The sequence below is a fragment of the Mauremys mutica genome, unplaced genomic scaffold (assembly GCF_020497125.1).
Source record: "Mauremys mutica isolate MM-2020 ecotype Southern unplaced genomic scaffold, ASM2049712v1 Super-Scaffold_100248, whole genome shotgun sequence".
Lineage (NCBI taxonomy): Eukaryota > Metazoa > Chordata > Testudines > Geoemydidae > Mauremys > Mauremys mutica.
In genome coordinates this window covers 242,352-312,224 of record NW_025423294.1, presented here as the reverse complement: position 1 = coordinate 312,224, position 69,873 = coordinate 242,352, and the positions used below count along the sequence as shown (strand labels likewise).

The following is a 69,873-nucleotide window of genomic DNA, read 5'->3' as shown; positions in this document are numbered from 1 at the left end:
CTCGACAAGAGGCCTAGAGCTTTGTGCAGCAAACTTAAAGCGACCAATTGTCAGTGTAAATGCTGCTGGTCATTATATCACCATAACTGGCCTCCACCAGTATCCCACAATGCCCGCTGTGAACTTGCCTGCCCTGCAATTCCTGCTACAGAGCCATGGGCCCCTCCCCTTTCATCGCTCAGCGAAGTTCTGACAGCTGAGCCTGCTGCTCTGCTCCGGCAGCCAGGAGCAAATCACTGCCGTGGATGCTGCTCTCTCCCGCCCTGCGAACACAGAGCAGGGTGGCGGGAACTTCCTTACAGTGGGGGGGGGGGCACTGGCATCAGAACTGTGGTGCCACCATGGCACCCCTTCCCTAAGGTCCCACACTCACTCCACCCCTTCTCCCTGAGGCCCCCAACCCCACACCACCCCTTCTACCTGACGCCTCGTCCTACCCCTGCCCCAAGGCCACCCCCACAGAACCCCTCTTCCCCCCAAGACTCCACTCTGTCCACCCTTCTGTCGTTCATCCTTACGGCTTGTAAAAAGTGGTGGGGGCCATGTGCCCTCTAAACCCCCGTGACCCAGCACCCCTGACACCGAGCCAGGCAGGTAGCAGCATGTGTGTGTTTGACAGAGACTGCTGTGCTGTGCTGAGCCAGTGAGGGAAGCGGGGGCTGATATCGGTGCTGTCCCCCTCCCCCTGCCTCAGGACTGGTTGCTTCCAGCAGCTGTCAGAACTTAGAGACAGCGCGCCGACACACTCACTCTTCTCTAACACACACACACAGTCTCTGCCCCATCACACACACTTCAGGTGAAAAGCGGCTGTCAATGTAGTAGGATGTGATGCTGTACCAGCCTATGAGACATTGCAAACCCTTCCCAAATCACCCTGCAGCCAGTTGCACAGTGGGATAGCTACCCACAGTGCACTGCTCTCTGTGGCGATCCAAGAGTTGCTAGCGTGGATGTGCTCTGGTGACACAAGCCGCATAGTGTGGTTATGCAACAGCAGTTTAATTAAAATGCTTTAAGTAAAGCCGCATAACTCTGTTGTGTAGACACAGCCTGAGAGTGAGACAAGACCTAGCTCCTGTTGACACCAAGGATTCTCAGCCACTGAAACTATATTGTTAAATTTAAAGAACCGCAAGTTCCTCCATAGTTGACAGGACTCAACCCCGAGCAGGGAGCCACCAATGGATTTCTAATCTATCACCTTAATCACTCAGCCACAATTACTTTATGCAGTTTTCTCACTACATTCTAGTTCTGATCTCACTGAGTGATCATTTCCAATTGTTTAACCAGACCAGCTTCCACATCACACTCACTGCTGTGCGTGTGTCCATGGCTGAACAGCAAGAATTCCTGCCCATTTCACTTCTGGCTGGAGTATGATGAGAATATGTTTGTGGTTAATGACGTTGCAGAGGATTGTTGTCCCTTTCCTGCCCTTGATTAATCCTGCCTTAATTCAGACAGTCCCTTTCCCGCCATATCCCCAGCACATCAGTGATTGCGATAGCAGGGGGCAGGTTTTCTCTGGGGTTACTGAAATTTGCCAGGGGGTTGGTGGCTCCTTTCTTTCCTCATCCTGGAGTAAACTGAGCTTTTTATTCCATCCTTGATGTTTCATTGGAATAACAACAGCAGCATGAAGAAAGAGGTGGGCACAGCGGGTCTTGGGGGGGGGAGCAGAGAGGTGCAAGCGGTGGGGTGGGCTGGGCTGGGCAGGGGAGGGGACAGAGAGGCGTGAGTGGCAGGCAGGATGGGTGTCACAGGAGGGGCAGAGAGGTGTGGGTGGTGGGCAGGATGGGTGTCATAGGAGGGGCAGAGAGGTGTGGGTGGTGGGCAGACCTTGGGGCAGAGGTGTGTAGAGGCACGAGCAGCAGGCAAGGAGGTTGCAGGGGAGGAGAGGAAGGAGCAAGAGGTGGACTAGCTCCTAGGGAGCTTCCAGAGCTCATGCCCAGCCTTCCTGCATGCAAGAGTCATGGGCCACCTATTCTCTGGGGTCTTCACTAACCAAGCCCCTCCCCGAGCTATGTAGATGGGAGAAAGTGCTCCTGTTGACACAGCGCTATCTGCACTGGGGCTCGGGTTGATAGAACTGCATTGCTTGGGGGAGTGTAAATGTAGTTACACTGACCCTAATTTTGCAGCTACAGAGGCCGGACCTCTCCCCTTTCATAGCTCCAAAAAGTTCTGACAGCTGAGCCACTATCTACACCGGGATTAGGTTGATAGAACTGCATTGCCAGCCTAAGTAAATGTAATTACACCAACCTAATTTTGTAGTGTAGACCTGTCCAAAGAATCACACACCCACCTTGGGAGCAAAACTTCACCTGCTCCTCTGCTTTACAGAATCCAAACACGAGCAAAGCTTGTCAGGCCCCTGTGGGGGTTGGCAGAGAGTCAGGTGTGGGGCAGACAGGATGCTTTTCAATAACAGCAGGTACCATGGCTTAGCTGATTAAAGCACCTGTTTAGTAAACAGGAAGATCCTGGGTTCAATTCCTAGTGGTGCCCTGGGGAGTGGCTTTTGGGGCACCTGGCATTGACTACTGTCAGAAAACAAAGATTCAGAGCTAGGTGGACCAATGGTCTATCCCAGTGTGGCTGTTCCTATGGTTTAAATTACACTCACAGGCACTGATAACAGAGTTACAGAAAGTTTGGGAGTTAAGAGCAGACAGACCAATGGAGAAATGCCATAAGTCCAAGGTAATACTTCACTGCGGTTTTTACCATTTCCCCTTGCTAAACTCCCTCCCAACCTTGTGGGCTCCTAGAGCTGGGTACTGAGCCTGAGCCCAGACACGGACACTGCAACTTTATCCAGACCAAGCTGCAAGATCCTGATTAATATGACATGGGCCAGCCCTGGGTGTTTCATTTGTACTGGAGACGTAGCCTAATGTTATGTCTACACTGTGATTAACACACCCAGGGCACCTGTCCCAAAGCCCGGCTCAGCTGACTCAGGCTTATGGGGCTTGGGCTGCAAGACTATAAAATTACAGTGCAGACAAATGGGCTCGAGCCCAACCTCTGAGGCCCCACGAGGGGGGAGGGTTTCTGGACCCAGGCTTCAGCGTGAACTCAAATATCTGCACCACAGTTTTTAGCCCCTCAGCTTTAGCTCCATGAGCCCAAGTCAGATGACCCAGGCCAGCCCTGCTGCCATCTTTATCCCAGGAGAGATGGACTCTAAGGGTACGTCTCCACTGCAATGGAAGCCCAGGTGTAGCACGCTGTGCTCAAAGCAGCACCCTGCAAGCCCCATATTCACCACTCTCATATAATGATGACATGGTTTGTACAAAGTCTGCCTGGTGAGGTATCATTTCAAAAGTCTTGATCTGTTGCACATTAATATCATGTTGGATTGTGTGTGCTTGCATTGGTTGGGAAGTTATGAAGTTTTGCTCTGTGTGTGTTACTGAGATATGTTATGAGGTTGGGAAATGCCCCCCACCAGCCTTTCAGGTGTGACAAGGGAGGCGCTAGACTCGCTGCTGGCCCATTGAAGGGATCCACACTCCCGAGGACTATCACAGGAACGGTGTACAATGCAGGCTTCTCCGAGATAGCACAGAGACAATGGACACTGCTTGAGTCACATCGTAGCAAAGGAGCTTCGTAGCAAGTTGGAAGAAACTATGAAAGGGGGGTAGAGACATTATGAATTAGCCTCTCTCCCCCACAACTCAATACCTGTAAACACTTCTGGAGGACAAACACTGAACTGAGATAAATGAGAAGAGAATAATAATAATACATTCAAATCAAAGTCCCCAAACAGACTAGTATGGGTGTTTCAGCAGAAAATTTTCAGTTTGGGGAATTTTGTTTTCTCAGTCAGACCTTGCCAAGGGAACCAGGGAGAAAATGTTTGAGTTGCCTCCTTCAGAACACCTTGGCCTAGACACTAGCTCTGGTTCACGGTTGTGGCCTTGCTCAGGATGGGGGTATTTTAATAATTTGGGCAGGTCCCAGGGTGTTTGGGGGAGAGGATGAGGATGTTACCTTTTGAGATAAAAACTAAGAAATACAGCACTAGAGAATTTTTTTTTTAGAAATCTGAGATTTAGACATTTAATTTAAAGCAAGGGGGGTCTGAGTTTCTGAGAAGGTTTTTGTTTGCAAGAAGCAACATTGGTTGATCTGTCATTGTACCAAAGGGGGAGATGGTTGTCTATAAAGGAGAGGTGAAAACTAAACGTAGCAAATGAGGATGCAATTTGAACCCATGCGTGCAGAGCACAATGGATTAGCAGCCCATTTTCTTAACCACTCAGCTACCTCATGTGAGCTGCTAGAAAAGGGACAGGAGGAGAAATCTAAGGCCAGCAGAGATAGGGACAACATGGAGTATTTACATACTAAGCGGAGGCAGGGGCTGAATGAGCTCCCCCCTCACATCTAGTGAGGAGCTGGAGAAAGACTTCAGGAACAGACCGTGTTTGCACAGACACATCTACTCTGCCTAGGTATGCAGCATGATGGGGCCGCTTTCCCAAAATGACCAGTTTTGGCTGGTGGCGGGTTACAAATCACTTTAGGATTGAGTGGAATGAAATGTTATTATCCTTCCTGCATGAGTGAAGGGCAGCAGAACATACCTAGTCCCTCCTGATGGAAGGGTGGGTGGGTGAGGAATAGCTTTTATTGGACTGCATAGAAGTGATTGAGAACGTCTCCCTAAACCAGTGATTTCCCAAACTTTTCACACTGTGCCCTCTTAGCCATGGCTAAGGCCCCCCGGAAAGCTGCGGTCGAGAACCAGGGCTGGGAGTGGGGCTGTGGCTTGCTGGGGAGAGGGGTGCAGACACAGGTAAGGGGGGTCGCGGCTGGGCCGGGGGCTCAGGCTCAGGCTGAGGGTGGGGTGGGCGAAGAGCTCGGACAGAGTGGGGGCTGAGTGGTGCTCCCTCCTTGCCCTCCATGGGGGGCTGGCTCAACCCTGAGGTGCCTCCATGAACATTCCCTCTGTGCCCCCCTGGGAGGCATGCCCCACATTTTGGGAATCACTCCCCTAAACTGACCCCTAGTCACCAAGCAGGGGCTAGTGATGCCAAAGCCCAGGGACAGGGAGCTTTGCCAGAGTGGAGCCTGCAGGTCACATGCTGGGGCCTGACACAGGCTCAGTGCTCTGGAACAGCTCTGAACCAAACCCAGGCAGAGTCCTCATCAGTGTGACACCGCCCAGGGGACGCTGTCACTGGGGGAAACCTCCTTGCCTGCAGCACATCCTGGGACTGACCTTGGAGCTTTCAGCCCCCCTGTTCCATGCCAGGAGCTTCCTGTAGTGAGTCACCTTAAGCAGGGCACCTGGGAAAGCCTTACACCCCCCCACCCCGCAAAGGAGTCCTGCACCCCCAACTTCCACAATCACCAGTGACTCTCAGCCAGCGCTGTACAACAGAAGGTTTATTAGTGGTCTGGAGTCCAGCCTGGGAAATGTTCTGTGTTAGCACAGGAAGCAGGAAGATTCAGCAACGTCCATCTTGGGGAGACCCCGGACTCAGAGCCTGGGCTCTCCCCTTGAGTCCCCAAACCAGCAGACTCCTTGCTCCCAACAGCCCAACACAGCCAGGCCCTTTGCCCCTCGTCTGTCCTTTGTTCTGTTTCCCTGGCAACCTGCTCATCTGGCCTCCAGCTCTTTCTTTGTTCTCTGAAGGACGTAAATCCATACCCTGTAGAGGTCAAGCAGAGGAGTTTATTACACACAGCGCTGGCGGAGTGTCACCTGGCTTATTAGGCTCAGAGGCACTGTCAGTCAATTGATTACAACAGAATATATAGATTTTCCATGGCGGGGGAAAGTGACGGGATAGGCAGCTCCGCACCCCAGCTTAGGTTTTGCAGCAAGACAAGATAGCACAGTAGCCAATGGTTAAGAGGTTACATAATGTCTCCGCTCATGGTCTCAAGTTAGCAAGTTAACATTTAATGAATACTTTGATAAAATGTTATTAATATAAAATATGTATGTTGAATTCTGATTTGGGGTCCACAGGAATGGAGCAACTCCTTTGATTGTCCAACAGGCACATTCCTAGGGGTTAAAGCAAAGAAACGGTGAAAGTATATGGCAATAAAGATTGTTTTTTGTGTGTCTAAAGGCAAGGCATTGATTCCTGGGAAGGGAGGTGGAAGGATGCCATATCTTATACTGACATGTGCCAACTTCTCATAAACTCAAGGTTGGATCTGTGGGAAGAACATCTCCCTACAGAAGAGACTAACACAATAGGAAAAGTTTCAGAGTAGCAGCCGTGTTAGTCTGTATCTGCAAAAAGAACAGGAGTACTTGTGGCACCTTAAAGACTAACAAATTTATTTTAGCATGAGCTTTCGTGAGCTACAGCTCACTTCTTCGGATGCAATAGGAAAAGGGATTCTTTGTTCAATCTGCAACTTTGAATAAGACACAATTATTTAGTTTCTTAGCTCCAACACCTGGCAATTTGCTGACTAGGCCTATCTTAGCAAGCAAGGCTTTCTGTTTATCCAGCTTTCTCTTAGCTAATCACGATGTGTTAGGCATCTGGTCTCTTGACCATACTCTGAACTTTGGGTCTGGAAAAGAGCTGGCATAATCCATAGACCAGGTTGTTATATAAACTGCACATGGATTTGAACCCTTCACATACAGTAATGGCAAAGTTCTTGGTTCAGGCTTGTAGCAATGATGGAAGAAACTGCAGCTTGAAATCAAGACTCTGGAGTACATCCACAGTTGGGATGGGTCATCAGTCCTTTTTAGAGAGCTTCAGTTTGTAGCAAAGTCCCTGCAGAGGTATGAAGCAGGATTGAAGACAAGATGGAGATGAGGCATGAGCATTTTATAGTCTCTTGCCATGTGGTCTTCGCTTTCTTTGTCCCAAGGACACTTTATCCAGCATGTGACATAGAAAAACCTTAAAGTTCTGTCCATAGGCAGGTCCCTGCATACCTTGCTGAGGCACAAGGTGTATCTGCCTTCTCTCAATGGGTCGATTGTATAGCTCATGGTCCTTAATGGGCCATCAAGCAGGCTAGGCAGAACTGACACCAACTTGTCTGGCTGGGGTGTTCCCCGGAAGCATAGCACAAGTTTGAAATATGGGCAGCATTGAGCCAATATTTATAACGTTCAACTACAAAAATTGATACACATCTAGAGATAGCATAATTCTAATCAGCCAATCAAAACCTCTCCATAGACCCCTTTCACGACAGCTCTTGTGTCATCCAGAGGGCCTGTGATATGCAGGGGGTCAGATTAGATGCTCTAATGGTCTCTTCTGGCCATAAAGTCGACTAATTTCTGAAAAACTGAGTGTAGCATTGGGAGCAGCGTCTGATGTTTTACTGTCTAGCCGGCTTGCTTCCTAGAACGAATGCTCCTTGAGTGGGGTGATCCACAGGGAGTAGCTCAAACCTCCAAAGTGCCTGGCCAGGGGCAGGACATTAGCACAGCAAGGGAGGGGTGTGGCAGTGACATCACAAAGGCCTTTTGCAGGACCTCAGACTATTGGTCAAAGGTGGTGGGGAGGTGGTGACCTCACAGAAAGATGCTGACATCAGCCAGGCAGGACAGGGGCGAGGGGCCAGGGAAACCTCAGAGACCCCTGTGGCTTTGCTTCAGCAAGTCTCCTTCTCCAGGTCTCTCTTTGAGGACTGAGAGAGTATTCGGGTTCACGGACATGAGCGCCAGGAGGAACCTCTTTCGAGTTTTCTCCTTCCCTTTTAGTGATTTTACTAGAAAACAGCCATCCCTGTTTTAGAAGGTAAGAGCCTCCTCGAGGTTTGAAACCTGTTTGGTCTGATCCATCCGGTGACAGTTGAATTCTAGGCATGGAAAACACGAGCTTAAGGAGGCAGAATTTTATTCCGCACCTGGGATTTTGTCCCTTAGAAACACTGGGGATTATTGTTTGTCCTTTTTGTTTCACCTTTTCCTGCATCCCTCCCCCCCTCCTTTCTCTTCTTCTCTTGCTTCTTTTGTCCTTTCTCCTGTTCCCCTCCCAACACCAGGAGGGGTGTGTGTGTGTGTGTGTGTGTGTGTGTGTGTGTGTGTGTGTGTGTGTGTGTGTGTGTGTGTGTGTGTGTGTGTGTGTGTGTGTGTGTGTGTGTGTGTGTGTGTGTGTGTGTGTGTGTGTGTGTGTGTGTGTGTGTGTGTGGAGTGGCAGCTCCCACTGTGGGAAGTCCACCCAAAAATGTGGGGCTGAAATAGTGCTCGGGCAGTGATCCCACCGGTGACCTGGGCCATCCTTTGGGCTCTCTGGTGAGAACCCTCAGCCTCCCATCCTCAGTCTCTACCCTGATTGGCTGAGCAGGGGGTTATTGACAGGGAGGAGACTCAGGTCCTTGTTGTTCTCTTTTAAGACCAAGTAAATAAGTCAGAACCAGTCATATGTTTGACAAATTTTGCTGCTTCGCTGTATTAATGGTATCTCAGCAGTTCATGATTCTCTCTAACATTGCAGTTCTCCTAAAATACATGCTGAATAATTACTGGGCACTGTTGTTGGTCTGGAGCTCATTTGAGAGCACTTTACTCAAGTCATTCAATGTTTGAAATTCAAGATCTGATGGTTAGTTTGAAAATCAAGGCTCTTGGGTCCTATTTCCAACTCTGCCCCTGGCTGGCTGTGTGACCTAAGACAAGTCAATTCTCCTTTCTCAGCCTTAGCTTCTCCCTCTTTCAAGTAGGGATAATAATGATCTGCTCCTAGCTACCTCACGGTGGGTGGAGGATGAGGATCCATTGGAGAGTGTCACTAGGAATAGTGCATAATATGAGGTGTCCTATCACATTTACTCAGAGCAGATTATGACATATTAGAATAGCTGAAATAGTCTATTTGATTTTTGTTTTGAAATTGTTAAGAGCAGCAACTACTTAGCTCTGACTGAAGCATCTTATCTAATGTTTGTGGTCTAAGTGTCTCCCCTCTGTGTGTGACGAGACAATTTAACACACTGTGACAAACAGGAGATGCTTTTGTTTTGCAACAAAATATTTGTGCAAAGAACTTTCATCCCACTTGTTTTGATTTCGAGAAACAAACTGGTTTAGTCTGAAGGGGATTTTCTGACATTGAACAGGTGCAGTGTGTCCCGTGACACCCGCCCGCTATACGCCGGCCCCTGCAGAGGCGCCATTGATGCAGCTGGTTCTGCTGGAGCCCTGTGGTTGCCCTCGTTCGGCCAGGAACAAGCCTCAGGTGAGCTGCAAAGAATCCTGTCCAACCACGTCTGGCAGCCGCCATCATGTAGCCAGAAGTCCGCACACCTGCCGGGGAAACAAACCAGCCACCAGAAAGTGGTCCATTGTCTCACGCGGTGCCAGAGCCTGACACAGCACCCATGGGCAACCTTTGCTCTGCACACGCCGGCCGTGCACACGCCGGCCAGTTCCCATGAAAGATGTCACTTCACGTCTCGGTACTTAAAAGGTACCTGTGCCACTGGCAGATACTTTAAGGCTCCCGGCAGTGAGTTCTGGGGACAGTTGCTCACTTTCACTGAATGTAACTGTATGTGCAGCTCTGTGCAGTCACATTTGATAGAAGTTTGGTAATTAAATTATACAAGAGGGTCAGGTAAAGTGGCTACTACCACCACTATGTTTTGTCCTGCGAAGCCTTTACAGCCATTCTGAGGGGAAACGGGCCCTTTGCCCACAGAAATGGTCTATAGGGGACTGCTCCAGGCAGCAGGTGGAGAGATAATCTCATCAAAATGATTTGACTCCTGGGTAATGTAAGCAAAATCACTAAAGGAATGTCCAGGGTTTCTATTGGCACTTAACTCGGCTGCCCCTGGCTGGCTCTGGTTGTACAAGATGGACGTGTAATCGGGCTTCAGTTGTGTAAAAAAGAGTAATCACAGTGCAAGGGATGTTAGACAAAAGAGAACTTTGTGTGTGATGATGTAAGGTTTTAAGGGCCTAAACTGACACTCATGGTTTGTAAAACTCTTGTTTTGAAGGTTTAAGATGAATTGGTTTGGTTCTGCTTTTTTGGGATTTTTATATAATGCCTCTGAAAATCCATTTGAATCATTCCAAGTGGCAAAACTGCCTAGACACCTTTTGCCAGACACAGGTAACTAGTGTTGTTTGGGTTTGGTATTTAGCATTTAACCCTTAAGGTACCTCACTACTCTATAAAGTTCAAGACCAAAGTTATGGCTGTAGTAAGGGGCAGCCAGAACCAGAAGGATGAAGAAAGAAACATTGGTTGGACAGACGGATGGATGGACAAACCGAATAATTAAGCCTCTGTTTAAAAAAATCCACAAAAACGCTTAAAAATATTAAAAGGAAAAAAGGGGCAAAATGTTTCCCGTTTACCAAAATACCTCAGCCTAGCTCTGCCCTTGGGGTTTGGGGGTGGGGGCACTGATAGCAGGGTTCGCCTAGGGCGCCAGGTGCTGGCAGCTAGTCTAGGGCTGCTCCTGCCCAGAGGCCTTTATTCCTCCAGCCTGCAAGGACAGAGGGGGTGTCAGGAAGTTGCCCCTTCAATCCCACTCACAAAACCCCTTCTGAGGAAAGGCAAAATCCTGAAGAGAAAAAGTGACATCAAGAAGGACTCCAGAGACAGAGCTTTTTAAGACCTTGGGGAATAGTTGAGTGTCTGACCAGGGACTTGAACCCTGGACCCTCAGATTAAAAGCCTGATGTGCTGCCAACTGAGCTAGCCAGGGTCACAGAGAGAGTAAGTCAGTTCATGCAGAGGAGAAACTATGGAAGAAAAAGAGCAGGAAACAATAGAGGAAACCTGCTGGTCTCTCTCTCTCTCTTCCCAGCCCTAGCCCTGGCCTGCTCCTCCCGCCAGCGCCCTGAGGCATTTTGCCAGCACCTTGCCCCAGTCAGCTCCTCCCTCCCCAAACGCTGGCAGGCCCAGCTCAGGAACCTGGCCGCTCTTACAGCCGCCTCTTCCGCCCTGACCAATAGGGAGGAGGATTGAGTCTCCCTCCCTCAGGCCTGTGCCTCAGCATTCCTAGGGAAAGACCAACCCCGCCAAAGTGACTTTGGGCCAGTAGGTCAACCAAGAGGGCGGCCTCCTGTGCCTGGCTACAGCCCAGCTGCAGAACGCCGAGTAAACCCAGAAGACAGCCCCCTTGGTTGACCTACTGGCCCAAAGTCATGTTGGCCATGTTGGTCTTTCCCCAGGAATGCTGAAGGGCGGGCCTGGGTGGGGGGGTGTGCGCAATGTCACACCCTCCTCCTGAACTTACTGCCAGAGGCTTGGACACTGTCCATGGTAGAGGCGGTACACCTAAAATCCCTGCTTGTCTCTGGTCACACCCCCTTTCAATACCTTTAAATGTATGATATCCTACATGGGTGGTCTAGCAAGGTATAGGGTTCCTGGTCCCAGGCTGCCTGAAAACATGTTGGGGTGTGGTATTGCTAACAGAGTGCAGACAGCAATATCTGTTAACGTGTAGGTGTCTTGGCATTTAGCCACCAATGGCATAAGGCAGTGTGCCTCAGTTTCCCCTCCCACACAGCAGCGTAGGCCTGTTATGCTTTTGCTGCTGTGCCAAGCTTCCAGCCTGTTTACAGGTATGAGATGAAAAGAAACAATTCTTGTGGGACTGTCTTGTCACCATCCCTAGCATGTATAAAAGTTTTTTTTTCCCCACAAAACAGGTATGTCCCACATCTTTAAAGCGTTTACCACTAGTATTAACTCCTTGGGCTTGATGACGTAGCAAAAGACCCCCAGATTAACAGCAAATCTACGGCGGACAGGTTTTGTTCACACAATTTAGCTTGTTTAGTGTCTATTACATTTCCCAATTCCTTTGTGTACCCTCGTAAGTGCTCTGATGCAGATTGTTCTGCCTCTTTGGAGAAGGTTTTAAATTCAGGCATGTGTTTGAGGTGTTGGCAAGGAAGGGTGCACTGCAACCATGCCTGCCCTTGGCCCAAATCACACATTCCTTCAAAGCTTGTAATGTCTTTTCCCCTCACCCACGTATCTAACAAATCTCTCATTTCATTTACATAAGCCACATTACTGAATCCAGATCCCCTCTTAAGACTCCTGAATTTAACCCTGTAGGTTTCAGGTGTAATCTGAAACTGTTTTAAAACTAGTTCCTTACATTTACCATAGTTTGTAGCATCATCAATAGGCATCTCATTCAATATGTCCATAGCTCTTCCAGTCAATTTGGCTACCAATATGACCATTTTTTGATCACCAGGGATTTCACAGAGGTGCAGAGTCTCTCAAAGGTGATGAAATATTCAGCAATATCACTGGATTCATCATACTGTGGACATAGTCACTCCCGTTTGTGGATTTTTGGGGACGTGGAGCCAGCTGCTGGAAGGTTTTGTCTCTTCCACTCCATAACAGCCAGTCCATGCTTCTGGGCCTCAGTTTGGGCCTCTATTTCTCTGTCTCTTAACTCCAGGGCTCTTGTGTGAGCAGCTCCCTCCCTGGCTGCCTCTGCTTCCATAGCCCTTCTGTGCACAGGTGTCTCTGCTTCTTTGAGCTTCAATTGAAACTCCCGGTCCTTTGCCTTCTCTTCTGCTTCCAGTCTGGCCAGCTCTAGTTAAGTAGCTGCCTCTCTGGTAGTCATTTGCCTCCTTTCTTGTGCTGAGACACCCCCTCTGCAGTTCACTGAAACTGGGATGCACTCAGCTCAGGGGGCTTCTTAGTTAACAGAGACTTTCCCAGCGCCCAGTGTTCAGCCTTTCTGGGCAGCAACTTGCAACCTGTGCAGTTCCAGCTTCTTCTGCTCTTCACTCTTCATTAGTTTGCTTATTTTTCTTTCCCTATTTCCCTTACCCGAAAGGAGCAAACAGAAAATCATAAACCAGTAACCACTTTGTCTGTTCTCTAGCCACCACACCCAACTCACTACCAGTCTCTCAAAGCAATCAGCTGTGAGTCTGGAGGTCAGGACTGGGATAGCAAGGGCTGCGGGTCAGGAGTGAGGGGCACCATCAGAGCTGGAGGGAGCCCAGGGGCCTGCGAGTCGGGAGTGAGGGGCACCGGTAGGGCTGGGGGAAGCCGAGGGGCTGCGGGTCGGGAGTGAGGGGCACCAGCAGAGCTGTGAGTCTGGAGGTCAGGACTGTGATAGCAGGGGCTGCAGGTCGGGAGTGAGGGGCACCAGCAGAGCTGTGAATCTGGAGGTCAGGACTGGGATAGCAGGTGTAGCGGGTCGGGCGTGAGGGTCACCAGCAGTGCAGTGACTGGGGAGCTCAGCGGGAGCCCAGGGGGCTGCAAGTAGGGAGTGAGGGGCACCAGCAGAGCTGTGAGTCTGGAGGTCAGGACTGGGATAGCAGGGGCTGCGGGTCGGGAGTGAGGGGCACCGGTAGATCTGAGGGAAGCCCAGGGGGCTGCAGGTTGGGAGTGAGAGGCACCAGCCACGCAGTGACTGGGGAGCAAAGTGGGGAGCCAAGGGGGCTGCGGGTCAGGAGTGAGGGGCACCGCTATAGCTGGGGGGAACCCAGGGGGCTGCGGGTCGGGAGTGAGGGGCACCAGCAGACCTGTGAGTCTGGAAGTCAGGGCTGGGATAGCAGGGGCTGCAGGTCGGGAGTGAGGAGCACCAGCTGCTCAGTGACTGGGGAGCTCAGCGGGGAGCCCAGGGGGCTGCGGGTTGGGACTGAGGGGCACCGGTAGGGCTGGGAGTGAAAACTATGCAGTTCAGAATGTGAATAGTGACCTCGTCTCCTTCCTGCACCTGCTCTACATGGCTCCACAGCAGCTTCTCCACCTGCAGAGTCACCCCAGCACGGCAGTGCAGCCGCCCAGGGTTCAGCAGGGGCCCCTGGCAAGGACAGTGGGTGCAGCTAACAGCCCAGTGTGCCTGGCCGTGAGGCAGCTGTTAAAAAAGCAACACCCGCCCCCCCCCCCCCAGAAGTACAGAGACTGAATTCCCCAACTTTAACATCATGGCCCCCTGTAGAAAGCCACACGTGTCAGTTGTATTTTCACAGGGAGATGCAAAAATCAAGTGACACCAATTTTCAAGTTGAGTAAATAAAGTTGAGGAGATAGTTATTAACCTCACAAAAATACACTAAAGATCCCTCAACATAACACCTGAAGGTGAAATATGGACAGAGACAAACCTTGTCAGCAAAGGCTCATTTCCCAAACGATCCTCAAAATGTTACTAATTCCCACCCCTCCTCCACAGGAGCTCTGTGCAGTGTAACTGTTCTTCAGGCAGCTTCCCATTAAATACTGTTGTGGGACATTCCCAGACCTGGAAATGTACCTACGACAGAATTTGAAGAGGAAACCTGGCTCCCCGCACCAGGCGGGATTTGAGTGTTTTGTCCCTGTCACTTAGAGTTTGTCAATAGTACAGACGCCAGGGGCAGGACTCCAGGCTCTGCTTGAGGGATCCTGGCACAGGGGCTGCAGGAGGGAGGGGGGCAGAAAGGATTGCAGGTTCTGACCTGTGCTCTGGAGAGGAGGTAATAATTGAAGGGGGTGTTTTTGACTATTCCCCTGCCTCAGGGTCCCCAGGGCTAGAATTCTACATTCCACAGGGCCAAATAAGGGGGTGATGCCATGTGGTCAATGAAAACCAGTGCTCCAGGTGAGGTTTGAACTCACAACCCCAGCATAGCTCCTCTCAACACTGCCCTGTAAGTACTGCGCACTAACCAATTGCACCACTAGAGCACCTGTTAATTATAATTCTGAGACCCCCCTAGGCTGATACAGGCAAGGAGTGACCCCAAAACATTCTCAGTGGAGGTGAGAGCCGGTAGCGACAAGTGTTGTACTCGGTGGGGTGGATCCTTCTTAATGGTTCCAGGCACCATTTGACACCTTGTGGTCCCACCAGGAGCGGGGCAGGCTCCCTAAAAGCAGGGCCGCCCAGAGGATTCGAGGGCCTGCAGCAAAGCGGGGGAGCAGACATAAAAAAGGTGCCACCCGCTGTGGCGCTTGTACTCACTGGATGGCATCCGAGTCTTCAGTGGCGGCGGGTCCTTCACTCGCTCCGCGTCTTCGGCAGAACTGAAGGACCCGCCGCTGAAGTGTTGCCGAAGACCCGGACCGCTGCCGGGTGAGTAAAAATTAAAAAGGCGCCTCTAGCCAGGGAAGGGATTCTTGGCCAGGGCTTGTGGGGCAAATTGCCCCACTTGCCCCCCGCACTTGCCCTGCCTAAAAGTAGCAGCCACTAGAGCCCAAACAGTAGCCCCACCCCTTCCACTCGAGGCCACGCCCCTGCCCTCCCTTCTCCCCAAGGCCCCGCTCCTACGCTGCCTCTTCCCCCAAGACCCCTCCTGCCACTCGCTGCTCTCCGCCCCCTCCCCCACTCACTCGCCCTTACGGTCATTACAAAGTGGCAAGGCAGAGCCCTCCCATTTTTTAATGTCCTGGGGTGTTGTTCCCCCCTGTTCAGGCACCCCTGGGGCCCTGCACTTCACACAGCTCTCCCTGATTTCACCTGCTAGTGAGGGAGCCTCACTGCTAGCACAGACTGGGCAGTTTCTTGCATGAGAGACACTGTCCCAAAGCAGGACTAATGCTTAGAGCTGGTTCTCAGTGATTTCAGATCTGTTGGTCTGCAGCAAGACTCTCCATTGAGTCTTAACCAGCTCTGTTATTACACAGGGAAGAACAAAAGGGTGAAATGGGGCCTGGAACCCTTAAGAAGAATCCACCCCACCAAATACAACACTTGTCGCAACCTGCTCTCAAGCTCCACAGAGACTATTTTGGGGTCACTCCTCGCCTTTATCAGCCTAGGGAACTGGGAGAACAGCAATTAACAGGTGCTCTAGTGGCGCAATTGGTTAGCGCACAGTACTTATAGGGCAGTGCTGAGAGGAGCTATGCTGAGGTTGTGAGTTCAAGCCTCACCTGGAGCACTGGTTTTCATTAGCCAAGTGGCATCACCCCCTCATTTGGCCCTGTGGAATGTAGAATTCCAGCCCAGGGACACTGAGGAGGGGCAGAGTCAGAAATGCCCCCTTCACTTATTACCTCCTCTCCAGAGCGCAGGTCAGAATCTACCATCCTCTCTCCCCCGCAGCCCCTGTGCCAGGATCCCTCAAGCAGAGCCTGGAGTCCTGCCCCTGGCGTCTGTACTATTGACAAAGACTAAATGACAGGGACAAAACACTCAAATCCCGCCTGGTGCGGGGAGCCAGGTTTGCTCTTCAAATTCTGTCGTTGGTACATTTCCAGGCCTGGGAATGTCCCACAACAGCATTTAATGGGAAGCTGCCTGCAGAACAGTTACACTGCACAGAGCTCCTGCGGAGGAGGAGTAGGAATTAGTAACATTTTGAGGATCGTTTGGGAAATGAGCCTTTGCTGACAAGGTTTGTCTCTGTTCATATTTCACCTTCAAGTGTTATGTTGAGGGATCGTTAGTGTATTTTTGTGAGGTTAATAACTATCTCCTCAACTTTTTTTACTCAACTTAAAAATTGGTGTCACTTGATTTTTGCATCTCCCTGTGAAAATACAACTGACACGTGTGGCTTTCTACAGGGGGTCATGATGTTATAGTTGGGGAATTCAGTCTCTGTACTTGTGGGGGGGGGCTGCCTTTTTACAGCTGCCTCAGGGCCAGGCACACCGGGCTGTTAGCTGCACCCACTGTCCTTGCCAGGGGCCCCTGCTGAACCCTGGGCGGCTGCACTGCAGTGCTGGGGTGACTCTGCAGGTGGAGAAGCTGCTGTGGAGCAGGTGCAGGAAGGAGACGGGGTCACTATTCACATTCTGACCTGCACAATTTTCCAAATTTGGGAATGTCCGAGAACAATTCTAAGGGGAAGGTGAATGCAGAGCAGTGACACTGGAGATGCCCAGACCTCCAATGGGGGCGGCGTGGAAATTAATAATGGGAAGATCATTTGTGAAATTAGTCGTCACTGACAAGCTTTGTCTCTGTTCCTATTTCACGCTGTGGTGTTAGTTAGAGGAATCAGTGCAGATTTTTACCATATTAATTAAACACTTAATTTTATTTAACCAAGCCAAAAACTTGGTGTCACTTATTTTTTCTCTGGCCTAGCAAGAATGAATTGAATTTCGTGATTTTCTGGAAAGTGCAGAGAGATTGAATGTGGGGAATTCAGTCTCTGTGTTTGTGAGCTGATGTTTTCCTCTCACAGGTCAGTACCTGCATTGAAATACCAAGAGGGATCTAAGGGCTGGTGTACGCTGGGCACTGAACTGGCAGAGTGACATCTCTCAGGGTGTGAACCCCCCCCCCCCAAACCCATAGAGTTAAGGTGACCTAAGCCCGGGTTAGTTAGTGCTAAAGAAAAGGAAGAATTGTTCTGTCCATGTAGCTATTACAGAGATGGGAAAACCCCTCCAGTCACTGTCTACTCCAAAGTGCTATAGCAGTGCCACAGCAGCGTTTTAAGTGTAGACAGAGTGAAAGTAGATCTGGCTCCAGTTTGCACTGTGGATGCTCAGGCACTAAGACTACAGTAATAATAACAACAGCGCAGTGCTTGCGTAGCTAGCAGGATTTGAACCTGCGCGGACAGACCCCAATGGATTTCTAGTCCGTTGCCTTAACCACTTGGCCACAACTACTCAATACACAGTTGTTTCACTACATGATGATTCTGTTCTCACTGAATTGTCACTTCAAATTGCTCAGACCAGCTTCCCCAGCACACTCATGACTGCGCATCAGTGTAAGTGTGTCCTGGGCTGAACAGCGAGAATTCCTGCCCATTTCCCTTCCAGCTGGAGCAGGATGAGAGTGTGTCTGTGTGAATGACATTGCTGTAGATTGTTGTTCATTCCCCACTCTGACAATTCAGACAGTCCCTTTCCTAGTCAAATCTCCAGCACATCATTCCAATAGCAGGCGGCAGGATTTCTCTGGGGCACTGAAATTTTTTCAGGGGGCTGGTGCATGAACTCAGCCTTGCATTACACCCTTGATGTTTCATGGACTAACAACAGCAGCAGAAAGAAAGAGCCGAGCCAATACCTCCCTGGCAGGGATGGAGGTGCCACGTCCCCTCTGTCTGACCGTCGCCATTGCAGGAGAGAAGGGTTCACTGGAATCGAATGCCCTGGCTCAGACCAGAGACACAGGAAGATTTTGCTTTTCATGGATCTGTGCAAAGCAAATTTTGTCTTTGTGTGAAACTGAGGTCGGAAATTAAACGTCCACATGGTGGCCCAATGCTCTAGGGAATGTGGGTGAAGGACTCGGGCTGAGAAATGATTTAACAGGGGGTTGTTTCAATTTATTGCCCTGATTAAAATCTATGGCTAAAAGGCAGCCACTGTTGTTAGTACTTGTACCTGTGTAGGGACACCCCAGTGGGTGTCAAGTCCATTGTCTTCACCAGGGGCAGTCGATTATTTTAGCAAAGTACAAATTTCTTGGTCAAGGTCTAGACTCCAGAGAAAACAATACACTGCTGATAGGAAGAAGTACAAAAAAAGATTTTGCAGCCACCGTGGGCATAACTATGATGTGTCGTGTTTCACTCTTTATATCTGGCGCCACCTCCTTTCCCTTTAGCCTTGTAGTTGACCAAGGGCAAAGCTGAACATCTCCTCAGATACCAGGGAGTGTTTATGTCCATTCCTGCGAGCTACACAGGGGTTTGATGTTGCTGTTTCAGTCCTCTGGCTCTGCCGGGATAAGGAACAATTCAGGCTGTCACTGAACTGAAGGAGGAAGATCAGTTTTTGACAGGGAGAGGGACGCCTCCTCTTAAAGGTGTTTGTCTGGCTGGCAGTCCTGGTTCCCAGGTCTCACCCGTGGGGCTCCAGCAGTTTTGGGACCAGGTCACTCCCTTGGCCCCACCTGCCGCCCCCAGGCGTTCCCCCCCAGGGACCCCAGCAGTGCAGTGGAGCTGAGCAGCATCTGCCTGCTTGCTCCAGTGGCTGCCGGCCCCTCCCCATGGCAGGGCAGGGTTGGTCTGTGCCTCCGCACGCTGCCTCTGCCTGATCACCCCTGTGGCCAATGGGACGCTGTGGGGGTGATGCCTGGGGGCAGCAGCACACGGAGGCCCCCCCAGCCCGCCCCGCCTTGGAGCCCCAGGTAAGCGCCACACTCCTGACTCCCTCCCAGAGCCTGCACCCCCCTCCACACACGCCTGCCCCCAACTCCCTCCCACAGCCTGTGCCCTCTCCCTCCACACACCCCCTCCCACCTGCCCCAATCTCCCGCCCAGAGCCTGCACCCCCACCCATCCTCCTGTTCCCCCACCCCCTGCCCCAGCCCAGAGCCTGCACCCAGCACCCAAACTCCCAGAGCCATAACAAGGAATTTTTGTGCCGAGGCAAGGGCCGGCTCCAGGCTCTTTGGCGGCAGGTCCCTGAGTCCCTGTTGGAGGGAAGGACCTGCCGCCCAATTGCCGCCGCTGCTTCATTCATCCTTCGGTGGCAATTCGGCAGCGGGTCCCTGAGTCCCTCTCGGAGAGAAGGACCCACTGCCAAATTGCTGCCGAAGAAGTGGCAGCAATAGAGCTGCTGATGAAGCGCCGCTGATCGGGGTAGAGCTGCGCCCCTCCACTTTGCGCACCCGAGGCAAGTGCCTCACTCGCCTGGCCCATGTTACGGTGCTGCAAAACTCCATCCCAGAGCCTGCCCCCCAGAACCCCTCCCCCACCCAAACTCCCTCCCAGAGACCAGCCTCTCACCCCTCCTGCACCCAAACTCCCCCCAGAGCCTGCACCCCTCCTGCATCCCAAACCCCAGCCCAGGGCCTGCACCCCAGACCTCCTCCCCCGACCCAAACTCCCTTCCAGAGACCAGCCTCTCACCCCTTCTGCACCCAAACTCCCCCCAGAGCCTGCACTCCAGAACCCCTCCCCCACCCAAACTCCCTCGCAGAGACCAGCCTCTCACCCCTTCTGCACCCAAACTCCCCCCAGAGCCTGCACCCCAATCCCCAGCCCAGGGCCTGCACCCTAGACCTCCTCCCCCTATACAAACTCCCTCCCAGAGCCTTAGGCAGGTGGAGGGTGGAGTTTTGGGGGCGGGTTCTGGGCAGTATGAGTGACATTATTGGCCCACTGGGAGGACTGGAGGACTGGCACTGGCCCTAAGGTAAATTGTGGTTGAGACCCTGCTTTAAGGGATTGGAGCAATGCTGGAGAGACTGACGGGCAGGGAGCTGGGGAGCTGTGTGTGCCCCAAGGAGAGTTGTTGTTGTGCTCTGGTGACACAGAGCGGGGGTGGGGAGTTTGTAAGCTGTGGTGTTTGTATAGAAGAGAGAAAGTTTACTAACCCCCAGGTTAAAAACTGTTCCTGCTCTGGGCTATCCAGGGCACTCTCTGTTGTGAGTGTAGGTCAGTGGGTGAATGTTTCCCTGCAAGGTAATGGGTTCCTAGTTCCAATCCAAGTGATTCCCTTTAAAAACTTTTTCAAATGAAAATCGATTTCCAGACCCATCTCCAGTATGTTCAGGAGTTCGCTGAATGGGGGGGGGCGGCTTGAAATGAATTTAAATACTCAGCATTTTCCTGTGCAAATGAATAAAGACCTAGCAGAGCTGTCCAGCAGCTGAAATCAGTTCCAGTCCTCGGCGTCTCTAAGAGGGACACTCGGTAGCTGAGGCACGTGGGACACCTCTGTGGTGAGGACAGGTGAAAAAATGCTGGATTCAATGAAAGATGAGAACATAGGAGGGGAAGGTGAACGGCAGCACCACACAGGGTCATAACACTCAGACACGGGGCTTCACTGTCACTGCCCCTGTGTTTTCCATCATTTCTATCCTAAGGAACACACCCTCCCCCACACACTGTCACACACAACCTTCTCCCCTTGAGCCCCATCCCACCCCTCCCCCTCTCCCCCACACGCCATGGGACACAGCCTCTCGGTGACTCACCCAGATGGGGGCTTGTCTCTGCATCTCCCCAACAGGGGAGCAGAGAGCCGAAAGGGCCACAGGAGACCAATGGAGCTAGGCAGGGATAGAAAAGACTTCCCCTCCCTTCCCAAGAGTCCCGTTAATCTCACCCATGGGACGTTCCAGCACCGGGTGGGCTCAAAGCACCAACCTTCCCCTCAGCAACGGAAGGGGGAACCAGCTCTATCACATGGAAGGAGGCTCCCCACCTCTGCTGCTGCCATCCTGCAGCCTTTAATATGGATTTGTTTTAGCTAATGCAACCCCCCCTCCCCCACTCCGCTAATCCATCCATGAAACATGGAGACAAACCCTTGGAAACAGGGTCTAGTGGTGCAATGGGTTAGTGCCCAGTACTTACAGAGCAGTGCTGAGTGGAGTCATGCTGAACTTGTGAGTTTAAACCTCAGCTACAGCACTAGTTTCCTTTAAGCAAATGGCTTCTGCCAATCATTTTGCCCTGCAGAAAATACAGTTGCAGCTCAGAAGACACCGAGGTCCCCTTGCTTTACAGAGAGCAGGGCAGATTCCACAGATCTACGAGGGTCTGCTCTCCACCAGCCACCTGTGTCAGGAGGGGTCAGGCAGAGCCCAGAGCACTGCCCCCGACTCACCCTCAATCTTTGCTCCCCAAACCACCTGTGTGCTCACCCTCTTCGCTGTGAGACTCAAACCCTGCCTGGCTTTCTGTATGTTGGGGGTTTTTTGTTGTCTGTCATGTTGATGTGCATGTGGGTCCTGTGTGATTTTTGTGGATGCCATATAGTTTTGTGTGTGGGTGTATGACTTTTGCATGCAGATTGTTTTTTGCTATGTATTCTGGTATGTGGTTTTTGTGCTTTCCTGTTGTGGGCTTTTGCTGTATTTTTTGGTGTGGATTTGTTCTATGTTTTGTGTGGCTTTCCCTTGTGTGTCTATGGCTCTGTGTGCTGTGTGGATTTGGTTTTTGTTTATGTCTGTGTGGGCCTGTGCAGTCTGTGATGGTCTCTTTCTCTCTGTTTGTCTCTCTGTTTGTATCTTCATGTGTAAATTCACTGGAACATTTCAAACTCTCCACAGCTTTGCCAATTTTCACCAGGAATTTTACTCATTAACAAATTCTCACTTGTTCCCTACCAGTTGGTGACCATCGCCCCAGGGGCCTGTCAGTCTCCAGGTCCTGATTTCCCATTGACCCTTCCCCCTTCTATTGGGACTGGGAACTAGCCAACCAAAAAACCCCACTCAGTTTTAGTAAAGGGCCAACAGTCCCCTTACACAAGCTGGGCCTGTGAGGGAGGGAGAGCTCAGTGGTTTGAGTATTGGCCTGCAAAACCCAGGTGTGTGAGCTCAGTCCTTGAGAGGGCCATGTAGGGATCTAGGATAAAAATCTGTCTGTGGATTGGCCCTGCTTTGAGTAGGGGGTTGGACTAGATACCTCCTGAGGTTTCTTTCAACCCTGGTATTCTATGATAGGGTCACCAATGTTCAGAGAAACTAGCACAGGCTGGGCCCATGGTGTAATGGTTGGCATGCTGAAATCTGAGTTCAAATCTCAGTGGGACCTTGTGGTAAATCCCTGGAGATCCAAGTGCTTTCCTACCTCCAGCTGTATGAAAATGAGTTGTTTACCTTGTGCTGAGTGACTCATACCCCCTGAAGCCAGGTCTTTGGTTGGAATGGGGTCTAGAAGTGGCTATGGTTTGACTGGGTGTTTGGGATTTTTGATGCCCACACGTTTGGCCCTTGTGCTTTCTACCACACTTTTTCTCTTGCCCACATGGCGCTTGAAGAAAGGGGTGTCAGGGTCAGGTTTCATAGTCAGGAAAAGGCAGGAGGGAGGAAGAGTCCCAGGCTGGAGCCCAGCACCTCTCCTCTTCTGGGCACCTAGGACAGAGGCGGCTGGTGCTGACAGCTCCAAGGGACGGCTTAAAAGCCACAGAGCAACCAAGGGCAGGGCAAGAGGAGGGGAGAACCATGCCTATGCGTGGCCAGCAGACAGCCACAGAGACACCCAGCCAGGCTGCTCCCTGCTCCCTGGCATGCCGAACACCCACTGAAAACCACCCACAGCCAGCTGCTGCTGCTTTGTGGCCAACATCAGAAGATGGTAGGAAAGCAGGGCCAGCCCACCTGGTGGGGCCTCTGACCGTTCCCACTCAGGGTGCTCACTTTGGCAGTGGGGCAGGAGATTTTACCCCAAGAGGCTTTTCCCCAGCTGGCGAGAAGCAGAGAAACACCCAGGCTCCCAAGGTGCTATTTAGCAAGTACCGTCCAGCACAGGGACAGGTGCACACTTGGAAGAGGGAAACTGCTCCACACTCTAGCCCGGGCAGCTGCCCATTTTCTTTGGCAAGTCAGGAAGGGCAAAGGTGAGACTGGAAGCACCTGGGGCTCATGCCCCAGCCTTTGTGACACCCAACCCCCAACTCCTTCCCGGGGCTCTAGCTGAAGCCAGAGCATTGGCCTGAGCGGCCAAGAAGAGGTTCCAGCCCTGAAGGGAGCAGGACTTTCAGCACAAAGGTAAAACTACACCAACACAACCATGAAGAGACTTGAACCCTCAATTGCCTGATCCAGGGTCAGACAACTTATCCATTAGGCCACGTGGTCACAGGAACAAAACCTTTCCAAGTACTTATTTGGAAAAGGCAGACACTGTGTTTCTCAGATCCTCTACTGAATGGGGCCGAGACTCTCTGGGCACAAGAAGTCGAGTTCCCAGCGAGATGTGAGACAATTCTCTGGAGCCAGGTACAGGACTTTGGCATGGAGGCTCAGGCATGAGGGATTGGGGTGCAGCGGACAGACCAGATGTCTAGGTGCTTAGATTTGGTCTCACTGAGGAGAAGGAGGAATCCTGCTGATAGGCAGTGGCTGTGGAGAAAAAGTGGGATGTCCAGGCTGCTCCGGTCTCCTTCTTCCAGCTCCTCATCTGGCTGAGCTGCTCCACCAGCCTGGACAAGTCCTCTGCATGCACAGCAAATAGCCCAAGAGCCATTTCTGCCCAAACCTGTGCTGGGGGGTGAGCTTCTGTCTTCCCTGTCCCATGTGCCCTAGAACAGACCTCTAGATTGAGAGAGACAGTCAACAACTATTAAGGCTAAGATTATATAAAGGGGGTCACAGAAACTGTGACTTTCAGAGATCTCAGTGACATTTTCCACCTCAGCCCTGGGGCAGCAAGACTGGAGCTGTCGGCCGGTGGGGGCCTCACAGCTATCAGCCACCAGTGTCGGAAGGGGCTCCCACAGGCCCATGCCACCACGGATGGACCCCACAGCTCCCAGCTGCTGTGAGTGGATCCCAGAGCTCCCAGCCACCACATGGGACAGGGGGACCCTGGAGCTCCCAGTGGGGTGACTGGGTTATAAAGTCCGGTCAGCGGTGCTGCGGGGCTCAGGCAGGCTGGTCCCTACGTGTCCTAGGGCACCGCACTGTGCCCTGGAAGTGGCCAGTAGGTCCCCCCTGCTGCGCCGCTGACCAGGAGCCGCCCGAGGTAAGTCTGCACCCCAACCCCTTGCCCCAGCCCTGAACCCCCCGAAACCCAGAGCCCCCTCTTGCACCCCAGAGCCCTCACCCCTCTGCACTTCAACCTCCTGCCCCAGCCCAGAGCTTCCTCCCACACCTGGAACCCCTCATCCCTGTCCTCACCCCAGAGCCATCACCACATCCTGGACCCCAACCCCCTGTCTCAACTCACAGCCCCCTCCTGCACTGCGAATCCCTCAGCCCCACACTGCAGCCTCCTCCTCCACCCCAAACCCCTCATCTCCCCACAGCTCCCACAGGCAGACCCTGGAGCTCCCAGCAGCCATGGGTGGCCGGGGAGCCCCCACAGCCCCACCCCACTGCCTATGGACCCTGCAGCTCCTACGAGTGGACCCCAGAGCTCCCAGCCGCTGCGGATGGACCCAGGGTTTCCCAACAGGCCTTGATGGCGGGAGGACCCTGCATAACATAAGAACATAAGAAAGGCCGTACCGGGTCAGACCAAAGGTCCATCTAGCCCAGTATCTGTCTACCGACAGTGGCCAATGCCAGGTGCCCCTGAGGGAGTGAACCTAACAGGCAATGATCAAGTGATCTCTCTCCTGCCATCCATCTCCATCCTCTGACGAACAGAGGCTAGGGACACCATTCTTACCCATCCTGGCTAATAGCCATTTATGGACTTAGCCACCATGAATTTATCCAGTCCCCTTTTAAACATTGTTATAGTTCTAGCCTTCACAACCTCCTCAGGTAAGGAGTTCCACAAGTTGACTGTGCGCTGCGTGAAGAAGAACTTCCTTTTATTTGTTTTAAACCTGCTGCCTATTAATTTCATTTGGTGACCCCTAGTTCTTGTATTATGGGAATAAGTAAATAACTTTTCCTTATCCACTTTCTCAACATCACTTATGATTTTATATACCTCTATCATGTCCCCCCTTAGTCTCCTCTTTTCCAAACTGAAGAGTCCTAGCCTCTTTAATCTTTCCTCATATGGGACCCTCTCTAAACCCCTAATCATTTTAGTTGCTCTTTTCTGAACCTTTTCTAGTGCTAGAATATCTTTTTTGAGGTGAGGAGACCACATCTGTACACAGTATTCGAGATGTGGGCGTACCATGGATTTATATAAGGGCAATAATATATTCTCAGTCTTATTCTCTATCCCCTTTTTAATGATTCCTAACATCCTGTTTGCTTTTTTGACCGCCTCTGCACACTGCGTGGACATCTTCAGAGAACTATCCACGATAACTCCAAGATCTTTTTCCTGACTCGTTGTAGCTAAATTAGCCCCCATCATGTTGTATGTATAGTTGGGGTTATTTTTTCCAATGTGCATTACTTTACATTTATCCACATTAAATTTCATTTGCCATTTTGTTGCCCAATCACTTAGTTTTGTGAGATCTTTTTGAAGTTCTTCACAATCTGCTTTGGTCTTAACTATCTTGAGTAGTTTAGTGTCATCTGCAAACTTTGCCACCTCACTGTTTACCCCTTTCTCCAGATCATTTATGAATAAATTGAATAGGATTGGTCCTAGGACTGACCCTTGGGGAACACCACTAGTTACCCCTCTCCATTCTGAGAATTTACCATTAATTCCTACCCTTTGTTCCCTGTCCTTTAACCAGTTCTCAATCCATGAAAGGACCTTTCCTTTTATCCCATGACAGCTTAATTTACGTAAGAGCCTTTGGTGAGGGACCTTGTCAAAGGCTTTCTGGAAATCTAAGTACACTATGTCCACCGGATCCCCCTTGTCCACATGTTTGTTGACCCCTTCAAAGAACTCTAATAGATTAGTAAGACACGATTTCCCTTTACAGAAACCATGTTGACTATTGCTCAAGAGTTTATGTTTTTCTATGTGTCTGACAATTTTATTCTTTACTATTGTTTCAACTAATTTGCCCGGTACCGACGTTAGACTTACCGGTCTGTAATTGCCAGGATCACCCCTAGAGCCCTTTTTAAATATTGGCGTTACATTAGCTAACTTCCAGTCATTGGGTACCGAAGCCGATTTAAAGGACAGGTTACAAACCTTGGTTAATAGTTCCGCAACTTCACATTTGAGTTCTTTCAGAACTCTTGGGTGAATGCCATCTGGTCCCGATGACTTGTTAATGTTGAGTTTATCAATTAATTCCAAAACCTCCTCTAGTGACACTTCAATCTGTGACAGTTCCTCAGATTTGTCACCTACAAAAGCCAGCTCAGGTCTGGGAATCTCCCTAACATCCTCAGCCGTGAAGACTGAAGCAAAGAATCCATTTAGTTTCTCCGCAATTACTGCAGCCCCACGTCATTGCTCACAGACCCTGCAGCGCCGAAGCCCCGGGAGCTCCCGGCCGCCCCAGGCAGGAGAGGAGCCCCCAGCGCTCAGACACCGCAGGCAGAGCCGGGAGCTCCCAGTCACCGGGGCGGGGGGGTGAGGAGAAGCCGCAGCCCCCGGCCATTGCAGGTGGCCCTGTAGCTCCCAGCCGCCGCGGGCGGGCGGACGCCAGAGCCCCCAGCTGCCATCGGGACCCCGCGGCCGCCCCGGGCAGGACCCGTCACCCCGCGACCGGCAGGAAACAGCCGCGCCCGGAAGCGCCTCGCGCCCTGTGACCCCCCCGGTGCTGCAGCTTCTCGCCAGGCGGGAGGCGGCGCCGCTGCTGCGGTCTCGGTTCCTCCGCCCGGCAGCGGGACCCGCCCCGCACGGCCTCGCGCCGCTTCTCGCGGGCGGCGCTGAGCTCTGAGCGCACAAGGCCCTGGCGGCTCCGCCCCGCAGCGCTGTCAGACAACGTCACCAATGGGAGATGAGCCTGTCAGAAACGTCAGGTGGGGAGGGCCCAATGGGAGACCAGCTTTCAGAGACCCGCCCCATGCGAGGGCCAATGGGTGATTAGCTGTCAAAAAACACTAGGCAGGCTGGCACCAGCCAACCAGGAAATGCCCCTCATTTCAAGCCCCCAAACAGCCCCCCCACCCGTCCTATGCTCCACAGCAGCAACTAGCACCAGGTGGCTCATGTCACACCCCACAGCAACCCCCAAAGCACAGTCTCAATTCCCCTCCCCCACCACTGCTCTTCATTAGATAACGAGAACCTCACCCAGACACCAAAACAGAAAGGAGACACTTTCTGCTTCCTACAACCAAGCTTCTCCCGCAGCCCCTTCCCCATGTCTGGCCACACGCTCCCAGCTCAGGGTGACCACACACCCCATCGGGGCAGGCTCTGCTCAGCCCGGCTCCCCACAGCCTGCACTAAACATGTGGGTCCCAACCCCAAAACTTACTCATATTTTACCCCAATGGCCCCAAACTGCCGCTTTTAATATGCAAATAAGGTGCTGCCACACTCAGGCCACACCCGAGCTCTGCCGTGGAGCCACCCAGCAGAGAACCAGGTGATATTTAAATTAGCCAGGACGTCGCTCAGTCATTTACCTCTGCTCCCAACAGGTGGCGCCGGAGAGCTCCGAGCTCGCTCAATTCCCTTTCTCGCATCGGCTTCAGCCCCCGGGTTACAAACGCACCAACCGGGCAGCAGGAGTGTGGGGCTGCTCCAGGGTGACCAGATGTCCCATGTTTAAAGGGACAGGCCGGTCTGGGAGGACTTTTTCTTATATAGGAGCCTATTACCCCCCCACCCCCGTCCCGTTTTCCACAGTTTCTTCAAGGTCACACTATGAGGCTGCTCTGCGGGGACGGACTTGCACACTTGCGAGCCATCAGCCGGATCTGCATGCCTGGGAAGCTGCGTCCCTCCAGAGGCGCTTGGGAAGCCAAAGGGGCCGTGCGTGAGTTTGTGATGAGGTGAGTGTGAAGTGTGGAAGGGGGAGGGTGGCAAGAGGAGGTTTTGAGAGGAAGAAAGGTGCTGCTGAGCTGGTAGGTGAGGGCAAGGTCCCAGGCGGGTGTTGTGTGAGGAGCGGTGTAGGCCCCGAAAGGCGTCCTGCTGGGCAAGGGCAGGTGAGGAGGGCCAGGGCTTTTCCCAGGGCTGTTGCTGCGGCCAAAGCCTTTGGGAAGCAGAAGAGGGCCAGGGGTGTTGTTGCCTGCTGGGGCCCATGCGACGGTGTAGGTGTACGCTGACCAAGGCTGGTCTGTGGGAGCTGGGTCCACTCACTGTGCCCCTTTCCTCATTAGTATAGTGGTGAGTATCCCTGCTTGTCACGCGGGAGACCGGGGTTCGATTCCCCGACGGAGAGGGTGATCCCTTTTCAAGGGGGGACAAAGAAATCCCTGGCCTGCCCACCACATGCCTTGCATTCTCCTTCTACGGCCACTTCCCTTCGCACCCTGCACTGATGACTTTCACCTCCAGAGAGACAATTACCTCGCAAGGACACGCTCGCCCTAGCCAAAGCCTCCCCCGGGGCCTGCACGTGGGGGCACGTTTCAGAGCGGCAAAGGGAAATAGGCTGGCCAGGGCCATGAGGACAATGGCCCAGACAAACGGGGAGGGACTTGGTCCAGGGGTGGAGGAATACAGAAAAAGGGACAGGCATGGGATTGGCTTCCTGTCTTTTTTCCTTTGCTCAGCATTTTACCTGTGACTGTAATGGGGAGACTTGAGAAAGACCTGTGGCCGCCGGCGAGGTAGGTGGCCGCCCCGAGAGTGCAGAGCTGAGCATTTTCCACTGGGCTGCTGCCTGCACCCCAGCGCCTGGCTGTGATCGTATAGTGGTTAGTATTCTGCGCCGTGGCCGCAGCAACCTCGGTTCAAATCCGGGTCATGGCATTGCTTTTTGGTGGGGAGGGGCTATCCTGCAGCACGCCTCGTGGTTTTTCCATCCTGGTGTTACAGAGATAGTGTACTTTCTTTCTTTCTTTTAATAAAATCCTTTTCTTTTTAGAACCTGATTAATTTCTTCCCTTGTTTGGATTTTCAGGGGAAGTGGAGGGGGAAAAGTGAATCCCTCTTTGTTTGATTCAAGGAGTTTGAATCAAGGTATCTTTCCCAACAACTAGGAGAGGGGGAAGAAGGTGGGGGAATGGTTTATTTCCCTTAGGGTTACGAGTCAAGGAGTTTGGATCTGTGTTCCCCAGGGAAGGTTTGGGGGAACAGGGCGTGTGCTAGACACTGGAACTTCTAGAGGGTGGCAGCTTTACCAGATCTAAACTGGGATTTAAGTTGAGAGGGGCCCATGCAGGTCCCCATCTTGTGGATGCTAAAGTTCGAAGTGGGGAATAAACATATGACGGGGCGATGCCCGCATTCTCCCAGCCTGTCGACTAAGGGCTCCTGATGAGCGTGGTGGACGGGAAATTAAGCCATCTGACTTTTGGCCTTGCTGCCCGTAGCGGTCAGGCCGAAAAATCAAAAGCCATCCTCCCCAGGCCCACAGCCACCCAGGGGCTCCTCTGCACCATCTTGCCTCCACGAGTGCCGCACTCTGACCAGCTGAACCAGGCAAGCCACGGGAAACTTCTCAAGGTCTTCCCCTGGTGTGGGCTTGGATGCGAAAAGCACCTGGCCGTTCATCAGCTGTTGCAAGAAGTGTGCAGAGTAGGAGTAGCGATGGGGCTGTAGCTTTCCACAGCATCTCAATTTGGGCAGCTTTCCATTCCCCTTTTCTGTGTAATGTCCCTCCCACGGGTTTCACTTGCAGAGCTGTACGACTCTGGCAGGGTGGCCATTTAGCATGGGAGAAGTAGTCAGACCCATACACACATTCTCCAGCCTGCTCTGCTCTGCTTTGCTCTGCTGTGCTGGGCTCTAGTGGGGGACCTGCACCTTTCTTTCTGAGCTCTCACTGGAGCACAATCTCTTTCCTCCTCCCTCCCTGCTAGTCTACGCCAAGCTCATTGGCCGGGAGGGAGAGCCACTCAAATACAGAATTACTCACATCCCAGGGGTCCATGAAGAGAATGAGGAGATGGGCGGGGTGGCATGCGATACCAGCTCAGCTGAGACCGTGAGACCTCGCAGCCTCCTGATCTCAGGCAGCATGGCACCCGTGGAGCAGAGCAGAGCAAAGCACGCAGACAGCTTGGAGACAGCCAAAGCGGGGAAGGGCTGCGTTGGTCTGGAAGAGGGAGTTGGTGGCTGTCTATCCTGGCGGAGGCAGGGTCGTTTTGCTGTATGCTGGGCCAGAGGCCAGGGAGTCTGCTAGAGTTGCTGAGCTGGGCCTGCTTCTGGCTTTGCTTGGGTTAGAGGAAAGTGGTGCAGATAAGAACGGCCCTCCTGGGTGAGACCGATGGTCCATCTAGGCCACTATCACGTCTTCTGACAGTAACCGATGCCAGGCGCTTCAGAGGCAATGGCCAGAGCAGGCAATCGTCAAATGATCTATCCCTGTGTTGTCTTCTGAAGCTTGGTGCTTGTTTCAGGGGCTAACTCTCAGCCCAGACACACTCCAGGGAGGGAGCGTTGGTGTTTGTGCCGAGGAGCGTGGCTGGGACTCGGATCCCCTTCCCCAGCTCTGGGTAGCACGCCCCCCTCCCCCCCATTTCAGGCTGTGTTCTGCTTAAGGCCACAGAGCCCTTGCCTTTTTTTGCCCGGTGCCTGAGAGTCACGCCAACTGCGGGGAATTAGCTCAAGCAGCAGAGCGCTCGCTTTGCATGCGAGAGGTAGTGGGGGACGCTGCCCGCATTCTCCGAGCCTGTCGACTAAGGGCTCCTGATGAGCCTGGTGGACGGGAGAGCCGGCCATCTGACTTTTGGCCTGGCTGCCCGTAGCGGTCAGGCCGAAAAATCAAAAGCCATCCTCCCCAGGCCCACAGCCACCCAGGGGCTCCTCTGCACCATCTTGCCTCCACGAGTGCCACACTCTGACCAGCTGAACCAGGCAAGCCACGGGAAGCTTCTCAAGGTCTTTCCCTGGTGTGGGCTTGGATGCGAAAAGCACCTGGCCGTTCATCAGCTGTTGCACGAAGTGTGCAGAGTAGGAGTAGCGATGGTGCTGTAGCTTTCCACAGCATCTCAATTTGGGCAGCTTTCCATTCCCCTTTTCTGTGTAATGTCCCTCCCATGGGTTTCACTTGCGGAGCTGTACGACTCTGGCAGGGTGGCCATTTAGAAATCTTTTCCTTGCTTTTCTTTTTCACCTGGCCCCAGCGTTAGGACCGTTTGGGTGTTTCAGTGTGTGTGTTTTCCCATTTGGAGGCATTTGGAAGTTTGGAAGGGGAGCCGAAAGAGGCGTCTTTTTCACAAGCAAGTTGGCTTACTGCACAGGTAGGGCCCTTGGCCGTAAAGCTTAGCTCCGTCAGTGCGTCTGCATGGGGTTCCTCCAGTGCCTCAAGAGCCCGTGCTAAACTCTCGGTGTGGGCGTTTGGCTTGCGCCAGTCAGAGTGCGGTGCCTGCGTCTTCCCAGGGCCGGCTCCCGTGAGGCGCGCATAACTTGGGAGGAAAGGGGTAGAAGAGGAAGCAAGTGAAGCTGACTTTGAGTGGTGGTGCCCCTGGGCGGAGTGGTCCTCCTGCTCCTTCCTGTCGGAGTTGTGGGCTTGAGTGTGGGCTTGGGGGGTCTGGCTGTGGGCGCTGGGAGGATGGTGTCCAGGGAAGTCCCAAAGGTCACCCTGCGCCGGCGGAGTGTGAAGCCTCTCCCCTAGGTTGGGGTGCCGAGGATTAAGCCTTCCTCTGTGGCTTGGGCTGGGGAGCGTGATCCGGCGTCGGGTACATTTGGGTGGAGCTGGCGGCCGGCAAGAATTCGGGCCATCAGGTCAACCCTCTGTGGAAATGGGGGTGAGCCGGCAGGCCTGCGATTTTGGCTTCACGGGAGGGCAGCTCAAGCCTGGCCTCCTATGAGCCTGGAAGGCAGCCGGCCGGGCTCACCCGTCTCCTCCCCGGGCCCAAGTTCCTTTCAGGCAGCAGGTGGAGCGAGGAGCCCAGGGAGGAGAGCCCAAGGAGGTGTCCGGAGCCTCCTCCTGCCCAGCGCCTGCGCCTGCGCCCAGCAGGGCTCTTGCCCGCTCCCGGCCCACCTGGTTTTGGCCTCTGCCACCCCTAGCAGTCAGCCAAAAGACCAGAAGCCACCCTCTCCCTCCTGCATTCCGAGTGGCCAACATGGGGCTTGAACCCATGACCTTAATGTTATTAGCACCACGCTCTAACCAGCTGAGCTAGCCGGCCTACGGGATGCCCTTTCTTGCCTGACCCTTTTGGAAGGAGTCACCGGCTGGCGCGGGGAACGATGTGGCCTCCGTTATCGAATGAATGGATCAAGACAGCACTTGCCAAGGTAGGGGAATTAGCTCAAGTGGTAGAGCGCTCACCTCGCATGCGAGAGGCAGCGGGATCAATGCCCGCATTCTCCAGCGGCAAGGCAGCCGCGGGGACCTTCTCTTGCCCTTCTTTTAGAAGCCATGGACAGTCAGCCGGCTCAGCTCCTCCAGTGGCCTCCATCCCTCTCCCCGCTTGGGCTCCCAAAAGGCCAGCCCTTGCGGAGCACAAACCTCTTCCACCCCGGCCCTTCTCCCCCTTGCACTGACTGGGAGGCTGGCGACAGCTGGGGGAAGTTAGCTCAAATGGAAGAGCATGGGAGAAGTAGTCAGACCCATACACACATTCTCCAGCCTGCTCTGCTCTGCTTTGCTCTGCTGTGCTGGGCTCTAGTGGGGGACCTGCACCTTTCTTTCTGAGCTCTCACTGGAGCACAATCCCTTTCCTCCTCCCTCCCTGCTAGTCTACGCCAAGCTCATTGGCCGGGAGGGAGAGCCACTCAAATACAGAATTACTCACATCCCAGGGGTCCATGAAGAGAATGAGGAGATGGGCGGGGTGGCATGCGATACCAGCTCAGCTGAGACAGTGAGACCTCGCAGCCTCCTGATCTCAGGCAGCATGGCAGCCGTGGAGCAGAGCAGAGCAAAGCACGCAGACAGCTTGGAGACAGCCAAAGCGGGGAAGGGCTGCGTTGGTCTGGAAGAGGGAGTTGGTGGCTGTCTATCCTGGCGGAGGCACTGTCGTTTTGCTGTATGCTGGACCAGAGGCCAGGGAGTCTGCTAGAGTTGCTGAGCTGGGCCTGCTTCTGGCTTTGCTTGGGTTAGAGGAAAGTGGTGAAGATAAGAACGGCCCTCCTGGGTGAGACCGATGGTCCATCTAGGCCACTATCCCATCTTCTGACAGTAACCGATGCCAGGCGCTTCAGAGGCAATGGCCAGAGCAGGCAATCGTCAAATGATCTATCCCTGTGTTGTCTTCTGAAGCTTGGTGCTTGTTTCAGGGGCTAACTCTCAGCCCAGACACACTCCAGGGAGGGAGCGTTGGTGTTTGTGCCGAGGAGCGTGGCTGGGACTCGGATCCCCTTCCCCAGCTCTGGGTAGCACGCCCCCCTCCCCCCCATTTCAGGCTGTGTTCTGCTTAAGGCCACAGAGCCCTTGCCTTTTTTTGCCCGGTGCCTGAGAGTCAGGCCAGCTGCGGGGAATTAGCTCAAGTGGCAGAGCGCTCGCTTTGCATGCGAGAGGTAGTGGGGGACGCTGCCCGCATTCTCCGAGCCTGTCGACTAAGGGCTCCTGATGAGCCTGGTGGACGGGAGAGCCGGCCATCTGACTTTTGGCCTGGCTGCCCGTAGCGGTCAGCCCGAAAAATCAAAAGCCATCCTCCCCAGGCCCACAGCCACTCAGGGGCTCCTCTGCACCATCTTGCCTCCACGAGTGCCACACTCTGACCAGCTGAACCAGGCAAGCCACGGGAAGCTTCTCAAGGTCTTTCCCTGGTGTGGGCTTGGATGCGAAAAGCACCTGGCCGTTCATCAGCTGTTGCAAGAAGTGTGCAGAGTAGGAGTAGCGATGGGGCTGTAGCTTTCCACAGCATCTCAATTTGGGCAGCTTTCCATTTCCCTTTTCTGTGTAATGTCCCTCCCACGGGTTTCACTTGCGGAGCTGTACGACTCTGGCAGGGTGGCCATTTAGAAATCTTTTCCTTGCTTTTCTTTTTCACCTGGCCCCAGCGTTAGGACCGTTTGGGTGTTTCAGTGTGTGTGTTTTCCCATTTGGAGGCATTTGGAAGTTTGGAAGGGGAGCCGAAAGAGGCGTCTTTTTCACAAGCAATTTGGCTTTCTGCACAGGTAGGGCCCTTGGCCGTAAAGCTTAGCTCCGTCAGTGCGTCTGCATGGGGTTCCTCCAGTGCCTCAAGAGCCCGTGCTAAACTCTCGGTGTGGGCGTTTGGCTTGCGCCAGTCAGAGTGCCGTGCCTGTGTCTTCCCAGGGCCGGCTCCCGTGAGGCGCGCATAACTTGGGAGGAAAGGGGTAGAAGAGGAAGCAAGTGATGCTGACTTTGAGTGGTGGTGCCCCTGGGCGGAGTGGTCCTCCTGCTCCTTCCTGTCGGAGGGGTGGGCTTGGGGGGTCTGGCTGTGGGCGGTGGGAGGATGGTGTCCAGGGAAGTCCCAAAGGTCACCCTGCGCCGGCGGAGTGTTGCGTTGCATGCGGGCCGGATAAAGCTCAACAACCAATATGATTGCAAGCTGAATCGTTTATTATTTACAATGCATCATATTATATAGGCTTCTCCATATTAGCAAACGTCAGACACACCAACATTACATTGCTGCTGATTGGTTCTTTGTCTGATACACACACTTTTCACATGCATGGCCCTTTGCTTACTGGTTTCCCATTTCCCATGCAACTTATCTGATCCCAGTTAGGCCACCTGGCATCTGTCTCCCACGGGCTAGCTCTCAACTTTCTCATAACAACTTTATCTAACTCCTCTATTCTTGTTGTCCTGCTGCTGTAACTTTCCACCAAGGCAGCATAGGGATGATGTAACCCCACATCTCCCCCTCTTTTCTTAAAAAAAAGAAAAACATCCAATAAACCTCTCCAAACTTCATAGCAAAAGGCGTACAAAACAGGGCAAGCAAAATAAAAAAAAACAAAAAAATAACTCCCAACGCAATTATTCCCATATGGAGAAGAAAATTAACCCAAGTGGGCCAATCAAAGCCATTAAGCCAGTCCCACAAAGGATTACAATTATGCATAAGCTTATGCATATTATCCTGCAATTGCTAAAGCAACGCATACATAAAATGCAAATAATCAAATAAATTTATACAACACATACCTTCAAAATTCTTACAACCATGTCCTTGCTTTCCAAAACTATAGGTATGCAAATTTTAATAACCATTCTAAAATAAAGGAGTTGGCCAATAAAATTTCTCTCTTACTTAAGAGAATGTATTAAACTTTAGCATATCACATTTTTCTTCTGATGTATTCAAACACTTTGTATTTTAAATTAAATAAAACCAGTATCTGCATTTCAATCTTACTCTTCAGCTTAATTTCAAATCAGACCATCTCATAAAAATATTAAACACAACAATTCTGGCTACAAACAAACACCACAAAACAAAACATAAAATACAAAACTGAAATTTTTACTCTATTAGTAAATGCATGGTATATTAAATGCTATACAGCTAACATCAAATTTCTTTAATATCTAAAAAACAAAAACAAATTTACCCCTACTGGGCAATCAATCATTACTTAAAATATACAAATACACTATATAGCTTGCAGGCAAAACAGGGGAATTACCCCATATATTCTTATATATGTTTTATAGGCAGCTCAGGTTTCAGTGGCTTCTACCTTATCAGTTAAATAACTTGCATTAATACAGATGCTTTCTGGCTTGCTTTTTACTTTTAACTCCTGCTTTTAAACACTGAAAGAAAACATTACCACTTACAATGCCCTTAAAGCCTAATACAATTTCAATTACATAGCACTATATACATTCTTCAGCTAATGCAACAAAATTATTCATAGCCAAACAATTGCAAACTAATTTCTTTGCCTAAATTTATTGCAAACATTTAAAAACACCAAAAACTTTTCTTTTAGCATTTTACAAAATTCAGCTACTATTCCCTCCAGCAACCACAGAGTTAACCTTTTACTCTGCCTAACATTACTCGCTTGTAGTTAATTACCTTTTCTATCAACTACACCCTCAAGGTTATCAACCAATTTTCCAAGCTTGTTGTCTGTTGCCCGCCGCCTGGGCCCGATCCTTTTTTCCTCTTCAAATTCTCTGTCTATTGCCTGCCTGCCTGGGCCCGATCCTTTTTTCCTCTTGCTAAACCGTTCCTTACATAAACACCAACTATTCCACTATCAATTTAGCTAAGAGGGTGTACTTCTTAACTAGCCCCCACCCTTCTAGTCTCTACTGCAAGCAATTATCTGTACTTTCCCACCGTGGGGGCTACATTTTTATGCATAACTTTAATTACAACATCTGCATTCAACCTATCTATTATAATATTGACTACATCTAATATCAAGCAATCTACAACAGCCAATAATCAGCACATAACACAAAATTAACAAAACCTAATAAGGCTAACAAAAGCACTTTACATAAAAATACTTTGGGTTACATAAATTCAAAGCCATTCTCCCAAATTACCTAAATTTATGCCTAAATAACCCACAACTCCCCCCTTTGAGAATACTCAACAAACCTTTTGGCCGAGTTTTCTCAAACTCTAAAAACAAAAAAACAAGTAGGCTCTAAAAAATTGGGGTTAGTAACGGGGGGGGGGGTAATATCATTTACAATCCAGTTAGGGAGGGGCAATACATGCTAAAATTTTATCCAAAACACAGGGCGCAGCCTGTAGAATAAATCCCAAAATCCAATTAACATCACATTTCTCAGCAGGAGTCCCAAATTTCTTCCTGCCAGTATACAATTCTTCGTTTCTTCACCAGGGTCAGTTCTCAATGTCTTTTTAGTCAGGAATTTCTGGACTTTGGCAATATCAACAACGTGAGTGTTTTTTCTTCTTTTCCACCACCGTCGTGGTTCAGCTTCTACAGGGGAAATAATCAGGACGTGGGGGCTGCAGCGGACAAGGGAGAGATTAGCCAGCACGTTACCTTGTCCTTTTTTCCTGCTGTTTAAAAGCACAATGGAACTAAAAAATAATTAGGCCAATCATCAGTAGGAAAATTCTCCTGATGTGAAGGGGTCTTTTGCAATAAAATCATGGGTCCAGGCAATCAGTCTCCTGGTTGCAAAAATGGCAGGGCTGCTAGGATCTTTGGGCAGCTCTTCCATACCTGTGAAAGGAGACAGCTAACACAGTCCGTTAGTGCCTGGCAGGATTTTGCAGCTCTCATTAGCTTTTTTGGGCCCAGTCAAGCTCTCTTTAGTCTGGGCTGTTCGCCAAGTCTTAGCTGTTAGCAATGTGTGTCCTTGACTGGGGCTAGAAAAGACTTCGGGTAAATCATCCTGTTCCTTTTCTTTCCCTGCTTGGCTTCTTTTAAACTGTAAATCCTGTGTCAGAACACCCAGCTGTTGCTGCTCATACCGGAGAAGCATAACGGTTTTCCCGGCACTGTCCCCGGCTCAGACCAGCCAGCGTAGGACGCCTTCTTCGGGCTCCTGCCAAAACAACTTACTTGCTTGTAGGTCCGAGCGACCTCCGGGGCCACGGCACGAGCCTCTGCCTGCGCCGTGCACTCCAACGCCTTCCCGTCCAGGGCTCGCTTCCAGCGGAGCACCTCCTCGTCCTGTGCCCGAAGGCCGGTCAGGAGGAGCCTCCCCAACTCCCCCTCTCTTCTTAATAAGTAAATCAGTGCAGCAGGGGAAATCTTTTCCCCCTGTCGATTCATAATGTGCAAATAAAGCTTCTGTGTTATCTTTTCTTCAGCTGATACAGCGGTACTCACGTTAGCTGCTCTGCCCTTCTCCTCCGCGGCTTATAGCCGCTGCTTTCCTCCGCGACTTATAGCCGCCCCTCTCCTCCGCGGCTTATAGCCGCTCTCCTCAGGGCTCAGGTGCGTCTCTCTTTTCGGACGCCCGGGGGCTTCTCCAGCACTCCCTGCTGCAGCTCCTCTGCTCGCCTCTGGGCTCAGGCTCCTGGACGTTCGCCTCTGGGCTCAGGCTCCCGACACTATCATCATTCGATACGAATCACGTCGGATAAGCACTCCCCGCCTCTGGGCTAAGGCTCCTGGCCGTTCGCCTCTGGGCTCAGGCTCCCGACACTATCATCACTCGATACGAGTCACGTCGGATAAGCACTCCCCGCCTCTGGGCTCAGGCTCCTGGCCGTTCGCCTCTGGGCTCAGGGCTTCTCCGCCTGGGTCAGGCCACCGACACTTTCATTCGATACGAATCACGTCGGGGTCACCATTTGTTGCGTTGCATGCGGGCCGGATAAAGCACAACAACCAATATGATTGCAAGTTGAATCGTTTATTATTTACAATGCATCATATTATATAGGCTTCTCCATATTAGCAAACGTCAGACACACCAACATTACATTGCTGCTGATTGGTTCTTTGTCTGATACACACACTTTTCACATGCATGGCCCTTTGCTTACTGGTTTCCCATTTCCCATGCAACTTATCTGATCCCAGTTAGGCCACCTGGCGTCTGTCTCCCACGGGCTAGCTCTCAACTTTCTCATAACAACTTTATCTAACACCTCTATTCTTGTTGTCCTGCTGCTGTAACTTTCCACCAAGGCAGCATAGGGATGATGTAACCCCACAGCGGAGTGTGAAGCCTCTCCCCTAGGTTGGGGTGCCGAGGATTAAGCCTTCCTCTGTGGCTTGGGCTGGGGAGCATGATCCGGCGTCGGGTCCATTTGGGTGGAGCTGGCGGCCGGCAAGAATTTGGGCCATCAGGTCAACCCTCTGTGGAAATGGGGGTGAGCAGGCAGGCCTGCGATTTTGGCTTCGCGGGCGGGCAGCTCAAGCCTGGCCTTCTATGAGCCTGGAAGGCAGCCGGGCCCAAGTTCCTTTCAGGCAGCAGGTGGAGCGAGGAGCCCAGGGAGGTCTCCGGAGCCTACGCCAGTGCCCAACAGGGCTCTTGCCCGCTCCCGGCCCACCTGGTTTTGGCCTCTGCCACCACTAGCAGTCAGCCAAAAGACCAGAAGCCACCCTCTCCCTCCTGCACACCCCGAGTGGCCAGCATGGGGCTTGAACCCATGACCTTGGCGTTATTAGCACCACGCTCTAACCAGCTGAGCTAGCTGGCCTACGGTAAACCCTCTCTTGCCTGACCCTTTTGGAAGGAGTCACCGGCTGGCGCGGGGAATGATGTGGCCTCCGTTATCGAATGAATGGATCAAGACAGCACTTGCCAAGGTAGGGGAATTAGCTCAAGTGGTAGAGCGCTCGCTTCGCATGCGAGAGGCAGCGGGATCAATGCCCGCATTCTCCAGCGGCAAGGCAGCCGCGGGACCTTCTCTTGCCCTTCTTTTAGAAGCCATGGACAGTCAGCCAGCTCAGCTCCTCCAGTGGCCTCCATCCCTCTCCCCGCTTGGCCTCCCAAAAGGCCAGCCCTTGCGGAGCACAAAGCTCTTCCACCCCGGCCCTTCTCCCCCGTGCGCTGACTGGGAGGCTGGCGACAGCTGGGGGAAGTTAGCTCAAATGGAAGAGCATGGGAGAAGTAGTCAGACCCATACACACATTCTCCAGCCTGCTCTGCTCTGCTTTGCTCTGCTGTGCTGGGCTCTAGTGGGGGACCTGCACCTTTCTTTCTGAGCTCTCACTGGAACACAATCCCTTTCCTCCTCCCTCCCTGCTAGTCTACGCCAAGCTCATTGGCCAGGAGGGAGAGCCACTCAAATACAGAATTACTCACATCCCAGGGGTCCATGAAGAGAATGAGGAGATGGGCGGGGTGGCATGCGATACCAGCTCAGCTGAGACCGTGAGACCTCGCAGCCTCCTGATCTCAGGCAGCATGGCAGCCGTGGAGCAGAGCAGAGCACGCAGACAGCTTGGAGACAACCAAAGCGGGGAAGGGCTGCGTTGGTCTGAAAGAGGGAGTCGGTGGCTGTCTATCCTGGCAGAGGCAGGGTCGTTTTGCTGTATGCTGGGCCAGAGACCATGGAGTCTGCTAGAGTTGCTGAGCTGGGCCTGCTTCTGGCTTTGCTTGGGTTAGAGGAAAGTGGTGAAGATAAGAACGGCCCTCCTGGGTGAGACCGATGGTCCATCTAGGCCACTATCACGTCTTCTGACAGTAACCGATGCCAGGCGCTTCAGAGGCAATGGCCAGAGCATGCAATCGTCAAGTGATCTATCCCTGTGTTGTCTTCTGAAGCTTGGTGCTTGTTTCAGGGGCTAACTCTCAGCCCAGACACACTCCAGGGAAGGAGCGTTGGTGTTTGTGCCGAGGAGCGTGGCTGGGACTTGGACCCCTTCCCCAGCTTTGGGTAGCACGCCCCCCTTCCCCCCATTTCAGGCTGTGTTCTGCTTAAGGCCACAGAGCCCTTGCCTTTTTTTGCCCGGTGCCTGAGAGTCAGGCTAGCTGCGGGGAATTAGCTCAAGCGGCAGAGCGCTCGCTTTGCATGCGAGAGGTAGTGGGGGACGCTGCCCGCATTCTCCGAGCCTGTCGACTAAGGGCTCCTGATGAGCCTGGTGGACGGGAGAGCCGGCCATCTGACTTTTGGGCTGGCTGCCCGTAGCGGTCAGCCCGAAAAATCAAAAGCCATCCTCCCCAGGCCCCAGCCACCCAGGGGCTCCTCTGCACCATCTTGCCTCCACGAGTGCCACACTCTGACCAGCTGAACCAGGCAAGCCACGGGAAGCTTCTCAAGGTCTTTTCCTGGTGTGGGCTTGGATGCGAAAAGCACCTGGCCGTTCATCAGCTGTTGCACGAAGTGTGCAGAGTAGGAGTAGCGATGGGGCTGTAGCTTTCCACAGCATCTCAATTTGGGCAGCTTTCCATTCCCCTTTTCTGTGTAATGTCCCTCCCACGGGTTTCACTTGCGGATCTGTACGACTCTGGCAGGGTGGCCATTTAGAAATCTTTTCCTTGCTTTTCTTTTTCACCTGGCCCCAGCGTTAGGACCGTTTGGGTGTTTCAGTGTGTGTGTTTTCCCATTTGGAGGCATTTGGAAGTTTGGAAGGGGAGCCGAAAGAGGCGTCTTTTTCACAAGCAAGTTGGCTTTCTGCACAGGTAGGGCCCTTGGCCGTAAAGCTTAGCTCCGTCAGTGCGTCTGCATGGGGTTCCTCCAGTGCCTCAAGAGCCCGTGCTAAACTCTCGGAGTGGGCGTTTGGCTTGCGCCAGTCAGAGTGCGGTGCCTGCGTCTTCCCAGGGCCGGCTCCCGTGAGGCGCGCATAACTTGGGAGGAAAGGGGTAGAAGAGGAAGCAAGTGAAGCTGACTTTGAGTGGTGGTGCCCCTGGGCGGAGTGGTCCTCCTGCTCCTTCCTGTCGGAGGTGTGGGCTCGAGTGTGGGCTTGGGGGGTCTGGCTGTGGGCGGTGGGAGGATGGTGTCCAGGGAAGTCCCAAAGGTCACCCTGCGCCGGCGGAGTGTGAAGCCTCTCCCCTAGGTTGGGGTGCCGAGGATTAAGCCTTCCTCTGTGGCTTGGGCTGGGGAGCATGATCCGGCGTCGGGTCCATTTGGGTGGAGCTGGCGGCCGGCAAGAATTCGGGCCATCAGGTCAACCCTCTGTGGAAATGGGGGTGAGCCGGCAGGCCTGCGATTTTGGCTTCGCGGGTGGGCAGCTCAAGCCTGGCCTCCTATGAGCCTGGAAGGCAGCCGGCCGGGCTCACCCGTCTCCTCCCCGGGCCCAAGTTCCTTTCAGGCAGCAGGTGGAGCGAGGAGCCCAGGGAGGAGAGCCCAAGGAGGTGTCCGGAGCCTCCTCCTGCCCGGCGCCTGTGCCCGCGCCCAGCAGGGCTCTTGCCCGCTCCCGGCCCACCTGGTTTTGGCCTCTGCCACCCCTAGCAGTCAGCCAAAAGACCAGAAGCCACCCTCTCCCTCCTGCACCCCGAGTGGCCAACATGGGGCTTAAACCCATGACCTTGGCGTTATTAGCACCACGCTGTAACCAGCTGAGCTAGCCGGCCTACGGTAAACCCTCTCTTGCCTGACCCTTTTGGAAGGAGTCACCGGCTGGCGCGGGGAACGATGTGGCCTCCATTATCGAATGAATGGATCAAGACAGCACTTGCCAAGGTAGGGGAATTAGCTCAAGTGGTAGAGCGCTCGCTTCGCATGCGAGAGGCAGCGGGATCAATGCCCGCATTCTCCAGCGGCAAGGCAGCCGTGGGGACCTTCTCTTGCCCTTCTTTTAGAAGCCATGGACAGTCAGCCGGCTCAGCTCCTCCAGTGGCCTCCATCCCTCTCCCCGCTTGGCCTCCCAAAAGGCCAGCCCTTGCGGAGCACAAAGCTCTTCCACCCCGGCCCTTCTCCCCCTTGCGCTGACTGGGAGGCTGGCGACAGCTGGGGGAAGTTAGCTCAAATGGAAGAGCATGGGAGAAGTAGTCAGACCCATACACACATTCTCCAGCCTGCTCTGCTCTGCTTTGCTCTGCTGTGCTGGGCTCTAGTGGGGGACCTGCACCTTTCTTTCTGAGCTCTCACTGGAGCACAATCCCTTTCCTCCTCCCTCCCTGCTAGTCTACGCCAAGCTCATTGGCCGGGAGGGAGAGCCACTCAAATACAGAATTACTCACATCCCAGGGGTCCATGAAGAGAATGAGGAGATGGGCGGGGTGGCATGCGATACCAGCTCAGCTGAGACCGTGAGACCTCGCAGCCTCCTGATCTCAGGCAGCATGGCACCCGTGGAGCAGAGCAGAGCACGCAGACAGCTTGGAGACAGCCAAAGCGGGGAAGAGCTGCGTTGGTCTGGAAGAGGGAGTCGGTGGCTGTCTATCCTGGCGGAGGCAGGGTCGTTTTGCTGTATGCTGGGCCAGAGGCCAGGGAGTCTGCTAGAGTTGCTGAGCTGGGCCTGCTCCGGGCTTTGCTTGGGTTAGAGGAAAGTGGTGAAGATAAGAACGGCCCTCCTGGGTGAGACCGATGGTCCAGCTAGGCCACTATCACGTCTTCCGACAGTATCCGATGCCAGGCGCTTCAGAGGCAATGACCAGAGCAGGCAATCGTCAAGTCATCTATCCCTGCGTTGTCTTCTGAAGCTTGGTGCTTGTTTCAGGGGCTAACTCTCAGCCCAGACACACTCCAGGGAGGGAGCGTTGGTGTTTGTGCCGAGGAGCGTGGCTGGGACTCGGACCCCCTTCCCCAGCTCTGGGTAGCGGCCCCCCTCCCCCCCATTTCAGGCTGTGTTCTGCTTAAGGCCACAGAGCCCTTGCCTTTTTTTGCCCGGTACCTGAGAGTCAGGCCAGCTGAGGGGAATTAGCTCAAGCGGCAGAGCGCTCGCTTTGCATGCGAGAGGTAGTGGGGGGCGATGCCCGCATTCTCCGAGCCTGTCGACTAAGGGCTCCTGATGAGCCTGGTGGACGGGAGAGCCGGCCATCTGACTTTTGGCCTTGCTGCCCGTAGCGGTCAAGCCGAAAAATCAAAAGCCATCCTCCCCAGGCCCACAGCCACCCAGGGGCTCCTCTGCACCATCTTGCCTGAGCCGGTGGAAGTGGAGCCTGGAACTAAGCTGAAGCACTGTTCGCTTCACATGGAGGTGAAAACACGGGGCACAGATCTTTGAGCACAACCCTCGTCCTGAGGAATTGGGGGGGGGGGGCTGCACAAAGAGAGACCGGCTCTCCGTGGCGGGACTGCAGCGGCTCTTCACAGGGGCATTCCCACTGGCAATTCGTACCAGAGTTTTGAAAGCCTCCTTTTCTGGCCTGGCTCCCCTCTCTTGAGGGAGACTGGTGACCCCAAACTTCCCAGAAACCATCATAGCGAGGCCAACCTGAGCACAGACACCTGCTCAGCACCCCGGGGTGCAGCCCTGAACTCCAGCAATCAGCTACACTCAGCTGCCCACCTAACAAGCGTTACACGCAGGAGCCTTCGTGCCCCGCGTGTTCAGGTCCCTCCCAGCGCCAGCTTTAAACTCCGCTGCTCAGTTCTAAGCTTTGGCCACACGGGGGCAGCCTGGAGCTCAGCCAACGCTTCCCATTGCTGGTTGCGTTTCCCGCTCCTCGTGGCAGGTTCACACCCCGCAGGCAGATCTCTGAATCGGAGCCGAACAGTTCCCCAAATCCAGCGCTTTAGCAGCAGCTTTGCTAGGAAAGCGCTGACGTCACCAAGTAAAGTAAGAGCCAGAGCGCTGTGTCCAGGATCTTCTCTTGGGCCCCTCACCGTGGTGTCTGTCAGGCGCAAGGAGAAACCAGGGAAATGTTTTCATGGCGTTTAAGGGCAGAAGGGGCCATTAGCTCAGCTAGTCTGACCCCCGAATAACACAGAATTACACCATGACACGTATTGATCCCACAGACCTTAGATAGATCAAAGCGTTTCAGCCCTCAGGAAGGAGGCTAAACTGGGTACCAGAGGCAGCGGACAAGGGGCCCCCAAGGCAATGGCAGGGAGCTGACGAGGTAAAATATGCCCAGATGATCCCAGCAGGCGACCCACCCCCATGCTGCAGAGGTGGGAGTCCCTGTTCCTCCTGCCCTTAAGAATCTCTGGTGGTAAGTGGGTGCCCCCAGTTCCCCAGATAAGAATCCTCCATGTGGTTTCCCTGGCTTCACCTCCAAATAAGAACATTGTGTGGAGGGAGTGGGAGGAAGGTTGTCTGGCAGATATGTAAAGGGGGACTGTGTCTCCCTGTCTGGCCCAGGTTCCTGGGAGGAAGTGATCTCAGTGTGTCTGGCTGTCTCCATTCCTCCCACCCATAAGAATCCCTGGTGTGTGGGTGCACCCTAGACCATTAAGGATCTCTGGTGGGTGGGTGTCTCTCTCCCCCTAGTCAGGATCTCTGGGGCGTGCCTGTATAAAAGGAGACTTTGACTCACCCAGGCTGGGCTGCCATCATGGAACAGACCAGGTCCTTCTGTGGAGGGTTTGCGTTCCTCCAAGGACGTGATCTCAGTGTGTGTGGGTGTCCCTGTCCCTTCAACCCTTAACAATCCCTGGTGCGTGGGTGCGCTGGGCCCTATTACAATCCCCTCTGTCTTACCCCCCATGAGGGATCCGGTGGATGTGGGTGTTCTCCACACTACTGAGGGTGTCTGGTGCCCCTGTCCCTCCTGGTTAATAGTGGAGTGTGTGGGTGTCCTCCCGCCCATTAAGGATCCGTGTTGTGCGGATGCCCCCATTCTTCTCATTAAGAATGGTGCAATGGAGCATATGGGTGTGTCCCGCACCCCATGAACTAGCTCCCGTGTGTGGTTCCCCTGCCCCCATCCAGGCTCTGTGGTGTGTGGGTGTCTCTGTTCCCCTTTTCAAGATCTGTGTGGCAGGGGGGGGTACCTCCCCCCAAGTCAGAATCCCCAGCGTGTGGGTGCTCCCATCCCCCCACCCAGGCTCTGCGGGGGAGGGGGGTGTCTAAAAAGAGACCGTGTCTCACCCAGGCTGCGCTGCAGGGGCTATTCACAGGTGCGATCCCACTACTGATCAGCACGGGAGATTTGACCTGCTCCGTTTCTGACCTGGGCCGGTTCACCCCTCCTTAGGCAACCTGGGGACCCCAAGCTTCCCCAGGATCACCACATTGATGCCAAATTTAGTGTGGACACCCGATTGGCACAGCCCCCAACTCCTGAGCTCAAGCAATGCACCGGCCTCAGCCTCCCCAGGCGCTGGGATCACAGGCACCAGCCATGGAGCCCGGCTTGTTTTGCGATCTGGCAGCTGGAACTTTAAACTCTGCTTGTGAGCTCTGTGCCTTGGCCATACGGGGACAGCCTGGAACTGGGAAATGCTCCTGCTCCCCCCGCCCCCGTCTCATGTCGAGCTGCAGGCGCCGCTGTCCTGCCAGGTAAGATCCCGGCTGTTTCGGTGCCCCCTTCCCCCGCCCAGGTGTCCGGGTACCTCTGCCCCCCATACAGAATCCTGGATGTGTGGGTGTCCGTCCCTCTGCAGAGGATCCCGGAGTGTGGATGCCCTTGTCTCCCCTACAAGATCCTGGGTGTGTGGGTGCCACTCTCCCCCCAGCAGATCTCTGGTGGGTGGGTCCCCAGGGTGTGAGTGCTCCCATCCCCCGATACAGGCTGGGGGGGGTATAACTGGCTCTCCCTGTCCTGCCCAGGCGGTGCTACAGCAGCTGTTCACAGGGGCAGCAACCCCACTGTCACCCTGCAGCTTTAACCTGCTCCAGGGGTGACCTGCTTCACCCTCCTGTGGGAGCCCGGGGACCCCGAACTGCCCAGAATCACCTGATTGATGCCGAGCTTAGCACAGACACCGGCTCAGCATGGCAGGGAGCTGCCCTGAGCCCTGACAATCAGCTTCCCTCAGCCTCCTGCTGCACAGCGAGGGTCCCACGCGAGAGGCTTTGGGCCCAGTTTGTTCAGGAGCGTCCCAGGCTCCAGCTGTAAACTCTGCTGGTCAGTTCTAATCTTTGGCCACACGGGGGCGGCACTGATGGTCCTATCTAAACGCTGTTTGCGTTCGACCCTTCGGATCGCAGATTGTAACCCGCGGGCAGATCTCTGAGTGCAGCCAAATCCCTCCCCAAACTGAACATTGAAGCAGCAGCTCCCATTGGAAAGATCAGGATTTTTGCCTTTAAAAACAAGGAAAATGTCTCCAGCGAGAGACTGAAGAAGCTCAATTGATTTCATTGACTGGAGGTTAAGAGGCGATTTAATCACTGTTTTAAATACGTTTTACAAATTCCCAGAGGGGGGGAATATGTGATTTAAAGGGTTCTTTAATTCACCAGACAAAGATTGAACACGACCCCATTGGCTTGCAGTCGATGTCAGAAAATCCCACCTGGAAATGACCATTTTTTAACCGTGAGGCTAATTATCTAGTGGAACAAGCTCCGCAAGGGAGGTGGTAATTTCCCCATCACTTGCAGTTTGTAAATCAAGACCGCAGCTCTTGCTGCAAGATACCTGGTGTGTGGGTGTCCCTGTTCTGTGTTTCGGGATCCCTGGTACATGGTGCCTCCATCCCACCAGTTCAGGATCCCCACAATGGGAGCTCCCATCCCCCCATACAGTCTCTGCGGGGGAGGGGAGGTGTCTAAAAAGAGACCGTGTCTCACTGTCTTGCCCAGGCTACGCTGCAGGGGCTATTCACAGGTGCGATCCCACTACTGATCAGCAGGGGAGATTTGACCTGCTCCGTTTCCGACCTGGGCTGGTTGACCCCTCCTTAGGCAACCTGGGGACCCCAAGCTTCCCAGGGATCACCATATTGATGCCGAACTTAATGCGGACACCTGATCGGCACAGCCCCCTGACCAGGCCAGAGAGAGCAGAAGGTTTCCCGTATTGTTTCCCGCTCTTGTTTTCTTGACTAGTTTCTCCTCTGCACCAGCTTGCTCTTTTGCTTTGTGAGCCTGGCTAGCTCAGTTGGTAGAGCGTCAGACTTTTAATCTGAGGGTCCAGGGTTCAAGTCCCTGGTCAGGTGATAAACTACTCAGGAAGGTCTTAAACTGTGTTTCTGGAGTCCTCTTTCATGTTACTTTTTCTCTCTAGGATTTTGCCTTTCCTCAGAAGGGCCTTTGTGTGGGGGGGATTGAAGGGGCAACTTCCTGACAGCCCCTCTGTCCTTGCAGCCTGGAGGAATAAAGGCCTCTGGGCATATAGCATGTTCCTTCCCTGCACACACACACACACACACACAGAATATCCCTAAGGAATTACAATCACCTGCTGCCTTCCCCTGTCCTGCTGGATCCCCAAACGAGGATGCTCTTCAGCCTAAACCCATGTCCCCTCTTTTCCCAGTGCTCCTCAGACCCAACCCTCAGACCCTCCTATGCTCACTGCTCCTCAATCCCAACCAGAGCCTGCTCCTCTTCACCCTTCTCCTCTGTCCCAACCCACAGCCCCCTCCTATTCCCAGTGCCCCTCAATACCAACCCACAGGCCCCTCCTATTCCCAGTGCCCCTCAATCCCAACCCACAGGCCCCCCTCCTCATGCTGCTTCTCAATCCCAACCCACGGCTCCCTCAATCCCTCCAGCAGCAGGTGCTTCAGACCCCCTCAGGAAGATTTTCTTGCAAGGTTTCATGTACGAGTCTGCATGTGGATTTTACAGTATGTTGGAAATAGGTTGGGTTGCCGAAATGATCACTTGTGGCTGGTGTTGGATTCCCAGTCTCCATGTTACAGGGGCAGGAGAAATAAAGGGTTGTTCTCCTTGCTGTGTGACTTGAGGGCAGCACAACTGTGCTTGGCAGACCCCGATTGAGGGACTCACCCTCAATTCAATAGCACTTGCTAGGCAGGGGACAGGGGTTCCAAAGCCAAGTGGGCTGGGGTCTGGGTCCCAATACTAAAATGTAGGTGTCAGACCAACGTTAGGACAGGGGGGCTGTGGCGGGATGAGTGAGTCCCTAAACACCATAGTAAGTACGGTGCCTCCTTATTTCCCCCCTTTTCCACCCAGGCTGGCAGGTGAACTCTACAGAGGCACCTCTGGGCTTGCACTGACTAAGGACAACAGCTGTGAGGGGGGTGCAGAGGGGGGGGCCTCATGTTAAAGGACTTTTGGTTGCTGGACTTACGAACCGTAGGGAGAAAGACACTGCCCAGCTTATTGGGGGGGGGGGTCTTTCCCTTGTGGTTTATGTTTATGTGTTGGGGCTGCTGACATGACTTCTGCTAACCCTGGGCTTACACTGCAGTGTAGACATACCCTGAGAGGGCATCTAGACTGTGATAAAATCCCTGTGGCCCGGCTGGCCTGGATGATCTGATTTGGGCTCCTGGGGCTCAGACTGGAGCCCAGGCTCGGCGACCCTCACCCCTCGTGGGGTCTTGGAGGCTGGGCTGAAGCCCAAGTGTCTACACTGTAATTTTATAACCCTGCAGCACAAGCCCTACAAGCCTGAATCAACTGACCCAGGGTTTGAGAATAGTGACTTGGGTGTGTTAATGGCAGTGTAGACATAATGCTAGGCTATGTCCACACTACAATGAAACACCCACGGCTGCCCCGTGCCAGTGCAGGCTCCCAGGCAAGGGCTGTGGGGTGGTAAATTTGCAGTGTAGACATCTCCGCTCAAGCTCAATATCGGGCTCTGGACCCCACAAGGTTGGGAGGGAGTTTAGCAAGCAAAAAAGGTAAATTGGCAGTGGAGTATTCCCCTGGACTCAACGGCATTTCTCCATTGGTCTGTGTGCTTTGGGGCAGGGACAATAACACGTCCTGCTGCTTTCGTTGTTTCAAAGGGCGGTTTAGGATTTTCATTGTCATACACGGTGCACAAAGCAGGACTCAACCCTCGGTGCAAACTAAATGAGCTGCCCACAGATTCTGGCAGCCACAATGAGCCATTTGGTGTGAGAGTCCAGACCTGCCTCGTCCCAGAGGGAGGGGGTCATCTGCGAGGGGCTTAGAACACTCATCTACCAGCTCCTAACTCCCAAACTTTCAGTAACTCTGTTATCAGTGCCTGTGAGTGTTATTTAAACCATAAAACCAGCCACCCTGGGCTAGACCACAGGTCCCTCTAGCTTCTTATTTTTTCTTTTTACAGTAGCCAATACCAGGTGCCCCAACAACCAGTCAACAAGGCACTACTGGGAGTTGAATCCAGGATCTCCTGTTTACAAAACAGGTGCTTTAGCCAGCTAAGCCATGGTGCCTGCTTGTGTCTAAGCTCTCATGTCTGCCCAAACCTGACTCCCTGCCATCCCCACCGGGGCCTGACAAGCTTTGCTTGCATTTGGATTCTTCAAAACAGAGGAGCAGGTGACATTTTCCTTGCAAGCTGTGTGTGTGTGTGTGTGTGTGTGTGTGTGTGTGTGTGTGTGTGTGTGTGTGTGTGTGTGTGTGTGTGAATCTTTGTCCAGGTCTGCACTACAAAGTTATTTCAGCAGAATTATATTGCTCAGGTGTGTGAAAAACACATGATGCTCCCTCGGTCAGCAGCTTGTGGCTGGTGCACACACTGTAATGCCACGTCTGGCGACAAAACTGCCCTGTTTTGCTGACAAAATAAAATCATCTCAACGAGAAGCCTAGAGCTTTTTGCAGCAAACTTAAAGTGACAAATTGTCAGTGTAGACGCTGCTGTTCATTATATCACCATAACTGGACTCCTCCAGTATCCCACAATGCCTGCTATGAACTCGCCTGCCCTGCATTCCTGCTACAGAGCCATGGGCCCCTCCCCTTTCATCGCTCTGGGAAGTTCTGACAGCTGAGCCTGCTGCTCTGCTCCGGCAGCCAGGAGCAAATCACCGCCGTGGATATTGCTCTCTCCCGCACTGCGAACACAGAGCAGGCGGCAGAAGCAGGGGCGGCTCTACGAATTCTGCCGCCCCAAGCAGGGCGGCGCGTTGCGCCGCTCACGCCGCCGGGCGCCGGTCCCGCGCCTCCGCGGGACCTCCCGCAGATGTGCCGCTGGTCCCACGCCTACGGTGGAGCTTCCACAGTTATGCCTGCGGGAGGTCCACACGAGCCGCGGGACCAGCGCACCCGCCGCAGTCATGCCTGCGGGAGGTCCAGTCGTCCTGCGGCTCCGTTGGATCTCCCACAGGCATGACTGCGGAAGGTCCGCCGGACCCGCCTGCCGCCCTCCCATTAAAATGCTGCCCCACATGCGCGCTTGGCGCACTGGGGTCTGGAGCCGGCCCTGGGCGGAAGCTTCCTTACAGTGCGGGGGGTGGGCCTTACGGCCCATGGACCTCTAAACCCCCATGAGCCAGCACCCCTGACACCAAGCCAGGCAGGTAGCAGCATGTGTGTGTTTGACAAAGACTGCTGTGCTGTGTTGAGCCAGTGAGGGAAGCGGGGGCTGATATTGGTGCTGTCCCCCTCCCCCTGCCTCAGGACTGGTTGCTTCCAGCAGCTGTCTGAACTTAGAGACAGCGCCGACACTCTCACTCTTCTCTAACACACACACTCCCTCTCCCCACACAGAGTCTCTGCACCATCACACACACTTCAGGTGAAAAGCGGCTGTCAATGTAGAAGGATGTGATGCTGTACCAGCCTATGAGACATTGCAAACCCTTCCCAAAGCACCCTGCAGCCAGTTGCACAGTGGGATAGCTACCCACAGTGCACTGCTCTCTGTGGCGATCCAAGAGTTGCTAGCGTGGATGTGCTCTGGTGACACAAGCCGCATAGTGTGGATACGCAACAGCAGTTTAATTAAAATGCTTTAAGTAAAGCCGCATAACTCTGTTGTGTAGACACAACCTGAGAGTGAGACAAGACCTAGCTCCTGTTGACACCAAGGATGCTCAGCCACTGAAACTAAATTGTTAAATTTAAAGAATGGCAAGTTCCTCCATAGTTGGCAGGACTCAACCCCGAGCAAGGAGCCACCAATGGATTTCTAATCTATCACCTTAATCGCTCAGCCACAACTACTTGCTTTATGCAGCTTTCTCACTACACTCTAGTTCTGATCTCACTGAGTGATCATTTCCAATTGTTTAACCAGACCAGCTTCTACACCCCACACACTGCTATGCTTGTGTCCATGGCTGAACAGCAAGAATTCCTGCCCATTTCCCTTCTGGCTGGAGTATGATGAGAATATGTTTGTGGTTAATGACGTTGCTGAGGATTGTTGTCCCTTTCCTGCCTTGATTAATCCTGCCTTCATTCAGACAGTCCCTTTCCCGCCATATCCCCAGCACATCAGTGATTGCAATAGCAGGGGGCAGGTTTTCTCTGAGGCACTGAGCTTTGCCAGGGGGTTGGTGGCTCCTTTCTTTTCTCACCCTGGAGTAAACTCAGCTTTTTATTCCATCCCTGATGTTTCATGGAATAACAACGCAGCATGAAGAAAGAGTTGGGCACAGCGGGTCTCAGGGAGGAAGAAGAGAGGTGCAAGCGGTGGGCTGGGCTGGGCTGGGCAGGGGAGGGGACAGAGACTTGTGGGTGGCAGGCAGGATGGGTGTCACGGGAGGGGACAAAGAGGTGTGGGTGGGGGGCAGGGCAGGTCTCAGGGGAGGGGGCAGAGAGGTGTGGGTGGTGGGCAGAGCGGGTCTCAGGGGAGGGGCAGAGAGGTGTGGGTGGTGGGCAGAGCAGGTCTCAGGGGAGCGGCAGAGAGGTGGGTGGTGGGCAGGGCAGGTCTCAGGCGAGGGGCAGAGAGGTGTGGGTGGTGGGCAGGGCAGGTCTCAGGGGTGGGGCAGAGAGGTGTGGGTGGTGGGCAGAGTAGGTCTCAGGGGAGGGGGCAGAGAGGTGTGGGTGCTGGGCAGGATGAGTGTCACGGGAGGGGCAGAGAGGTGTGGGTGGTGGGCAGAGCAGGTATCAGGGGAGGGGCAGAGAGGTGTGGGTGGTGGGCAGAGCAGGTCTCAGGGGAGGGGCAGAGAGGTGGGGGCGGTGGGCAGGGAGGGTCTCAGGGGAGGGGCAGAGAGGTGTGGGTGGTGGGCAGGGCAGGTCTCAGGGGAGGGGCAGAGAGGTGTGGGTGGTGGGCAGAGCAGGTCTCAGGGGAGGGGCAGAGAGGTGTGGGTGGTGGGCAGGGCAGGTCTCAGGGGAGGGGCAGAGAGGTGTGGGTGGTGGGCAGGGCAGGTCTCAGGGGAGGGGCAGAGAGGTGTGGGTGGTGGGCAGGGCAGGTCTCAGGGGAGGGGCAGAGAGGTGGGGGTGGTGGGCAGAGCAGGTCTCAGGGGAGGGGCAGAGAGGTGTGGGTGGTGGGCAGGGCAGGTCTCAGGGGAGGGGCAGAGAGGTGTGGGTGGTGGGCAGAGCAGGTCTCAGGGGAGAGGCAGAGAGGTGTGGGTGGTGGGCTGAGCAGGTCTCGGGAAGGGGCAGAGAGGTGTGGGTGGTGGGCAGGGCAGGTCTCGGGGGAGGGGCAGAGAGGTGTGGGTGGTGGGCTGAGCAGGTCTCGGGGAGGGGCAGAGAGGTGTGGGTGGTGGGCAGGGCAGGTCTCAGGGAGGGGCAGAGAGGTGTGGGTGGTGGGCAGGGCAGGTCTCAGGGCAGGGGCAGAGAGGTGTGGGAGGTGGGCAGAGCAGGTCTCGGGAGGGGCAGAGAGGTGTGGGTGGGGGGCAGGGCAGGTCTCTGGGGAGGGGCAGAGAGGTGTGGGTGGTGGGCAGGGCAGGTCTCAGGAGGGGCAGAGAGGTGTGGGTGGTGGGCAGAGCAGGTCTCAGGGCAGGGGCAGAGAGGTGTGGGTGGTGGGCAGGGCAGGTCTCAGGGGAGGGGCAGAGAGGTGTGGGTGGTGGGCAGGGCAGGTCTCGGGGAGGGGCACGGAGGTTGTGGCGTTGGGCAGGGTGGGTCTCAGGGGAGGGGCAGAGAGGTGGGGGTGGTGGGCAGGGCAGGTCTCAGGGGAGGGGCAGAGAGGTGAGGTGGTGGGCAGAGCGGGTCTTAGGGGAGGGGCAGAGAGGTGGGGGTGGTGGGCAGGGCAGGTCTCAGGGGAGGGGCAGAGAGGTGTGGGTGGTGGGCAGGGCAGGTCTCAGGGAGGGGACAGAGAGGTGTGGGTGGTGGGCAGGGCAGGTCTCAGGGGAGGGGCAGAGAGGTGTGGGTGGTGGGCAGGGCGGGTCTCAGGGGAGGGGCAGAGAGGTGTGGGTGGTGGGCAGGGCAGGTCTCAGGGGAGGGGCAGAGAGGTGTGGGTGGCAGGCAGAGCGGGTCTCAGGGGAGGGGCAGAGAGGTGTGGGTGGTGGGCAGGGCGGGTCTCAGGGGAGGGGCAGAGAGGTGGGGGTGGTGGGCAGGGCAGGTCTCAGGGGAGGGGCAGAGAGGTGTGGGTGGTGGGCAGGGCAGGTCTCAGGGAGGGGACAGAGAGGTGTGGGTGGTGGGCAGGGCGGGTCTCAGGGGAGGGGCAGAGAGGTGTGGGCGGTGAGCAGGGCAGGTCTCAGGGGAGGGGCAGAGAGGTGTGGGTGGCAGGCAGAGCAGGTCTCAGGGGAGGGGCAGAGAGGTGTGGGTGGTGGGCAGGATGGGTGTCACAGGAGGGGCAGAGAGGTGTGGGTGGTGGGCAGGGCGGGTCTCAGGGGAGGGGCAGAGAGGTGTGGGTGGTGGGCAGGGCGGGTCTCAGGGGAGGGGCAGAGAGGTGTGGGTGGTGGGCTGAGCAGGTCTCAGGGGAGGGGCAGAGAGGTGCGGGTGGTGGGCAGGGCAGGTCTCAGGGGAGGGACAGAGAGGTGTGGGTGGTGGGCAGGGTAGGTCTCAGGGGAGGGGGCAGAGAGGTGTGGGTGGTGGGCAGGGCGGGTCTCAGGGGAGGGGCAGAGAGGTGTGGGTGGTGGGCAGGGCAGGTCTCGGGGAGGGGCAGAGAGGTGTGGGTGGTGGGCAGAGCAGGTCTCAGGGGAGGGGCAGAGAGGTGTGGGTGGTGGGCAGGGCAGGTCTCAGGGGAGGGGCAGAGAGGTGTGGGTGGTGGGCAGGGCAGGTCTCGGGGTGGGGCAGAGAGGTGGGGGTGGTGGGCAGGGCAGGTCTCGGGGTGGGGCAGAGAGGTGTGGGTGGTGGGCAGACCTTGGGGCAGAGGGGTAGAGGCACGAGCAGCAGGCAAGGAGGCCTCAGGGGAGGAGAGGAGTGAGCAAGAGGCGGACTAGCTCTTAGGGAGCTTCCAGTGCTCATGCCCTGCCTCCCCAAATGTAAGAGTCATGGGCCACCTGTTCTCTGGGTCTTCACTAACCAAACCCCTCCCGGAGCTCTGTTGATGGGAGAAGCCCTCCTGTTGACACAGTGCTGTCTGCACCGGGGCTGGGTTGATAGAACTGCATTTCTTGGGGGAGTGTAAATTTTTTACACCCCTAGTAATGTAGTTACACTGACCTAATTTTGGAGCATAGACCTGTCCAAAGAATTACACACACACCTTGGGAGCAAAACTTCACCTGCTCCTCTGCTTTACAGAATCCAAACACGAGCAAAGCTTGTCAGGCCCCTGTGGGGTTTGGCAGACAGTCAGGTGTAGGCAGACAGGATGCTTTTAATAACAGCAGGCACCATGGCGTAGCTGGTTAAAGCACCTGTTTAGTAAACAGGAGACCCTGGGTTCAACTCCCAGTGGTGTCTTAGGAAGTGGCTTTTGGGGCACCTGGCATTGGCTACTGTCAAAAGACAAGATTCAGAGCTAGGTGGACCAATGGTCTATCCCAGTGTGGCTGTTCCTATGGTTTAAATTACACTCACAGGCACTGATAACAGAGTTACAGAAAGTTTGGGAGTTAAGAGCAGACAGACCAATGGAGAAATGCCATAAGTCCAAGGTAATACTTCACTGCGGTTTTACCATTTCCCCTTGCTAAACTCCCTCCCAACCTTCTGGGCTCCTAGAGCTGGGTACTGAGCCTGAGCCCAGACACGGACACTGCAACTTTATCCAGACCAAGCTGCAAGATCCTGATTAATATGACATGGGCCAGCCCTGGGTGTTTCATTGTACTGGAGACGTAGCCTAATGTTATGTCTACACTGTGATTAAAACACCCAGGGCACCTGTCTCAAAGCCCAGGTCAGCTGACTCAGGCTTATGGGGCTTGGGCTGCAAGACTATAAAATTACAATGCAGACAAATGGGCTTGAGCTCAACCTCTGAGGCCCCACGAGGGGTGAGGGTTTCTGGACCCAGGCTTCAGCGTGAACACAAATATCTGCACCACAGTTTTTAGCCCCACAGCTTTAGCTCCATGAGCCCAAGTCAGATGACCCAGGCCAGCCATGCTGCCATCTTTATCCCAGGAGAGATGGACTCTAAGGGTACGTCTCCACTGCAATGTCAGCCCAGGTGTAGCACGCTGTGCTCAAAGCAGCACCCTGCAAGCCCCATATTCACCACTCTCATATAATGATGACATGGTTTGTACAAAGTCTGCCTGGTGAGGTATCATTTCAAAAGTCTTGATCTGTTGCACATTAATATCGTGTTGGATTGTGTGTGCTCGTATTGGTTGGGAAGTTATGAAGTTTTGCTCTGTGTGTGTTACTAAGGCCTGGTCTACACTAAGCTCGGGGGTCGAACTAGGGTACGCGAATTCAGCTACGTGAATAACGTAGCTGAATTCGAACTACCCTAGTTCGACTTACTTACCGTCCAGACGCCGCGGAAGCGAACTCCGCGGCTCCAAGGTCGACTCCGGCAACTCCTCCTGCCGCGGTGGAGTACCGGAGTTCGAACTAGCGCTTCCGGGGTTCGAACTATCGCGTCTAGATCAGACGCGATAGTTCGAACTCCGAGCAGTCGAACTCGCCGCGTCGACCGTCCCGGTAAGTGTAGACTAGCCCTGAGATATGTTATGAGGTTGGGAAATGCCCCCCACCAGCCTTTCAGGTGTGACAAGGGAGGCGCCAGACTCGCTGCTGGCCCATTGAAGGGATCCACACTCCCGAGGACTATCCCAGGAACGGTGTACAATGCAGGCTTCTCCGAGATAGCACAGAGACAATGGACACTGCTTGAGTCACATCATAGCAAAGGAGCTTCCTAGCAAGTTGGAAGAAACTATGAAAGGGGGGTAGAGACATTATGAATTAGCCTCTCTCCCCCACAACTCAATACCTGTAAACACATCTGGAGGACAAACACTGAACTGAGATAAATGAGAAGAGAATAATAATAATACATTCAAATCAAAGTCCCCAAACAGACTAGTATGGGTGTTTCAGCAGAAAATTTTCAGTTTGGGGAATTTTGTTTTCTCAGTCAGACCTTGCCAAGGGAAGCAGGGAGAAAATGTTTGAGTTGCCTCCTTCAGAACAGCTTGGCCTAGACACTAGCTCTGGTTCACTGCTCTGGCCTTGCTCGGGTTGAGGGTATTTTAATAATTTGGGCAGGTCCCAGGGTGTTTGGGGGAGAGGATGAGGATGTTACCTTTTGAGATAAAAACTAAGAAATACAGCACTAGAGAAATTTTTTTTAGAAATCTGAGATTTAGACATTTAATTTAAAGCAAGGGAGGTCTGAGTTTCTGAGAAGGTTTTTGTTTGCAAGAAGCAACATTGGTTGATCTGTCATTGTACCAAAGGGGGAGATGGTTGTCTATAAAGGAGAGGTGAAAACTAAACGTAGCATATGAGGATGCAATTTGAACCCATGCGTGCAGAGCATAATGGATTAGCAGCCCATCTTCTTAACCACTCAGTTACCTCATGTGAGCTGCTAGAAAAGGGACAGGAGGAGAAATCTAAGGCCAGCAGAGATAGGGACACCATGGAGTTTTTACGTACTAAGCGGAGGCAGGGGCTGAATGAGCTCCCCCCTCACATCTAGTGAGGAGCTGGGAAAGACTTCAGCAACAGACCGTGTTTGCATAGACACATCTAGTCTGCCTAGATATGCAGCATGATGGGGCCACTTTCCCAAAATGACCAGTTTTGGCTGGTGGCGGGTTACAAATCACTTTAGGATTGAGTGGAATGAAATGTTGTTATCCTTCCTGCATGAGTGAAGGGCAGCAGAACATACCTAGTCTGTCCTGATGGGGGGGGGTGGGTTGGTGACGAATAGCTTTTATTGGACTGCATAGAAGCAATTGAGGACGTCACCCTAAACCAGTGGTCCCCAAACTTTTCACACTGTGCCCTCTTAGCCATGGCTAAGGCCCCCCGGAAGCTGCGGTCGAGAACCAGGGCTGGGAGTGGGGCTGTGGCTTGCTGGGGAGAGGGGTGCAGACACAGGTAAGGGGGTCGCGGCTGGGCCGGGGGCTCAGGCTCAGGCTGAGGGTGGGGTGGGCGAAGAGCTGGGGCAGAGTGGGGCTGAGTGGTGCTCCCTCCCTGCCCTCCATGGGGGCTGGCTCGGGCCCTGAGGTGCCCTCATGAACATTCCTCTGTGCCCCCCTAGGAGGCATGCCCCACATTTTGGGAATCACTCCCCTAAACTGACCCCTAGTCACTAAGCAGGGGCTAGTGATGCCAAAGCCCAGGGACAGGGAGCTTTGCCAGAGTGGAGCCTGCAGGTCACATGCTGGGGGGCTGACACAGGCTCAGTGCTCTGGAACCGCTCTGAACCAAACCCAGGCAGAGCCCTCATCAGTGTGACACCGCCCAGGGGACGCTGTCACTGGGGGAAACCTCCTGGCCTTCAGCACCTCCTGGGACTGACCTTGGAGCTTTCAGCCCCCCTGTTCCATGCCAGGAGCTTCCTGTAGTGAGTCACCTTAGCAGGACACCTGGGAAAGCCCTACACACCCCCTCCACACACACACAAGGAGTCCTGCACCCCCAACTTCCACAATCACCAGTGACTCTCAGCCAGCGTTGTAAAACAGAAGGTTTATTAGTGGTCTGGAATACAGCCTGGGAAAGTTCTGTGTTAGCACAGGAAGCAGGAAAATTCAGCAACGTCCATCAGAGCCTGGGCTCTCCCCTTGAGTCCCCAAACCAGTAGACTCCTTGCTTCCAACAGCCCAACTCAGCCAGGCCCTTTTGTCCCTCTTCTGTTTGTCCCTTTGTTCTGTTTCCCTGGCAACCTGGTCACCTGGCCTCCACCTCGTTCTTTGTTCTCTGAAGGACGTAAATCACACACCGTGTAGAGGTCAAGCAGAGGAGTTTATTGCACACAGCACTGGTGGAGTGTCACCTGGCTTATTAGGCTCAGAGGCACTGTCAGTCAATTGATTACAATAGAATATATAGGTTTTCTATCGGCGGGGGAAAGTGACGGGGTAGGCAGTTCCTCACCCCAGCTTAGGTTTTGCAGCAAGACAAGATAGCACAGTAGCCAATGGTTAACAGGTTACATAATGTCTCCACCCATGATCTTAAGTTAGCAAGTTAACATTTAAAGAATACTTTGATAAAATGTTAGTAGTATAAAATATATATGTTGAATTCTGATTTGGGGTCCATAGGAATGGAGCAACTGCTTTGATTGTCCAACAGGTACATTCCTAGGGGTTAAAGCAAAGAAACAATGAAAGTATATGGCAATAAAGATTGTTTTCTGTGTGTCTTAAGGCAGGCATTGGTCCCTGGGAAGGGAGGTGGAAGGATGCCATATCTTATACTGACATGTGACAACTTCTCATAAACTCGAGGTTGGATCTGTGGGAAAAATGTCTCCCTACAGAGGAGACTAACACAATAGGAACAGGGATTCTTTGTTCAATCTGCAACTCTGAATAAGACACAATTCTTTAGTTCTTAGCTCCAACACCTGGCAATTTGCTGACCAGGCCTATCTTACTAGGCAAGGCTGTCTGTTTATCCCAGCTTTCTCTTAGCTGATCACGATTTGCTAGGCCTCCAGTCCCAGGTTGTTATATAAAATGCACATGGATTTGAACCCTTCACATACAGTAATGGCAAAGTTCTTGGTTCAGGCTTGAAGCAGTGATGGAATAAACTGCAGGTTCAAATTAAGTCTCTGGAGTACAGCCACAGCTGGGATGGGTCATTCAGTCCTTTGTAGAGAGCTTCAGTTTGTAGCAAAGTCCCTCCAGAGGAATGAAGCAGGATTGAAGACAAGATGGAGACGAGGCATAAGCCTTTTATAGTCTCTTGCCATGTGGTCTTTGCTTTCTTTGTCGCAAGGACACTCTATCCAGCACATGGCATAGAAAAAAAACCTTAAAGTTCTGTCCATAGGCAGGTTCCTGCACACCTTGCTGAGTCACAAGGAGTATCTGCCTTCTCTCAGTGGGTCAGTTGTATAACTCATGGTCCTTAATGAGCCATCAAGCAGGCTAGGCAGAACTGACACCAACTTGTCTGGCTGGGGTGTTCCCCGGAAGCATTGCACAAGTTTGAAATACGGGCAGCATAGAGCCAATATTCATAACATCAACTACAAAAAAAGATGCACATCTAGAGATAATCAGCCAATCAGAACCTCTCCATAGACCCCTTACACGACAATCTTTCTACAATATTGGCTGCAAATATATGAGTGGTTGCAACAGTGAGCTATAGTTACAGATTATGTCAATAATATCACAGGAGGTGACACGGCATCAGTGAGATTGATACTGGAATACTGCCTCCAGTTTTGGTGTCCTCATTTGAAAAAGATGTTGTGAAATTGGAGCTGGGGCAGCAAAGAGCCACCAAATGTTATGAGGGCTGGAGAAAAATGCCTTCTAGTGAGCTATTGAAAGAGCTCAACCTGTTTAGCTTATCAAAAGAAGATTGAAAGGTGACTTCATTGAAGTGCTGAAGTGCCTTAATGGAGAGAAAATATTGGGTATGAAAGGGCTCTTTAATCGAGCAGAGAAAGGCAGAACAAGACCCAATGGCTGGAACGTGAAAAGAGACAAATTCATATTACAACTAAGGCACAAATATTCAACAGCGAGGATGATTCACCACAGGAACAAGCTACCAAGGAAAGTGGTGGATTCTCCATCTCTTGAGGTCATTTAATGAAGACTAGATGCCTTTCTGGAATGTGTTTGTCCCAAAAGTAGCTATTGTGTCATACAGGAGGCCTGTGATATGCAGGGGGTCAGATTAGATGCTCTAATGGTCTCTCCTGGCAATAAAGTCGACTCATTTCTGAAAAACTGAGTGTAGCATTGGGAGCAGCATCTGATGTTTTACTGTCTAGCCGGCTTGCTTCCTAGAACGAACGCTCCTTGATTGGGGTGATCCACAGGGAGTAGCTCAAACCTCCAAAGTGCCTGGCCAGGGGCAGGACATTAGCACAGCAAGGGAGGGGTGTGGCAGTGACATCACAAAGGCCTTTTGAAGGACCTCAGACTATTGGTCAAAGGTGGTGGGGAGGTGGTGACCTCACAGAGAGATGCTGACATCAGCCAGGCAGGACAGGGGCGAGGGGTCAGGGAAACCTCAGAGACCCCTGTGGGTTTGCCTCAGCAAGTCTCCTTCTCCAGGTCTCTCTTTGAGGACTGAGAGAGTATTCGGGTTCACGTACGTGAGCGCCAGGAGGAGCCTCTTTCAAGTTTTCTCCTTCCCTTTTCCTGATTTTACTGGAAAACAGATGTCCCTGTTTAGAAGGTAAGAGCCTCCTCAAGGTTTGAAACCTGTTCAGTCTGATCCATCAGGTGACAGTTGAATTCTAGGCATGGAAAACATGAGCTTAAGGAGGCTGAATTTTATTCTGCACCTGGAATTTTGTCCCCTAGAATCACTGGGGACATTAGGGTTTGTCCTTTTCGTTTCACCTTTTCCTCCATCCATCCCTCCCTTCCTCCTTTCTCTTCTTCTCTTGCTTCTTTTGTCCTTTCTCCTGTTCCCCTCCCAACACCAGGAGGGGCGTGGTGTGTATGTGTTTGTGTGGTGGTGGGGGGAGTGCTCTGCAGCTCCCACTGTGGCAGGTCCACCCAAAAGTGTGGGGCTGAAATAGTGCTCGGGCAGTCAGGGCTGGATTAACCTTTTGTGAGCCCTGGCGCTAAACATATTTATGGGCCCCTATGTAGTCACTGTGGGCTCCGAGTGTGGACCTGGTGGGGCAGTGCCATTGGTGCCATAGTATAGCCAGTACTGAACCTCAGAGACATTTTTCATTTTGATCACACACCCCTACATGACTATATGCATTGCAATACACAGCTCCCTCAGCCCCCGGGTTTTCTCATTGAGCTGTACACCCACATGGGTTTACCAGTGTCCACAGTGAGTAGAACTTTCACAGTGACCAAGGAAACTTCCCAGGAAACACAGTGACCAAGGAAACTTCTCCTTCCTCATTTAGACCCTCTCTAGCCATGTCTCCAGTACCCCCTATGTCACCAGTCACGGCATGTGGTCCTAGTCTCAGCTCAGAGTTCCACAGCCAGCAGATACCTGATCAGTTCTGACAGATCCCTCCCTCAGCAGCCATCCTCCCATGTGAGCCAGCCACCTGCAAACACCATTTCCCCAAAGTGAGGACTTAGCCCTGGGAAATCTGAAGTCACCAGCCTCTCTCCCTCTGCTCCCGTCTACATACTAGTCTGCTACCTGGTCACCACCACCTCTCCCCATGCTTGTTTCCTTTCTACTTTGGACATGCTCCCACCCAGCTGGAAGCTCCCTCTGCAAGCCTGACCTGCTCCCTCTTTCCCTGCTCCCCTTGACATTCCTGTCCTACTGGTGACCTCTGTTCCTTGAGGTGAACTCCAGTGTCTTTAGCTGCTCTAGCTTAATGGCCCCAGTAGTCACAGAGCCACTTGTAGCTTCTCTGGCTACAGCCATGGGGCCAGTTCCCAGAGGCCAGCCTTAGCCAGCTGCAGCTACCAGCCGCAGGAGGGGTGGCAATGCCAGGGCTGAGCATGCTTGGACCTTGCAACGGCAGCACTAGGGACTCTAAATCCTCAGCCCTGGCCCTAGGCAGCTGCAGACTCTGGAGTTAGGCACTTCCCTCCTCTAGGCCATGGCTTTAAGTACCTGAGATGCCCATCACTGCAGCAGAGGCCACCAATTCCCACGCCCCCCTCAGCCAGCACCTAGTCGTGCAGAAAGTGCAGCCTGAATGATTTTGGAGGCTGGGATGCCAGGAGGTTCCCATCCCTGAGCAGCAGCTCTGCAACAAGCTCACAAGCCCCCCTCCGCCGTGGGACCAGGACCCTGTGCAGACAGTGGAGTTACCCTGTGTATAACCAGTTCTGGCCAAAGCCTGTTGAAGTGAGTGGGAGTCTTTTCATTGTCTTTAATGGGCTGTGTATAGAAGCAAAGGGCCCATTCTAGACTCCAGGAGCAAAGTGCATTCTGTGCAGCACTGGTTTACTAGTGTAACAGGAAGGTCTCACATTACCTAGTGAATAAGCAACACCTCCTACAGCACCTAACGCTTTCTGAGAGACTTCCCATCCAATTACTAAATGTGAACCTGCTTCGCTCACAAGGGCTGAACATATCAGGTGGGATGTTCACAAAAGCAGGGCACTTCTGTATTCAGCAGGGATTTTCGATGTGCACAGAACACAGACAGGACTGGTTCCCGCAGTTACAGAACTGCAGTAAAGTGGAACAATTTTCAGCTTGTGTGATTGGAAGATAGCTGGATCCATCTTATAAGACTGTTCTACCTAAATGAGGAAAAGTTGAGGTGCCTTTATTATTCTTTTGTTCCATTCTTTGTTTCTATGGGGAATTTGCCAGTGCAATATCACTATCTTCCTTTTAAACAAACAAAAAAAAAATGGTAATGGCTGTTGAAAATAGCAATTCCAGCCCTAGTTAGCACTGGGAAGACCCCAGCATTTGTTGCTCAATTGTATCCTACTTTTTCTACAGCAAATGACAGTGGATCAGCATATTTGATTTGGGAGAAATGAAATAACAGTTGCCCAAATTGAGCTTGAGCACTCCTGAATTGTGAGGGTGTTCAAATCTGGAAGGCAGGTGCTAGATTCTCTTTCTGAATATTAGATAAATCTGGAAAGGAAAAGTCAATTTCTATTTTCATGGCTCAGAAGTGGAAATCCTCCTGTACTGTATCTGAAGCTGCCCAGGCCCTCTAGTAGAGCCTCCCCTCCCTTACTTACCATTTTAACTTCTGGTGGGATTCACGTACCTCCCTTGCTAGGCTTCAGATAGAGAGGGGCACTGTCCATTTAGTCCACCCAGTTCCTTCTTTGGGGGCTGCCAAGAGAGGTCACACCGGCATCCCTAAATCAGTCTGGGGAAGTCTTCTGAGGGTGCTATCTGGGCCAAAGCTTTCTACTCCTTGGGCACACTTGTTCCCCATTCACGCTGCCACCCCCTTCTAGCAGCCAGCTCTCCATTCACAGCAAGCTGCAGCGCATAGAGTCTCTCAGCTTCCCTCCTCCCTTTCCTGTTGATACTGCTCTTGTGTGGATTGGTCCAGGCTGAGGTTGATGGTGGGATGGAAATTGTTGAAATCCTGGTGGAATTCCTCAAGGGCTTCTCTTCCATGGGTCCAGATGATGAAGATGTCATCAGTGCAGAGCAAGTAGAGGAGGGGCATTAGGGGACAAGAGCTGAGGAAGCGTTGTTCTAAGTCACCCATAAAAATGTTGGCATACTGTGGGGCCATGCGAGTACCCATAGCAGTGCCGCTGACATGAAGGTATACATTGTCCCCAACTGTGAAATAGTTATGGGTGAGGACAAAGTCACCAAGTTCAGCCACCAGGTTTGCCAGGACTAATTGGTGAGGGTATACTCTCAAGCCTACCCAGGAAAAGGGGTGTAGGGACTTGGGGGGGATTAGTCTCCAGGCTGCCCAGGAAAGGACGGGTTAGGGACTTGGGAGATATTTGGGGAAAGGCAGAGTTCCAAGTGGCTCTCCCCTAAGATTTGGAATACACTTGGTGGTGGCACCTTACTGTTAACCTAAGCTGGTAAATAAACTTAGGGGGTCTTTCATTCAGGTCCCCACATCTGTACCCTAAAGTTCAGAGTGGGGAGGGAACCTTGATGGGGGAAAACGGATTCCCCACTTGTCGCTTGTGCACTGTCCTCCTCCTTCTCCTCTTCATCCTCCAAAAAGTCATTCTCCCTGCAACTCCTGTAGAGAAATCTCTGTATTAACGATCTCTATAAATCTTTATGACGTTGCATTGTGTTATTTTGTATTAAGTATCTTTATGACATTGCATCTTGCATGATGTTATTTTGTATTTCATATGACTTGGCATTGTGCCTCTCTGTTTTCATACAACTTTGTATTAGATCCCTATATAGAAAATTGGTAGAAAACTTTGTATCAAATGTTATAGCCCCTAAGCATAGTATAGTTAAAGTAAAAGAAACATGTGCCTTTTTGCTAGAAGTAGAATAAGATCTTCCCCCCACTCTGTAATCAATTGCCCTATTGACTGAATGAGGTGTGAATGAGTGAGGCTTGGAAGACACCCACCTCCAGACAGCTACAACAGTTGCAGAGGGAATGGGAGCCACAGCAAAGGACAATACAGCTTGTCAAGTGGGCCCAACAAAGAAGCACAGACATATTGACGGCCTCAGGGATTAGAAGCAAGCACCTTCTTTAGAAAACACCCTCTTTTGAGCAGCATTGGGACAACACCCAGAGAAAAGCAGCACAAAGACCAACGGACACAGATCCAGATTTTGAATCTGGTCTAGATTTGCATAAGAGGGAAGCTGCTATAAATGTGAGGTGTCTTGCAGAAGGACCCCGGGTCTCGTCTTGTCACCATCGGAGCATCGATCCGGATCGGCAGAAGCCCGGCTCCATCCCTCCCCCATCTAACTCACCTCGCCAGTGCAGTTAAGGGGAGCAACTAGTTGGTAACAACAGCAAGACGGAGTGTGTTTGTGTCTGTGTGTGTGTGTGAATGCATGACTGTGAGATATCTCATATGCATATCATAGAGTATTAATTGATACCTGTATTACTAATAAATGTGGCGTTTTGCCTTAATCCCCCTGAAAAGATCCTGTATAGTACTTTGAGTACAACACTCCCAACTTGCACGCGTCCATGGACAGTGGTGGGGTAGTGGTGGCATCACCCCCCATAATTGCATGCAGTTCACGGTAGAAGCAGCATGTATGGGGCTGTGACCCAGAGAGCCCATTCGCCTCCCTGGCTTTTTGATACGCTTGCTTGAGCTCCTTGATTTTTACATGACACTGCTCTGTGTCCCTGGAGTAGCCTCTTTCCGTCATGATCCTGGAGAATTTAGCGTACATATACCTCTACCCAATATAATGCAACCCAATATAACATGAATTCAGATATAACGGGGGTGGGTGGATGGGGTGGGGGGGCTGCGCACTCCGGTGGATCAAAGCAAGTTCAATATAACGCGGTTTCACCAATAACACAGTAAGATTTTTTGGCTCCCGAGGTCAGCGTTATATCAGGGTAGAGGTGTATTTGTGTTTCTTTTTTTGGAACGTAGTTCTCCCATAAGAGATTAGTCTCCCCAACATGCGATGAGATCCAGTACCTCCCGTTCAGACCATGCTGGAGCTCATCTGTGAATCCAGGACTGCGTGGGCTCTCATGATGATGGACTCTGCATGGTCGCCTGTGATGGTGGATTGTCCTGATGGTCACCTGTGCTGATGAGCTCACCACAGTGGCCAAACAAGAAATGAAATTCAAAAGTTCCCGGGGCTTTTACTGCCTACCTGGCAAGTACATCGGAGTTGAGAGTGTTGTCCAGAGTGGTCACAAGGAAGCATTCTGGGATAGCTCCCGGATGCCAATAATGTCAAATTGTGTCCACAGTACCTCTAATTCGGAACTGCAATCTCGATTTTAGCACTACTCCACTTGCTGAGGTGGAGTACAGAAACCGGATTAAAGAGCCCTTTAAATTAAAAAAAAAAAAAAGATTTGGGCATATAGACGGAATCAGTTTTATTTTGAATTAACTCGGCTAATTCCAAAATAACCACATACTGTAGACCAGCCCTAAGGCTATGTCTACACTTCAAACACTGGAAGTATTCTTCTGACAACCCAACCCAAGCCTGTCTACACTGGGGCTCACATTAACTACTTCTCTGTGGAGTAGATTTTTCACACCCCTGAGAGATGTGGCTATGTCAACATAGCTTTTCATTGTAGATCAGCCTCTAGCCGGCTTTTAGACATGAAAGGCAGTGGAGTCCAGCCTTTTCCTTGATATTGATGGTTGACGATTGCAGCTTTCCTACCTGTTAGACACATCCTATGACAGATGTCAGGCCTTTCCTTTGCAAATTAGAGACGTGGGGAACTCAGTGACCCTTACAGGCTAAGTGGGTAAAAAGTTATACAACTTGTCTCCTCGAGTAGTTTTCCTTTTAATAGAAATAGAACGTATTTTGCTTAGCTTCAAAGTTTATCTGAAATACAAAAAATTTAAATCTATACTGGGCCAATATTCTCATATACTCTTTCTCACACACATTCTCCCATCTCAGCCTTTGGAGGGAGGTTTTCTACCAGAACTCCTTACACTACATGTGAGTTCATATATCTCTGGCTCTTTTGCCATGTGTGTTGGTGGAAGGGGTTTCTTATATAGGAATGTTTGCATCATGGGGAAAAATAACTCTCTTGTCACACTTTTTAATCTTTCAAAGAGAAGTGATGTAAATACATAAAACAAGAGAAAACTAAGGTCTAGTCTACACTAAAGACATTTATTGGTGTAACTATATTTCTCAGAGGTATGAAAAATACACACTGGTGAGAAATGTAGTTACAAAACCCTCCTCCCCTGTGAAATAACACTACATCAGCAGGAGAGCTTTGCCTGCTAACATAGCCACCGCCACTTGTGGGGGCTGGACTAATAAAGTCCTAGGGAAGAGATTTCTCCCATTGGTGGAGAGCATCTGTAATAGCAGTGCTACAGCTGCACCAACATCAGCTTTATTGTGTAGCCAGAGCGTCAGACACAAAACCTTAGAATCAGGACTCAGCATGTGAGTATCCAGAAGTCTGAAATTGGAGCTTGACACATTTGTTGCCTCATTGGTTACCATCATTTCTACAGCCTGAAAGTCCTTGTTACCCACTCAGGCAGCCAGTTTGGGATCCACAGGGAAGGACTGTCCTATGAAGCACTCTCTCTTTGCATCCAAACGGTGAAGGATGATTGTTCTCAATCTAACCCTGGTATCCTCTGGAACGGTAATGAGACACACTGAACTAGGAAGTGGAGTTGGACAAAATTTCTTTGGGCCCTAAGGTTTTCCCACACTCACTGCTTTCATAGGTTCTCTCACTTGTGTGGATTTTCTGATGCCTAATAAGGTTCCAGCTGCAACGGAAGGTTTTCCCACACTCACTGCATTCAAAGGGGCTCTCCCCTGTGTGGAATCTCTGATGCCTAATAAGGTGCAAGCTGCGATTGAAGGTTTTCCCACACTCACTGCATTCATAGGGGCTCTCCGCTGTGTGGACTGTCTGATGCCTAATAAGATGTGAGCTGAAACTGAAAGTTTTCCCACACTCACTGCATTCATAGGGCCTCTCCCCTGTGTGGACTGTCTGATGTCTAATAAGGTGTGAACTGCGACTGAAGGTTTTCCCACACTCACTGCATTCATAGGGCCTCTCCCCTGTGTGGACTGTCTGATGTCTAATAAGGTGCGAGCTGCGACTGAAGATTTTCCCACACTCATGGCATTCAAAGGGCGTCTTCCCCATGTGGATTCTCTGATGTGCAGAAAGGGCTGAGCTCTCAGTGAAGTATTTCCCACACTCACTGCATTTATAGGGCCACTCCTCTGTGTGGATTCTTTGATGGGCAATAAGCTTTGAGTGGCAATAGAAGGTTTTCCCACACTCACAGCATTTATAGGGCCGCTCCCCTGTGTGGATTCTTTGATGGGCAATAAGGTTTGAGCTGCGAGTGAAGTTCTTCCCACACTCACTGCATTCATAGGGCCTCTCTCCTGTGTGAATTCTCTGATGATCAGAAAGTGCTGATCTTACAGTGAAGCATTTTCCACACTCATGGCATTTATAGGGCCGCTCCCCTGTGTGGATTCTCTGATGAACAGAAAGGGTTGATCTTCGAGTGAAGTTTTTCCCACACTCACTGCATGTATTTTCCCTCTTTCCCATGAGGATTTCCTGCTGTGTTGTGGTTTCCTTGATGCTCTTCTGAGTTCCCCGACAGGAAATAAATTTACCCATTTTCTCTCCTGGCTGGTTTCCCTGCTCTCTTTCTGGTGTGTGCTGAGTCTCGCATGATTTTCCCTGCTCATGACTCTTCGACACATTTCTTTTTGATCTTTGCGATAATTCTCTGTGTTTAGCCACTTGCTCAACATTTTCCTGCTGAGAATTCTGCTCCTTTTTCTCACATACCATTGCGTCACCTGCTGTGATAGAGACAGAAACCTCAAACAGGGATGGAAAGGGGAAGGCCAAACCAATACAAGTGCGGAAGGGAGGTCAAATAAAAATCAAGAACTGAACTCCCCCAAACTCTTCCCCCAAACAGGAGAGAGGAGGGGATCAATTCAGCCTCCACATCCCATCCAAATTCACGGGGGAAGGGAGGAAGCTACTGCCTGGTGTCTGCTAGGGTCTACAGGAAGCCATGAGCTATATTTACCCTGAGGATACGACCCCTGCTAGGGACAATATTGAACTGAGAGACCTTCCAAGGGCTTTGTAGGGCATCCCAGATGTTTCCTTCAGGCACTTACAGATTCTGAGTTGGTTTAATATTTCCTCACCTGTGCAGGGAGCTCTCAGGATCTCTCTTTCCTCTGAACCCTGGAGGTCTGGGACCCATGGCTCTTCCCCTTGTTCCAGCTGGGAGATCACATCAGGTTGGGAAACTGGAAACCCTGCTCAGATAAAAGAAAACAAAAGGAGTTCAGTGGATTTCTGAAGACTTGGTCATAAAAAACATTCTATTAATTTATCTTCAGTGCTTAGTGTGACCTGGTGTGCCTGGGTCAGGGCAGGTTGAAAAAGGGGAGCAGATGCTCCCCAAACTGGTGGTTAACACTGAAGTTAAACTCACTGACCAGTCACAAACTGTGCTTCTGATCCCACACACGGGTTATTGAGAAGCTGAAAAAAGAAATCACACAGCCCCCTTTATTGCATTGCACTTCTCTAACTCCCAGTCAGCACCTAGGTCCGGTACAGTGAGAAGTTATTTAAAAACTCTGCGCACATATACAAAATGTTCTTTTGACCCCAAAGGGTCAGCCACATTACCAAGTCAGTATGGGTTTGGATCTTACCAAAAATACCATGATGCCAGGCAACACTTTAGCATCTAAACTAAAAGTTTAGATAAGAAGGAGAAAGGAACCAGAAACAGAAAGAAAGTTGTTAAATGGGAAAGGAGTCCGATACATTCAGAAATCTATATATCAGGTTCTTAGCAGTATTGGTAAGTTGCCGGCTTGAAAGTCTGTTTGGAACACAGCCACAGCTTGGATGGGTCATCCAGTCCTTTGTTCAAGGCTTCAGTTTGCATAGGTGCTGACTTTTGGTTTTGCCGGTGGGTGCCCCATCCTGGCTCCGCCCCCTTCTCCAAAGCCCCGCCCCCACTGTACTTCTTCCTGCCCCATCTCCCTAGACTCTCCTGAATGCCGCCTCCTTACCGACCCCCTGCCCTAAATGCCTCCTACCTACCGCTCGCTCC

At 52.5% G+C, this 69,873-nt stretch overlaps 9 non-coding genes across 9 annotated transcripts; 5 read left to right on the top strand and 4 right to left on the bottom strand.

Annotated features, from left to right (window-relative positions):
• Positions 1-14,545: 14,545 nt before the first annotated feature.
• Positions 14,546-14,639, bottom strand: TRNAV-UAC. The gene is made up of 2 exons: positions 14,602-14,639; positions 14,546-14,581 (listed from the first exon to the last, which is right to left on the bottom strand). It is a non-coding gene; the product is annotated as a tRNA-Val (tRNA).
• Positions 14,640-15,741: 1,102 nt separating this feature from the next.
• TRNAI-UAU lies at positions 15,742-15,835 on the top strand. Its single transcript has 2 exons — positions 15,742-15,779; positions 15,800-15,835. It is a non-coding gene; the product is annotated as a tRNA-Ile (tRNA).
• A 16,437-nt stretch (positions 15,836-32,272) lies between these two features.
• TRNAI-AAU lies at positions 32,273-32,346 on the bottom strand. The gene has a single exon. It is a non-coding gene; the product is annotated as a tRNA-Ile (tRNA).
• Positions 32,347-39,157: 6,811 nt separating this feature from the next.
• TRNAI-AAU lies at positions 39,158-39,231 on the bottom strand. The gene has a single exon. It is a non-coding gene; the product is annotated as a tRNA-Ile (tRNA).
• A 112-nt stretch (positions 39,232-39,343) lies between these two features.
• On the top strand, positions 39,344-39,416 carry TRNAA-CGC. The gene has a single exon. It is a non-coding gene; the product is annotated as a tRNA-Ala (tRNA).
• Positions 39,417-41,976: 2,560 nt separating this feature from the next.
• TRNAI-AAU lies at positions 41,977-42,050 on the bottom strand. Its single transcript has one exon. It is a non-coding gene; the product is annotated as a tRNA-Ile (tRNA).
• Positions 42,051-42,162: 112 nt separating this feature from the next.
• On the top strand, positions 42,163-42,235 carry TRNAA-CGC. Its single transcript has one exon. It is a non-coding gene; the product is annotated as a tRNA-Ala (tRNA).
• Positions 42,236-47,399: 5,164 nt separating this feature from the next.
• Positions 47,400-47,472, top strand: TRNAK-UUU. Its single transcript has one exon. It is a non-coding gene; the product is annotated as a tRNA-Lys (tRNA).
• Positions 47,473-54,893: 7,421 nt separating this feature from the next.
• Positions 54,894-54,967, top strand: TRNAT-AGU. Its single transcript has one exon. It is a non-coding gene; the product is annotated as a tRNA-Thr (tRNA).
• Positions 54,968-69,873: the final 14,906 nt, after the last annotated feature.